This window comes from Scyliorhinus torazame, chromosome 6 (assembly GCF_047496885.1).
Source record: "Scyliorhinus torazame isolate Kashiwa2021f chromosome 6, sScyTor2.1, whole genome shotgun sequence".
NCBI classification, from domain to species: Eukaryota; Metazoa; Chordata; class Chondrichthyes; order Carcharhiniformes; family Scyliorhinidae; genus Scyliorhinus; species Scyliorhinus torazame.
Genome location: NC_092712.1, coordinates 30,335,703 through 30,407,791, shown reverse-complemented (window position 1 = coordinate 30,407,791; position 72,089 = coordinate 30,335,703). Strand labels below are relative to the sequence as shown.

At 50.7% G+C, this 72,089-nt stretch overlaps 1 protein-coding gene across 1 annotated transcript; it reads right to left on the bottom strand.

Annotated features, from left to right (window-relative positions):
* Positions 1–37,043: 37,043 nt before the first annotated feature.
* Positions 37,044–69,357, bottom strand: LOC140424734 (aquaporin-1-like). The gene is made up of 4 exons (XM_072508077.1): positions 68,841–69,357; positions 52,226–52,390; positions 40,727–40,807; positions 37,044–37,300 (listed from the first exon to the last, which is right to left on the bottom strand). The coding sequence occupies exons 1-4, from the start codon at positions 69,207–69,209 to the stop codon at positions 37,121–37,123; spliced, it is 795 nt and encodes a 264-aa protein (XP_072364178.1). The 5' UTR covers positions 69,210–69,357; the 3' UTR covers positions 37,044–37,120.
* Between the last annotated feature and the right edge of the window lie 2,732 nt (positions 69,358–72,089).

The window sequence follows — 72,089 nt, the reverse complement described above, 5'->3', positions numbered from 1 at the left end:
GACCTCTTCACTTGCGACAATGTCCAGTCACTTTGGGCCCCGGGTTCACATCTAAGTTTCTCAGCAGACGTAAAGCAGAGCGAACTGCCACACAGTCACGAAAGAGACTGAGCTCAACAACACATTAGTTCCTCTTTCCTCGTTCACCCTTCTTGCATTTTCTGCAGATATTAACAGAAACAACAAATTACATTTACATAGCACCCTCGACGCAACTCAATATCCAAACAATGCATGTGAGGAGCATCATCAGAGAAACAAGCTCACATCCTGCCAGGCAAAGGAGATATTCCAGTCAAAAGCTTTTGGGCGATCAGATCGCTTTCAAGCAGCATTTCTGCAAAGGAGAGAATTTAGGGAGGGAGTTCAGACCCCAGCAGCTACCAATAGTGGAGCGATTAAAACCAGGGATACACAAGAGACAGCAGAGAACCAGCACAAAGATTACTGACATAGTGAGGGATCCAGGACATTACAGAGATAGTGAGGGTTGTAGGGGATTACAGAGATAGTGAGGGTTGTAGGGGATTACAGAGATAGTGAGGGTTGTAGGAGATTACAGAGATAGTGAGGGTTGTTGGGGATTACAGAGATAGTGAGGGTTGTAGGGATTACAGAGATAGTGCGGGTTGTAGGGGATTACAGAGAGAGTGAGGGTTGTAGGAGATTACAGAGATAGTGAGGGTTGTAGGGGATTGCAGAGATAGTGAGGGTTGTAGCGGATTACAGAGATAGTGAGGGTTGTAGGGGATTGCCGAGATTGTGAGGGTTGTAGGGGATTGCAGAGATAGTGAGGGTTGTAGGAGATTACAGAGATAGTGAGGATTGTAGGGGATTACAGAGATAGAGAGGGTTGTAGGGGATTGTAGAGATAGTGACGGTTGTAGGGGATTGTAGAGATAGTGAGGGTTGTAGGGGATTGCAGAGATAGTGAGGGTTGTAGGGGATTACAGAGATAGTGAGGGTTGTTGGAGATTACAGAGATACTGAGGGTTGTAGATTACAGAGATAGTGAGGGTTGTAGGGGATTACAGAGATAGTGAGGGTTGTAGGAGATTACAGAGATAGTGAGGGTTGTAGATTACAGAGATAGTGAGGGTTGTAGGGGATTACAGAGATAGTGAGGGTTGTAGGAGATTGCAGAGATAGTGAGGGTTGTAGGGGATTACAGAGATATTGAGGGTTGTAGGAGATTACAGGGATAGTGAGGGCTGTAGGAGATTACAGAGATAGTGAGGGTTGTAGGAGATTACAGAGATAGTGAGGGTTGTAGGAGATTACAGAGATAGTGAGGGTTGTAGGAGATTACAGAGATAGTGAGGGTTGTAGGGGATTACAGAGATAGTGAGGGTTGTAGGAGATTGCAGAGATAGTGAGGGTTGTAGGAGACTACAAAGATAGTGAGGGTTGTAGGAGATTACAGAGATAGTGAGGGTTGTAGGAGATTACAGAGATAGTGAGGGTTGTCGGAGATTACAGAGATAGTGAGGGTTGTTGGGGATTACGGACATAGTGAGGGTTGTAGGAGATTAAAGAGATAGTGAGGGTTGTAGGAGATTACAGAGACAGTGAGGGTTGTAGGAGATTACAGAGATAGTCAGGGTTGTAGATTACAGAGATAGTGAAGGTTGTAGGGGATTACAGAGATAGTGAGGGTTGTAGGAGATTGCAGAGATAGTGAGGGTTGTAGGGGATTACAGAGATATTGAGGGTTGTTGGGGATTATGGACATAGTGAGGGTTGTAGGAGATTACAGAGATAGTGAGGGTTGTAGGAGATTACCGAGACAGCGAGGGTTGTATGAGATTACAGAGATATTGAGGGTTGTTGGGGATTACGGACATAGTGAGGGTTGTAGGAGATTACAGAGATAGTGAGGTTTGTAGGAGATTACAGAGACAGCGAGGGTTGTAGGAGATTACAGAGGTAGTGAGGGTTGTAGGAGATTACAGAGATAGTGAGGGGTGCAGGAGATTACAGAGATAGTGAGGGTTGTAGGAGATTACAGAGGCAGTGAGGGGTGTAGGAGATTACAGAGATAGTGAGCGTTGTAGGGGATTACAGAAATAGTGAGGGTTGTAGGGGATTACAGAGATAGTGAGGGTTGTAGGAGATTACAGAGGTAGTGAGGGGTGTAGGATATTACAGAAGTAGTGAGGCGTGTAGGAGATTACAGAGGTAGTGAGGTTGTAGGGGATTACAGAGATAGTGAGGTTTGTAGGGGATTACAGAGATAGTGAGGGGTGTAGGAGATTACAGAGATAGTGAGGGTTGTAGGAGATTACAGAGATAGTGAGGGGTGCAGGAGATTACAGAGATAGTGAGGGTTGTAAGAGATTACAGAGGCAGTGAGGGGTGCAGGAGATTACAGAGATAGTGAGGGTTGTAGGGGATTACAGAGATAGTGAGGGTTGTAGGAGATTAAGAGATAGTGAGGGGTGTAGGAGATTACAGAAGCAGTGAGGGGTGTAGAAGATTACAGAGGTAGTGAGGGGTGTAGGGGATTACAGAGATAGTGAGGTTTGTAGGGGATTACAGAGATAGTGAGGGGTGTAGGAGATTACAGAGATAGTGAGGGGTGTAGGGGATTACAGAAGTAGTGAGGGGTGTGGGAGATTACAGAAGTAGTGAGGGGTGTAGGGAATTACAGAGATAGTGAGGGGTGTAGGGGATTACAGAGGTAGTGAGGGGTGTAGGGGATTACAGAGGTAGTGAGGGGTGTAGGGGATTACAGAGGTAGTGAGGGGTGTAGGGAATTACAGAGGTAGTGAGGGGTGTAGGGGATTACAGAGATAGTGAGGGGTGTAGGGGATTACAGAGATAGTGAGGGTTGTAGGAGATTACAGAGGTAGTGAGGGTTGTAGGAGATTGTCATGAGAATGTCACTTTAAGAAATGTTTGGCTGCTCATGTTACTGCAGTGATGTCAGAGTGTGGGTGGAGCTGAGCTCTGGTTCTGCTTTTTAGTTTCACTTTGAGAAAAGCGTGGGTGTGTTTGTGTCTTTTTGATTTCGTTTTCAGTGTTGGAGCTGAAGCCAGACAGAGCAGGTGCCCTGTTGATCTCTCTGCCATGGAAAGACTATCTCTGATCATTTGGTGAATTCAGAATCATACATGATCTCAGTAGTGACTTTAACCTGATGTGCTTCTGGTAAAAGGTGTTTCTTTTGTCTTCTGGATGTTGTTTGGGAAGTTATAAAGCATTACTTAGTGTTGTATTCTTTGGAGGTTGTATTTGATTTGATGGTTGCTAAGATGTTCACTGTAAGTTTTAAAGGTTAACCTGAGTTCACAGAATAAACATTGTTTTGCTTTAAAAAATACTTTTCCATTTCTGCTGTACCACACCTGTAGAGTGGGCCGTGTGCTCCCCATCCCACAATCTATTAAAAGTTGTGGGTCAGGTGAACTCCATGATACACTTTTAGTTCCCTAAACCCTGGCTCATAACAAGATGACAGAGATAGTGAGGGTTGTAGGGGATTACAGAGATAGTGAGGGTTGTCGGAGATTACAGAGATAGTGAGGGTTGTTGGGGATTACAGAGATAGTGAGGGTTGTAGAGATTACAGAGATAGTGTGGGTTGTAGGAGATTACAGAGATAGTGAGGGTTGTAGGGATTACAAAGATAGTGTGGGTTGTAGGAGATTACAGAGATTGTGAGGGTTGTAGGAGATTACAGAGATAGTGAGGGTTGTGGGGGATTACAGAGATAGTGAGGGTTGTAGGAGATGACAGAGATAGTGAGGGTTGTAGGAGATGACAGAGATAGTGAGGGTTCTCGGAGATTACAGAGATAGTGAGGTTTGAAGGAGATTACAGAGATAGTGAGGGTTGCAGGAGATTACAGAGATAATGAGGGATGGAGGAGATTACAGAGATAGTGAGGGTTGTAGGAGATTACAGAGATAGTGAGGGTTGTAGGAGATGACAGAGATAGTGCGGGTTGTAGGATGTGGCAGAGATAGTGAGGGTTGTCGGAGATTACAGATATAGTGAGGGGTGGAGGAGATTACAGGGATAGTGAGGGATGTAGAAGATAACAGAGATAGTGAGGGTTGTTGGGGATTACAGAGATAGTGAGGGTCGTAGGAGACGACAGAGATAGTGAGGGTTGTAGTGGATTACAGAGATAGTGAGGGTTGTTGGAGATTACAGAGATAGTGAGGGTTGTAGGGGATTACAGAAATAGTGAGGGTTGTTGGGGATTACAGAGATAGTGAGGGTTGTAGGAGATGACAGAGATAGTCAGGGTTGTTGGAGATTATAGAGATAGTGTGGGTTGTAGGAGATGACAGAGATAGTGAGGGTTGTTGGAGATTACAGAGATAGTGAGGGTTGTAGGAGATGACAGAGATAGGGAGGGTTGTAGGGGATTACAGACACAGTGAGGGTTGTAGGACATTACAGAGATAATGAGGGTTGTTGGGGATTACAGAGATAGTGAGGGTTGTATGCGATTACTGAGATAGTGAAGGTTGTAGGGGATTACAGAGATAGTGAGGGTTGTAGATTACAGAGATAGTGAGGGTTGTGGAGGATTACAGAGATAGTGAGGTTTGTAGGAGATTACAGAGATAGTGAGGGGTGTAGGAGATGACAGAGATAGTGGGGGTTGTAGGGGATTACAGAGATAATGAGGGTTGTAGGGGATTACAGAGATAGTGAGGGGTGTAGGGGATTACAGAGATAGTGAGGGTTGTTGGGGATTACAGAGATAGTGAGGGTTGTAGGAGATTACAGAGATAGTGAGGATTGTAGGGGATTACAGAGATAGTGAGGGTTGTTGGAGATTATAGAGATAGTGAGGGTTGTAGGAGATGACAGAGATAGTGAGGGTTGTTGGAGATCACAGAGATAGTGAGGGTTGTAGGAGATTACAGAGATAGTGAGTTTTGTAGGGGATTACAGAGATAGTGAGGGTTCTAGGAGATTACAGAGATAGTGAGGGTTGTGGGAGATTACAGAGATAGTGAGGGTTGTTGGGGATTACAGAGATAGTGAGGGTTGTGGGAGATTACAGAGATAGTGAGGGTTGTTGGGGATTATAGTGATAGTGAGGGTTGTAGGGGATTACAGAGATAGTGAGGGTCGTAGGAGATGACAGAGATAGTGAGGGTTGTAGTGGATTACAGAGATAGTGAGGGTTGTTGGAGATTACAGAGATAGTGAGGGGTGTAGGAGATTACAGAGATAGTGAGGGTTGTAGGAGATTACAGAGATAGTGAGGGTTGTAGGGGATTACAGAGATAGTGAGGGTTGTTGGAGATTACACAGATAGTGAGGGTTGTTGGAGATTACAGAGATAGTGAGGGTTGTAGGAGATTACAGAGATAGTGAGGGTTGTAGGAGATTACAGAGATAGTGAGGGTTGTAGGGGATTACAGAGATAGTGAGGGTTGTAGGGGATTACAGAGATAGTGAGGGTTGTAGTGGATTACAGAGATAGTGAGGGTTGTTGGAGATTACAGAGATAGTGAGGGTTGTAGGAGATTACAGAGATTGTGAGGGTTGTAGGGGATTACAGAGATAGTGAGGGTTGTAGGAGATTACAGAGATAGTGAAGGTTGTAGGGGATTACAGATATAGTGAGGGTTGTTGGAGATTACAGAGATAGTGAGGGTTGTAGGGGATTACAGAGATAGTGAGGGTTGTTGGAGATTATAGAGATAGTGAGGGTTGTAGGAGATGACAGAGATAGTGAGGGTTGTTGGAGATTACAGAGATAGTGAGGGTTGTTGGAGATTACAGAGATAGTGTGGGTTGTGGGGGATTACAGATATAGTGAGGGTTGTTGGAGATTATTGAGATAGTGAGGGTTGTAGGTGATTGCAGAGATAGTGAGGGTTGTAGGGGATTACAGAAATAGTGAGGGTTTTTGGGGATTACAGAGATAGTGAGGGTTGTAGGAGATGACAGAGATAGTCAGGGTTGTTGGAGATTATAGAGATAGTGTGGGTTGTAGGAGATGACAGAGATAGTGAGGGTTGTTGGAGATTACAGAGATAGTGAGGGTTGTAGGAGGTAACAGAGATAGGGAGGGTTGTAGGGGATTACAGACACAGTGAGGGTTGTAGGACATTACAGAGATAATGAGGGTTGTTGGGGATTACAGAGATAGTGAGGGTTGTATGCGATTACTGAGATAGTGAAGGTTGTAGGGGATTACAGAGATAGTGAGGGTTGTAGATTACAGAGATAGTGAGGGTTGTGGAGGATTACAGAGATAGTGAGGTTTGTAGGAGATTACAGAGATAGTGAGGGGTGTAGGAGATGACAGAGATAGTGGGGGTTGTAGGGGATTACAGAGATAATGAGGGTTGTAGGGGATTACAGAGATAGTGAGGGGTGTAGGGGATTACAGAGATAGTGAGGGTTGTTGGGGATTACAGAGATAGTGAGGGATGTAGGAGATTACAGAGATAGTGAGGATTGTAGGGGATTACAGAGATAGTGAGGGTTGTTGGAGATTATAGAGATAGTGAGGGTTGTAGGAGATGACAGAGATAGTGAGGGTTGTTGGAGATCACAGAGATAGTGAGGGTTGTAGGAGATTACAGAGATAGTGAGGTTTGTAGGGGATTACAGAGATAGTGAGGGTTGTAGGAGATTACAGAGATAGTGAGGGTTGTGGGAGATTACAGAGATAGTGAGGGTTGTTGGGGATTACAGAGATAGTGAGGGTTGTGGGAGATTACAGAGATAGTGAGGGTTGTTGGGGATTATAGTGATAGTGAGGGTTGTAGGGGATTACAGAGATAGTGAGGGTCGTAGGAGACGACAGAGATAGTGAGGGTTGTAGTGGATTACAGAGATAGTGAGGGTTGTTGGAGATTACAGAGATAGTGAGGGGTGTAGGAGATTACAGAGATAGTGAGGGTTGTAGGAGATTACAGAGATAGTGAGGGTTGTAGGGGATTACAGAGATAGTGAGGGTTGTTGGAGATTACAGAGATAGTGAGGGTTGTTGGAGATTACAGAGATAGTGAGGGTTGTAGGATATTACAGAGATAGTGAGGGTTGTAGGAGATTACAGAGATAGTGAGGGTTGTAGGAGATTACAGAGATAGTGAGGGTTGTATGAGATTACAGAGATAGTGAGGGTTGTATGAGATTACAGAGATAGTGAGGGTTGTTGGGGATTACAGAGTTAGTGAGGGTTGTTGGGGATTACAGAGATAGGGAGGATTGTTGGGGATTACAGAGATAGTGAGGGTTGTAGGGGATTACAGAGATAGTGAGGGTTGTAGGGGATTACAGAGATAGTGAGGGTTGTAGGAGATTACAGAGATAGTGAGGGTTGTTGGAGATTACAGAGATAGTGAGGGTTGTAGGAGATTACAGAGATAGTGAGGGTGGTAGGAGATTACAGAGATAGTGAGGGTTGTAGGAGATTACAGAGATAGTGAGGGTTGTATGAGATTACAGAGATAGTGAGGGTTGTATGAGATTACAGAGATAGTGAGGGTTGTTGGGGATTACAGAGTTAGTGAGGGTTGTTGGGGATTACAGAGATAGGGAGGATTGTTGGGGATTACAGAGATAGTGAGGGTTGTAGGGGATTACAGAGATAGTGAGGGTTGTAGGGGATTACAGAGATAGTGAGGGTTGTAGGAGATTACAGAGATAGTGAGGGTTCTTGGAGATTACAGAGATAGTGAGGGTTGTAGGAGATTACAGAGATAGTGAGGGTTGTTGGGGATTACAGAGATAGTGAGGGTTGTTGGGGATTACAGAGATAGTGAGGGTTGTTGGAGATTATAGAGATAGTGAGGGTTGTTGGGGATTACAGAGATAGGCAGGGCTGTAGGAGATTACAGAATTTGATTATTTCCTGAGATGTGAGTGTGGCTGGCTGGGCCTCCATTTAATTTCCGTCCTTAAATTCCGTTGCACTGCCATTTCGAGGGCAAATAAAAGACTGTGGGTCTGGAGTCACATGTTGGTCACACCGGGTGAGGACGGCAGATTTCCCTCCCTGATAGGGTATCAGTTAAACAGAAGGGATTTTACAACAATCGATGAATGTTTCGCAATCGCCATTGCTGAAACTACTTCCATTTCCAGCTGCCTTTGTGGGATTCGATCTCAGGTCCCTTAGAATTAGCCTGGACCGCTATGTTTCCAGTTTAATGACATGACCACTTAACCATCATCGCTCCGGTTATGGAGAAAAGGGAGGGATTTGGAACTAGATTTTCTTGTGGGGGGAAGCTGGGCTGGAGAACGTTACAGAGAAAATCAGAGTTAAAAGGGCTGGTGGAGGTCACAGAGACAGAAAGTGTTTTGGGCTGGAAGAGGTTACCGATAGAGGGAGAGCTGTCAGTTTGAGGAGGTTACAGGGATAAGGAGGGTTGTACAATTTGGAAAAATTTACAGAGACAGGGAGGGCTGCAGATTTGGAGGTTATGGAGATCGGGAGGGCTGTGGATCTGGAGGAGCTTGCAAAGACAGGGAGGGTTTTAGGTTTGGAGGAGGTTACAGAGATAGGGATGGTTGTGGATTTGGAGGAGGTTACACAGACAGGGAGGGTTGTAAGTCTGGAGGAGGTTCCAGAGATAGGGAGGGGTCTAGGTTTAGAGGAAGTCACAGAGACAGGGAGGGTTGTAGGTCTGGAGGAGGTTAGAGAGATAGGGAGGGCTGTAGATTTGGAGGAGGTTACATAGACAAGGAAGGTTGTAAGTCTGGAGGAGGTTACAGAGATAGGGAGGGGTGTAGGTTTGGAGGAGGTTACAGAGACAGGGAGCATTGTAGGTCTGGAGGGGGTTAGAGAGATAGGGAGGATTGTAGATCTGGAGCAGGTTATAAAGACGGTGAGCGGTGTAGGTTTGGAGGAGGTTACAGAGATAGGGAGGGTTGTAGGTCTGGAGGAGGTTACAGAGATAGGGAGGGTTGTAGGTCTGGAGGAGGTTACAAAGATGGAGGGTTGTCGATGTGGAGGTTACAAAGACAGGAAGAGTTGCAGGGGTTGGAGGAGGTTACAGAGATAGGGGAGGGTGGTAGGTCAGGAGGATGTTACAGAGAAAGGAAGGGTTGGCGGGTTGGAGGAGGTTACGGAGAAAGGGAGGGTTGTAGGTCTGGAGAGAAAATGCTGGATAATCTCAGCAGTCTCAGCAAATCTCATCATTAGGGAGAGAAAAGAGCTAACGTTTCGAGTCCAGGTGTCCCTTTGTCAAAGCTAACAGACAGAGAAAGTGGGAAATATTTATACTGTGGAGTGAGAGAATGAATGAGTCATAGCCACAGAAACCCAGGGGAAAGAGTGCTCATTTTCACTCCACAGTATAAATATTTCCCACTTTGGCTGTTAGCTTTGACTAAGAGTCATCGGACTCGAAACGTTAGCTCTTTTCTCTCCCTACAGATGCTGCCAGACCTGCTGAGATTTTCCAGCATTTTCTCTTTCGTTTCAGATTCCAGCATCCGCAGTAATTTGCTTTTCTCCTGTAGGTCTGGAGGAGGTTACAGAGACAGGAAGGGTTGTCAGGTTGGAGGAGGTTACAGAGATAGGGAGGGTTGTAAGTCTGGAGGAGGTTACAAAGACAGGAAGGGTTGTCAGGTTGAAGGAGGTTACAGAGATAGGGAGGGTTGTAAGTCTGGAGGAGGTTACAGAGACAGGAAGGGTTGTCGGGTTGGAGGAGGTTACAGAGATAGGGAGGGTTGTAAGTCTGGAGGAGGTTACAGAGACAGGACGGGTTGTCAGGTTGGAGGAGGTTACAGAGATGGGGAGGGTTGTAAGTCTGGAGGAGGTTACAAAGACAGGGAGGGCTGTCAGGTTGGAGGAGGTTACAGAGATAGGGAGGGTTGTAAGTCTGGAGGAGGTTACAGAGATAGGGAGGGTTGTAGGTGTGGAGGAGGTTACAAAGACAGGGAGGGTTGTTAGGTTGGAGGAGGTTACAAAGATCAGGAGGGTTATGGATCTGGAGAATGTTACAGAGATGTGGGGGGGGGGGGCATTTGAGCTGGTTGCAATTACAGAGGAGGCAAATGGGATGAGGCGACAGAACGATTTGAAAACAGGAATGAGAATTTTCAAATCTCCTGTTGATACTTATCTCTGTGGTAAAGTAAAAGTCTTCTATAACGGACCCGTGATCCTATACACCCCTGGCTGCGACATTGGTGCTATCGGCATCGCCCTATTGTGTCAGCAATGAACTTTGCACCCTGGCAACATGAAGGACAATGTTGCCATAAAGTGTTCGACTAAAATCGTTAACAAATTGAAGTGTGGGAATTTTGATTCCCTTGCAAAGGAGAGGGATGCCGACAAACCAAGCGTACAACATAATCTTAAAATTTGAATCGAGTTGTTAAGGGGGAAATTGGAAGGTATTTCTTCCCATGTAAAGGGTAACTGCAAGTGGGAAACCTGGACTCAAAAAGCCTCTGGAATGCTGGGGGACTGTTGGAACTGCCAATCCTGAGGTTGATGTTTAGGGAAGAGTTCTGAGGAAGTAAAGCTGGTTTTACAGGGTTGAGGTGAGGGTCAGCAGTGATCCAGTATTAGGGGGGCAGACCCAGGAACAAAGAACGAAGAACAATACAGCACAGGAACAGGCTCTTCGGCCCTCCAAGCCTGCGCCCGATCACGGATCCGATCTGGACCAACCGCCTGTATTCTTCTATACACCTCCTGTTCATGGTCCTATCCGGAGGAGGTTCGAATGGCCTCCCGATCCTCCTTGTGGCCCCGTGTTCCACTTTAGTCGCAGACAACAAAGTTCCCTTTGGGATCAAGCCGCCCACCCCGGTTCAAATCTGGGTCCCGACCCCATATCAGCAATGGCCTCCTGACCTGATTCTTTCCAGGATTAGCCAATTACTGGCCAGGAATTGTGCTCGACAGCCAATTAAGGCTCCTGAGACTTGAAGGCCGAAAGGAAGCCCTCCGACGATGACACATTGGCAGCCCGTCCGTCCGAACTAGCTAAGCGTGTGGGCGGAGGGGGTTAGCGAGAGAGATAGTAGAGAGAAAGATAGAGAGAGAGATAGCGATAGAGATAGAGAGAGATAGAGATGTAATAATAATCTTTATTATTGTCACAATAATAATAATCTTTATTATTGTCACAAGTAGGCTTATATGAACACTGCAGTGAAGTTACTGTGAAAATCCCCTAGTCGCCACACTCCGGTGCCTGTTTGGGTACACAGAGGGACAATTCAGAATGTCCAATTCAGCTAACAGCACGTCTTTCGGGACTTGTGGGAGGAAACCGGAGCACCCGGAGGAAACCCACGCAGACACGGGGAGAACGTGCAGACTCCGCACAGACAGTGACCCAAGCCGGGAATCCAACCTGGGACCCTGGCGCTGTGAAGCAATAGTGCTAACCACTGTGCAACCGTGCCGTGTTAGTTTAAAAAAAGCTGTCGAACGGTGGAAGGCCGCGTTTAAAGTGCCCACTGACGGGATGATTCCAGTCTGCCCTGGAGAAAGGCCTCACGGGGCCTCATAATCACTTCAGGGGTGGCGGCTAGGTTCTTGTTAGGCAAGGGAATCAAAGATTATCGGGTAGATGGGATTGTGGAATTCGAAACACAAGCAGATCGGCCATAATCTTATTGAATGGCCGATCTTGCTTGAGGGGCCGAATGGCTTAATTCTGCTCCTATTTCGTACGTCGATGAGGACTTGTTTTTTCTCTAACAGGGTGGTTAGTCTGTGTAATACTCTTCCTCAGAGAGTGGCCGAGGTCGAGGCTCTGAAGATTTTTAAAGCAGCGTTAGATAGATTCTTGACCAACAAGGGGTTGAAAGGTTGAAAGGGGGCAGACAGGGAATGTGGGGCTGGGGCCACAGTCAGGTCGGCCGTGAGCGAATTGATCGGCGGAGCAGGCTCAAGGGGCCGAATGGCCCACTCCTGCTTCTAATTTGTATGTTTGCACGTGAGATATCTCCTGAGGGGGTGGGCAGGACCTCAGCTGAATGCGCCAATCAGAGGACAGCACCTCTGACACTGTAGCACTCCTTCAGTCCTGCACCGGGAGTGTCAGCCAGATTTACTGCTCAGGCGAGTTGCTGGAACCCACAACCTTCTGATTCGGAGGCCGAAGTGACGTCACCTAGGCCGTTATGATGACATTCGGGGCCTGATGACTTAATCAGGGCGCAATCTTCATCTTGCACGAAGGACTCCCGCTGTCCACAGATGAGGTGTCCCTGCTGCCTGCGCAGAAGGTGAGATTAAAACTCCAACGCGTTAAGTGTTACCGATCTTCTGTAACTACCCGCCTGCCCCCACATCCAGAGACGCCAACTCTCCGGGTTTGCCCTGGAGTCTTCAGGAATTGAAGATTTATCTCCAGGTCGATGCTGTTACTACCGACAAAAATCAGAAAGGCACCAAACAAATTTGCGTGGCTTTATTTCCAATTTTTTAAAAATCGTTTTCTGTTTGCTAGCCATAAAAATATTGGTGACGGAGAGATGACTAACAGTCAGAAATCGTCCAATTGGACAACCACGACGGGGCTGTTAGTTTTCAAAATGGCCGTTGAGGAGGGAACATGACGAGGACAACCGTGTAGGATGACCAATCACACGAGCTTGTGGGGGACAGATGTTTGGAGGTCGCATAGTGAAACCTCCAGTCAGAATTGGCAATCGATTGTCTTTTACGAGGTGGGGCCTATACTCATTGGAGTTTAGAAGAATGTGAGGTGATCGCTTTGAAACATATAAGACCCTGAGGGGGGGCTCGACAGGTTGGATGTCGAGAGGATGGTTCCCCTGGAGGGGGAATCTAGAACTGGCGGGGACACAGTTTAAAAATAAGGGAGCTCCCATTTATGACATTGAGGAAGAATTTCCTCCCACAGAGGATGGTGAATGTTTGGGATTCTTTTCCACAGAGTGTAGTGGGGGGCTGGGTCATTGAACATACTCAAGGCTGAGTTCGACGGATTGTTGAGAGTTTAATGCAAAGGCACTTTGAGCTCAGCTCAGTTGGATGGACAGCTGGGTCGCGATGCAGAGCGAGACTAGCTGCGTGGGTTCAAGTCCCGTGCTGGCTAGGTTGTTCATGAAGGCCCCGCCTTGTGCACCTTGCCTCACCTGAGGGGTGGTGATCCTCAGTTTAAATCGCCACCAGTCAACTCTCCCACTATGGTCATCCGGGACTATGGTGACTTTACCTTGCCCAGAAGGTCATTCATTCCATGCTATTCCCCTGTCAGGTGTAATTTAAGTTAATTGTATATGAATGACATTACCTTCTGTAGATAAAGCCGTGTCTTGGCTCACCTTTACAACGTTCATTGCTCTCAATGTCCATAAAGTTTGCTAATAATAGCTCAGGGGGAAAGGTTGAACTCTCAACTCAAGGCCGCTGAAGGTATTTTGTTCCTTTCTTAAGATAATGTTTCTGTTTATAGCAAGGTCAAAATCACGAAGATTGAACCAGATTGGTCAGCCTCCAGATCATTCCAATGAGCGGGTGGGGTGGGGGGGGATTGAGAATAATATTGGTCATTAAATTAACTCCCAACTCCTCAGAGATTGAGAAGAGGCACCCCGATAATGCCCCCCACCCCCCCCCCCCCTCCCACCCCCCGCCTGCCACTGCCTGTTTGCTCTCGTTCCACGCATGCGCGGACTATGCGGGCCGTTCCCCGCCGGCTGGAGCTGGGTGGACAACTCCGGCGCCAACCTAGCCCCTCAGAAAGGTAAGAATTCCTCCCTTTCGGTGGCCGTTCTCGGCGGCGTCGTTGCGCCGGCTTTCACGCTGGCGTGGGGACGTAGCCCCATTATTGGAGAATCCCGCCCATGGCAACACCACCACCTGGAAGTCAAAGTTTCAGGATAAGGGGGGGGGGTTGGCAGATTTAAAACAGAGGAGAAATTACTTCTCCCGAAAGGTGGTGGAAATATATTGGCCACTCCTTCACTGTCACTGGGTCAAAGTCCCTCCCTCACAGCACTGGGGGTGTACCTACACCACAGGGACTGCAGCGGCTCAAGGAGATGGCTCACCACCACCTTCTCAGGGGGCAATTAGGGATGGGCAATGAAGACTGGCCAGGAATGTTGACTACAGCCTTGGGTCAGGATTGTTGTCACATCAAGAGCTCAGAACCCTTCCGAGCTCCGGGACGGAAAGAAGCCGTAAAGCGGGGCAATAAACCAACTGGTGGTCCAGTGGGACGTGATTCCGGAATTTTCCTGAGCAGCTGCCTACCCGTGGCCGAGGTTTTTTAAAACGTGTCAGAATTCTGCTGACGTCCTTGTCTATCTGTCGAATAGCTATGAGTGAATTCTTACTACCTGTCGTAGCTAGGGGTCTCGGCATGGTGACAGATCCTCGTGACTCCATTAGGCCCATCCCCACCCCTCCACTTCGGACCTGGATCCTCTGGCTGTTGGGGGGGAGGGGAGGGGGGGATGGAATTAGGGGGGAGGGGTGTCTAGGTCAAGGGGTCACAGTCTCAGGAAACGGGGGTCGGCCATTTTGGACTGAGGTGGGGAGAGATCCCTTCAGTCAGATTGGGTCCACGTTCGATTGGAGGAAGGCAATCGCCTCCCTTCGTCATCTGGATGGTGGGTGGAGCGAGTGTGAAAGTTCCAGGAGAATCAGGACCTGTTTCTTGTGGGATCTCAGTCTGCATCCAGGCTCCCGGCTTCAAGCAGCGGGACCTACATCATCCGACCGGACGTGTCCGTGGAAGGGGAGTGAGGGGAGGGAGGTAACATCCTGGTAAATCTCTTCTGCACTGTCTCTAAAGCCTCCACATCCTTCTAGTAGTGTGGCGACCAGAATTGAACACTATACTCCAAGTGTGGCCTAACTAAGGTTCTATACAGCTGCAACATGACTTGCCAATTCTTATACTCAATGCCCCGGCCAATGAAGGCAAGCATGCCATATGCCTTCTTGACTACCTTTGACAAAATACAAATTTCTTTACCCGTCAGTCTGGTCTCAATAAAAGTCGAGATGGATTTGCAGGTACAGCATTAGTTATTTTATTTGGCTTGCAAGCTTGATTCATTTCACAGAGGCATAAGACACACCCAGTCTCCTACACCCCGGAAAGCGAATGAACAAAGAGACAAAGGGATCTCTACAAATCAATTCAAATGATATCAAGTTTCACGTACACGATTCCCATAGGTCATCCTATACCCCACCTGACCTAGTCATACATTCTGATTGGCTCACTTCCAATCCCTTCCTCTGGCCCCTATTACCCAGCATCCTTTTCTCCTCCTTTGGTGGACACACCTCCTCCTTGCTTTGCCATGCGGTCTGAAATCCTTTGTTGTGAACTCACCAGAATGAGACTGGCCTATCTCTACATTACAGTAATTAATATCTCTAAAGTAACTATTTTATATCACATTCGTCATTCCCTCCTTTTATCATTCCATGATAACCGAACTATCCAATCCATAGCTACGGTCCCTCATCTAAAAAGATCCGTCGCTGCATTTCCAATTCCTGGCTTAGCCCCCCCTCATCTGCTGCACCCTCATGGATTTTAACAGCTAAGATTTTACGGGTGTTGATCTATTCCAGTGCACCCCGCATTCTACCCATCACACATTTAAGGATGGCTGGGCCCACAAAGATGCAGTCAATAGCCACTGCTAAATACATGGCCATATTTATCAACCAGTCCTTCCAACCGCCAAATCCCCAGTTACCCCAAGAGCCAGGATCCTGCATTCCGGTCAGGTGATCCCGTATGTGATCCATAAATTTAGTGATGTTAGCGGTTAAGTCTTGAACTCCCATGATACACTTGCCCTGTACTATGGCGCATACCCCACCCTCACGGGCCAGAAGATAGTCAAGAGCATACCGGTTCTGCATTGCAAACAACCGCAGCTGAGACAATTCCTTGGTTATTGCCCCGAGGGCTCCCAAGGTTTCATTTCCCAAGATGGTAAGGCCACAAATAAAATAATTCCTATCGCTGACAGCCAAGGAACCCCCACACCTCCCAGTGTCAAGACGCTCAGAATCCCCCATCCGGCTGAGTGGCCCCGGTTGGGTGCGAGAACCTGAGGTTTTTTCCAGTTCTCGCAGAATTCAGCTGAGACTGCCCGTCGTGCTAACTGATTATGCAGCATTCCACGCCGAGGGGCAGGGGACTGTGGTAGGGACTAGAGTCCCAATAGCAATTTGGCGGGGAAATGGGGGTGACAAAACATTGGTCGCTGTGCCATTAAATAAAAAGTAGTATCCTTGCTCCGTGTACAGGCTAGCATCACAATCAGTATATCGGTTGCATAAGGATCCCCCAGTAGCCCAGTTTATCCAGCTTTGGAACGCCCATTCGGGCCGCCTAGCAATGCGGAAAGCCCTAGTCCCAACAGTGATATGAGAAACATTCGCCCAGCCACAAAGGAGCTGGAGGCCGGCGTTCAATGGAACGCCAGTGGTGTTGTAACAAACGCATTGGCCAGACGCCTGGGTGATATGACACCTCCTGTCCGTACAGGTGGGGAACAGACATGTTATATTCGTTTCCACCTCTGCCAGCAAACAGCCGTATCCTTCACTGCTGAAACAATTCTCGTACGACCGGGAATCCCTATTGGGAGTGAAGTGGCTAGGTATATATGCCCTCCACCGTTGCAGCCTATCATACTGTGAATGGGAATTATCCCGAGGAAGGGGAAGGCAAATAGCCGGTGGTGCTGAACCCGGATCGTAAGGAAGAGTGACTTGCTCGGGCGGTGGCTCGGAACGCTGACAATGAACCACCGTTTGGGGAGTGCCCCAAAGCGGTGAAACAGAAAATAACCTAGACACCGCTGCAGGGTTCGGGTAGCAGACAACCCGTCCCTGGCCATACAAGCAGTGGCAAATCTGGTAGAAGTGATTCATACTACCCAGGTTTTCCTCAGTTTGGCCTTTAACTAAATTAAGTGTATCTCCCGATAACCTACGTTCTAGCTGTACTTCCCTTCTCACACGCCCCGTCCTCTCTCTAGTCCCTCTCTCTCTCTCACAATCTCTTCCTACGCTCTCCTGACGGTCTGATGTTACCTTTATCGCACCAATCTTAACACATCCAAAATCAAATTTACATGTACTCCAAAAACAAGGCAATGTCCATATAATGTTCCCTTCCCATCGCCGGGACCGGTGCAACTGCTTCATGACTCCTGCATTCTCCTTAACTTTGACGACCTTCCATGAGTCGATACCATGTCCTCGTATATGGGGACAGCGAAGAACATCACCTTTGCATAACTGAAATGTCCTTGTAGCTTGGTTGGGGTTACAAATGTAGATAATATTCCCCTTTTCTATGTCCGTCGCCAATAACACTCCAAGCGAGGTGAGGCCGAATATCACACAGACGGTGCGTAGCCACCCCATCATGCTCCACACCTGTAAAATAGCACTGGGGAAGGGAGGCAGGTTAATCTGTCCAAGAAAATGAGGCCCGTTATCAGAACTCAACTGAGCTGGTATACTGTACCGGGGAATGATTTCCCGCATCAGAACTTTAACCACAGTAGCAGCTTTATTATCGGTAGTCGGATACGCCTCAACCCATCTGCTGAACCCATCCACAATGACCAAAACATATTTATAACATTGACACCTTTCCAACTCAATGTAATCCATTTGGAGCGTCTCAAAGGGACCACTGGGCAACGGGGTTTGCCCCATCCCACAAGGGATACCTTTTCCGGTGTTATATTGCTGACAAATCAAACACCGATTACTGATACTCTGGGCCAACCCCTGCATTTTAGGGTGCCACCAAGTGTCCAGCAACAAATCACTAGTCCCCCGAGCCCCACAATGAGTTGCAAAGTGTACACATTCGATGACCCATAAAGCCAGTACATCAGGCATACAAGTCTGATGTGCAGGCGTGGTCCATAAAGAGGAAACAGAATCATATGTACAACCTAACCGTTTCCACATTTGTTTATCACTCTCAGGAGCGTCCTCCTGCAACCTTATGACGTCTTGGATGGTTGGCATTGACTTGTCAGAAGCAGACATATTTATAGAAGATCGTTTAGTCTGACTTAACATTTTAGGCACCATCACTTGCTGAATTTGCGCGGCTGTCCGCGCTGCACAATCTGCTTGTTCATTACCAACGTCAACTGGGGTCTTACCATTTGTGTGGGCAGCGCATTTAATAACGGAAATCTGCGCAGGCATAAGGAGGGCCTGCAGTAAGTCATTAACTAAACCCCGGTGGGATATCTGATCACACATAATCATGTCAGGTTGTTCTGACGAAATATCACTCATATCGTCCCTTATTGTGGTAGTTTCCTGAATCAAGGCTAAACAGTCGTGGCCAGGTGCGTCTTCATGGACAGGGGGACCACTAAGAAAACAGGCTTGATTGATAGTGGTACAGTGTTTAAATGTCAGACGTGGATTGTTCAAAAGGTATATCTCATACCTATTCTGACGAGCTGCGGTAAGATGCTGAGTCTGCAGTTGCCTCAGTAGTGCGATGACCGAGTGGAAGCTATACACCGTAATATCCTGTTGGAGAGTGAGAGCATGTAACGGCTATGCGATGGCATTGATAAATCCTGTACTAATCAGTACTGGTCTGGCTTGGCTGGTTTAGGCACAGCAAGTATGGGGGTGTTACATTCTGATTGGCAAGGGACCAAAATACCCTGTTGCAACAGCTCTCGGATTAATTTGTCCATAGACGGGGCTGCAGTCGAGTGTTAATCGTTTCAGGGACCTCAAAATATTTCATGGCAGTGCCGTCCGACATGACTTGAAGTGCGTACTCTGTTGGATCTGAATGATCCACTGCCCTCCTTACCATAGGCCCCAAATCCCTGGCATGGTACTGGTCGTGGACCTGACGTGTAATATGAGGGCTTACCGAAGCTGACTGTGGCCATAAATGTGGTGGTATTGTAACAAAATCGGCTGTACCTTCTTTTCCCGTGACTGTGGCTGTAACTTTGACTGGCCATTCAGTCCCAATTAACGGCTGGTATTTGTCCTCCAACTCCCTGTTTTGTCCGGTTCTGTCATAGGCCAGGGTAACGTGATGCAGTGAATGTTCAATGTCTAACGTCCACCACTGGAGGTGATAGAAATATAGCACTGTTGTCTCATCCTCCATGATTGGACCGTTACCCCTTCGTCTCCGTACTCTAGCTGTAGCTGGGAGATACACAGTAAATCTCGGGCCAACAAATTACAGTCCAATCCAGTAGTCACTACAAACTGATGATCTGCAGACTTATTCTCGTAAGTGACTGTCACAGGTTCAGAAATAGGATACTCACACACCTGTCCTTGGAACCCCGACAAATGCTGGGTGTGGTCAGATAGTGGTAGGCGAAGTTCTGATTGCAGAGAAGACATGGCTGCTCCAATGTTGATTACAAATGGGTGATGTTCATCTCCTATCTGCAGAGAGATAATAGGTTCCCTGTCCGATTGGAGAGTCCTTATGACTAAATTAGCTAGTCAATCCTGTGTTGGGAAAGGGTTTGCCTAGGAGAAGTCAGTGTATCTCGTCTGTCCTCCCCTTGGTGGGTACCCCCTCCTTCTGCTGCCTGTCTTTTAAAGGGGCATTCCTGTTGCCAGTGATCTGCACGGCCGCAATTAAAACATGCATTGCTCCCTCTATATCTGCCCCGTCCTCTTCTCCCAGTAGACCAATGGCCCCTCAGAGGGGGCGGCGGTTGTAAAGCTGTTGGTGCATACAGTGGGCCATAAAAAGGAGCTGAGGGTCCCTTTGGGTGGGTTTGATATCCTCCCCCTCGCTGAGCCACCCACCCAAGGTCACAATATTGGGGCTCCAGCTGGTAAGCTACCATTTCTGCCGCTTGTTGGGGTCGCAGATCATCCTTTTTCATTACATACTCAGTCTTAACCTTTGTAACTGAGCCTCCTTCCTGGCCTATACCCTCCTTCCAATAAAATCTGAATGCCCTGGCCATCTGGGAAGGGTCGTTCTCTGTCCAATTCATGTTATTAAATTTCACAGCAGTAGCCACGGAAGGTGGTAGGCAATGCATTAACATAGCACAATATTGAGGGGAATTCTGACCATTTTGATATGGCAAGTCGCCTGACTGCCCACGGTAGATTTCATTAAAACGTTCCAGAAATTCCTCTGGCTCTTCAATCTTCTTAGGTTTTAGGTCTAAGATAGCAGAAATATTTATGGGCTTTTGAAATGTGCTATTCAACGCATTCAGGATTTGTGTCCCTCTATCGTAGTCTAACGCATGGGCTTGCTGAAGTGCGGCGTGGCTAGCATAATTCAGGTGATTGGTATCTTCCTAATCGGCAACTGTCTCCGAGTCTCACCAGAGGGCACTCTAGCTATTTCCTCTGGTTCTTCCAAGACTTCGACGTCCCTCCCTGTCACTAGAGGGAGTTCTTTCTCTTTCAATCCTGGCATCTCCCTTTGTTCTTGAGATTTGCGGTTTCCCCTTGGTCTGAAGGGATTTAGGTGGTATGCTTAATTGTTTCTGGTTAGGATCAAGCCCTTCTCTCGCTGTCCGAGATCGGGTCCTAGAGCTAACTGGGCTTGCGGAACAGAGCTCCTCTTCCCCGTCGTAATCGTGAAGATGGTAAATCGGGACCCACGCTATCAACCAAAAGGGCTGGAGTTACTGGCATGATTGGAATCTGGGAAGCAGTGACTGGATATAAATTATTATACTCTGGTGGTTCTGGAATTAGTGCAGACAATGCTACAGGTGCAGTCGGAACTTTTACTGACATTTTTTAATCATCGAATTGATCATTTCCTGTCAATTCAAGGCCAGCCATTGAACTACTTAGCCCATCTTTTGTTTGACCCGAGCCTTTCCTGTCTTTACTTGCGCGTTTATTTTTTTGTTGTTTTGTTTTTTGAATGCACATTCCTTTTTCAAGACCTGTAATGTTTTTTTCCCCCTGTTCACTAATTGGAATTCCCATTTTAAGGGCATTGTCCTGCTAACTTGATAACATGATCCTATCTCTTTCCTCTTGACAATATTGTCTCCATAATCTAATTAACTCTTTAGCTTTCATACTTTGGCTCTTTCTTTTTTTTAAATTATATATATATATTTTTTATTTGCTTATTTGTAACCAATGGCAATTTTTTTTTTGCTCCTTGGCAAAACGATTGAAAAGGTTCTAACAGTGTTCTTTTAAAACTTAAAATGTTTGAAATTGAATTACTGCAACTTGCAAGCTTAGCTCTGATCTCAATTCAGAACTAAATTTACGATTTGCTTAACACAAACTTGTATAACATTTACAACTTAATTAATTCTTTATCTTAACAATTTTTCTTTTACCAAGTTTTTCTTACATTCTCAAAAATGTTGGCTGCTATCAATGAGGGAGGTGATGTATACCGGAGCAAAGTCAACTGTCATCTCCAGATTTACACTTTTTAAATTGGTGTCAGTGATCTTCTTTTAGTTTCTATTAATTCACAAATAAAATGAGATAAACATTATTTCAAGTAAGTAAAACTTAAGATTCTGGCAATTTCAATCAATTGCTTTCGAAAATAATAACTTTTATCAAAGAGGTGGAGAAACCCACTGGTTTCCTTTAATTAATTCAAAACGTAACTTTGCTGGAGTTCACTGACTCAAAGGAAAGGTATCCGATTACACTACAGGCTGCTGCTGTTATCTCAAGGCCTGTGTGAGAAGCACTGTCTGTCGTCTTTAACTTTGGCTGCTGCTGTTAACCCTTTGAGAGACTTCTGCTTCAACCAACATGCAGCATCCAGTTCTATGGATGTTCTTTGTCTTGAAATTTATCCAAGCAATTCCCCACAATCTCAACTAGTCCTCAGAACTGCGCCCTTCGCCACCACAGTCCAAGGGTACAATTTTAGCTTAATCAACTATAGATTTAAAACACTCACACATGGAATTGAATCATCTGTTTTAGATGTCACATCAACCCATAACCTAACCCAAGCCGAATCAGAACTCACACATGGAGTTGAACCATCTTCAAATTTAGAAACACTTATTTAACTGAACCCTCATCTGCTGAAGTCACATCAGTCGTCAACAACACAATTAACCCAAAACTGAACTATCAATTATGATATCCCATCAGTTTAATTTGCTAATCCCCAGACTGACCTTTGATTTCATCGAGACGACCTTTCCGTACCAACCGCGAGTGACCAGACTAATCAGACGATAAGAAGAGGGGAAAAAGCAATGCGTGGTCATTTTCCAGCTATACATTGTGGGCCCCTTCTTCCCACTCCCCCTGTTCATAATCAGTCTAATTCTGATTTCGCGGTTGGTCAGAACCGTCTTGAGAAATCCCGGGTTTCGGCACCAAATGACAAAATACAAATTTCTTTACCCGTCAGTCTGGCCTCAATAAAAGTCGAGATGGATTTGCAGGTACAGCACTAGTTATTTTATTTGGCTTGCAAGCTTGATTCATTTCACAGAGGCATAAGACACATCCAGTCTCCTACACCCCAGAAAGCGAATGAACAAAGAGACAAAGGGATCTCTGCAAATCAATTCAAATGGTATCAAGTTTCACATACACGATTCCCATAGGTCATCCTATACCCCTCCTGACTTGGTCATACATTCTGATTGGCTCACTTCCAATCCCTTCCTCTGGCCCCTATTACCCAGCATCCTTTTCTCCTCCTTTGGTGGACACCCTGCCCCTTGCTTTGCCATGTGGTCTGAAATCCTTTGTCTGTGAACTCACCAGAATGAGACTGGCCTATCTCTACATTACAGTAACTAATATCTCTAAAGTAACTATTTTATATCACATTCGTCACCTTCTCCACCTGTGTTGCCCCTTTCAGTGACCTGTGGACATGTACACCTAGATCTCTCTGACTTTCAATACTCTTGAGGGTTGTACCATTCACTGTATATTCCCGACCTGCATTAGACCTTCCAAAATGCATCACCTCACATTTGTCCGGATTAAATTCCAACTGCCATCTCTCCGCCCAAGTCTCCAAACGATCTAAATCCTGCTGAATCCTCTGACAGTCCTCATTGCTATCCGCAATTCCACCAACCTTTGTGTCTTCTGCAAATTTACTAATCAGACCAGTCACATTTTCCTCCAAATCATTTATATATACTACAAACAGCAAAGGTCCCAGCACTGATCCCTGTGGAACACCACTGGTCACAGCCCTCCAATTAGAAAAGCACCCTTCCATTGCTACTCTCTGCCGTTTATGACCTAGCCAGTTCTGTATCCATCTTGCCATCTGATCCTGTGCGACTTCACCTTTTGTAATGTTATAATTCCAGATTTTATTTATTTAATCTAAATTCTACCAGTTACTGTGATAGGATTCGAACCGGTGACCCCAGAGCGTTAACCTCGGCCTCTGGATTGCTAATCTGGTGACAGGTTATTCCCGGCTAACGCTGCTGTGAAGGACATAAAAGCGCAGCAAAATAAGAGCAGGAGAAGGCCATTCGGCCCTTCGAGTCTGCTCCTCCATTCATCATGATCATGGCTAAGGGATGTCGTTACTACGTTGAAGGTGCGACATAAATGCAGGTTGCTGAGGTTCCCCACCAGGCCGCTGAGGTTGGTTTCAGAACCAAACCTCTTCCCGCCACATCAGGGTCCTTCCTCTGACCCTGTGAGTGCAGGGGTGGGCAATCCATCCATGGAGACAGGCTCGACACCCTCAACAGCGCCATCTATCGCCACTTGAAGGGAAATCAGGCGGCCGTGAGTAGAGGATAGTCAGTCTTAAACCCAGCAGGAAATTGAGGAGAAACTCCACGGTCATGATATGCAGACATGCAGATAATGATATACAGACAGGCAGCTAATGAACACAGAGAACAGGACATGACCAATGAGCAGGCAGGACAGTCAGGGGTGGGATCTCACTATAAAAGGCACGAGGCACTCACACTCCGCCTCTTTCCACTGATGAACATCTACAGAGTGAGTCAGGGTGTATGTACAATATCACACCTCTAGCACGTGGCTAAGAGCTAGTCTGGTCCAGTCAGACAGAGTAACCACACCTCGGTTAGCTGAGAGTCGAACTCATAGAGAACTGTGCTCACTGTGCTACTGGTTCAATAAATCAGATTGAACTAACTTCAACGTATGGAGTATCTTTTGGTTAAAGCTGCATCCAGTTGCAGCCTGTGTTATCCCAGAGTACATAACGCAACATCCACCACTCAACGAGAGGCCAGAATGTAGAGCTCACTACGGAGCAGCATGGTGGCGCAGTGGTTAGCACTGTTGCCTCACAGCGCCAGGGGCCTGGGTTCTATTCTGACCTTTGGTGAGTGTGTGGAGTCTGCACGTTCTCCCCGTGCCTGCGGGGGTTTCCTCCGGGTGCTCCGGTTTCCTCCCACAAGTGCCGAAAGACGTGCAGGTTGGGTGGATTGATTCTCTGAACTGAGTGTGACCACAGCGAGGCGGTTGAGGTGAATAACGTTTCGAGAGAAAGCTGGATGAGGACACGAGAAGGCAATGGGAGGGTTTCCCACCTCCGAGAGTGGCTGAGCTCTGTCGCCCTGCCGCACTCCATCAGATCAGTCCGGTCCTCAGTGAATGGCGGCAGGGACACGAGCACGTCAACTCCAAGGTCTGACCATCTCATGGTCACCCTAACTGAACAAAACTCCCCGAGGAGAAGTCAGAGCGACTCGCTACCTGCTTCTCCCTCCACAGACGCTGCCAGGGGTGCCGGCCCTTTCTGTTTTTACTTCAGGTTTCCAGCGCCCGCGGTATTTTGCTTTTATTGTCTGAAATTCTGTTACCGTATCCTCTCCACCCCTCGCCCTTGTGCACGCTGGCCTACATTGCGACCCACACGGCTCACTGTCAAGTGTTGCTTCTGTAACTCCCCTCAAAGCGACCGGGACGTTTCACTTTGTTAAAGGCACTCATTTTAACGCAGGCCTCAGTGGACTTTCCTCTGATAGAAGTAGGGGGTAAAGGGGGGAGTTTGAGAACTAGATTTATATTCTCTTTAAGGTTGGAATTGCAGACAGGGAGGGAGAGAGGGCAGGAGGAGAAAGGGCAATGCCGCCCCCTGCTGGTTCTTGCCGTTCATGGCAACCTGACTGAAAGTGCACAAGACGCATGGAGTTCACCCTTCGATCGGGAGGAGCAGCACATCCCGACAGACCAACTTTAGACCTCAGGCAGATCTCAGGGGGGAGCGGGAATTGCTTCAAACGGTCCCTGGCAGGACAAAGGAAATTAGGTGAAGAGGTCTATAATAAGAATGTACAAGACGTGGGAACAGCAGTAGGCCATTCGGCCCATCGAGCCTGCTCCGCCATTCAATGTGATTCTGTCTGATCTGATGTGATAATCCTCAACACAACTTTCCTGCCTTATCCCCATAACCTTTGTTTACCTTACCGACTAAGCTTACATTAACTTTGCCCTTTTAACAGGATATCGTGGCGGGGGCGGAGATGCGAGTTATTCCTGCTGCAGCGGCCAAAGAGAAGCCATACCATGGGCGGGATTCCCCGTTAGCCGAGGCCAAAATCAGGATAGGCGATTGGGCGAAGAATCGGTTCGGACGGCAAAATGGCGGCGGGCGCCGATTTGACCCCAAATGGCGATTCTCCGTCACCTCGACAGCGGTGTCAATGTGTTCCGGAGCGCACGTGCAGTAAACACCATGTGCATATCATTAGCGGGCCCGACCCGGTATTCTCCCGGGTCTCCGCGATTCTCCGCCTCCGATGGGCCGAGTTCCCGATGCCGCGGTTCACTTGTGCTTTTCAATATCGTGAAACCGGCGTGGTGGCTGCTGAGGGAGAGAGAGGGGGTACGGAAAGTGTCCAACATGGCCATAGTTTGCTGACTGTTGTGCCGCTGGCCGGGGGGGCTTCTGCCAGGGCCGGGGGGAGTAGTGGGGGTGGTGAGGAGGTGGGTTGTGGGGTCGGGGTGGACGGGCAGGGAACACCATTGCCGCAGCCGATAAGGCAGCCACGGGGCTGCGCACACGGCTAACTGCCCACTGTGAACCTAGTGCCACGGGTCGGATAGGTGACCCCCCAGGCCACCTCCACAAGTGCCCTCTGGCCCCAGCCGACCCATCAGCTGTACGGGCGCGCTCCAGCGCAACCAATGCCATCTTATTGGCCGGGGCGAGTGTGTGTGGGGAGTGTAATGTGTATGTGCGACTGCAGCTTGTCAGCCTCCCGAGTGTCGATCACGGACCCGGCGATTCCTGCACCGTTTCTCATTGGAATCGATTGTGTTCCACGCGGCTCCGGTGCTAGCCCCTCAGCGGTAGCGGAGTCAGTCCAGGTTTGGCGCCAGTTTTTCTGTCGTAAAAGTCCACAAATTCTGTATTGGCGTCAACACTTAGGGCCGGATTTTCCGTTTCAGCGGCTAAGTGCAGCGCCAGCGGAGCATGTGTGGTCTTTTACGGCCAGAAAATCGGCTCCGACCCCACACCGATTCCGGTACCCCCGCCTCCCGCGCTGAAAGCGGCCGGAGCATGCGTGCGGCTGGCGACCTCCGGCGGTCACGCAGAACAACATGGCACCGACCGTGCACGGACCCGACCCGTCATCCGCGACACCACCGCCCACCCCCCCGGCCACCCCTCACCTGTCCCTCCAGCCCTCGTGGAAGGCCCCCCACCCCGGCCAGCGGCACGGATCCCGCCGAGCGCGGCGTTGCTGAATACAGCCCACAGCCGCCAGGCCGGGCCCCCGCACGGCTGAGGCCACACGTGTCTCGCTCTGTCGGGAACTCGGCCCATCGGGGGCGGAGCATTGCAGGAGGGCCGGCCGAGCACTCGCCAACGCCGTTGAAACGGCGCACCATGCAATGACGCCATTTCCGAGGGAGCAGAGCACGGCTGACTGCCGTTAAACCGGCCACCGGCTCCGAATTCGGCGTCGGAACCCATTCTCCGCCCGATCGCCGAACATGATTTCGCCGTTGGACAACGGAGAATCCCGCACTTAGTCTCAGAAACGGAGAATCCCACCCCACATCTTCTGGCCCCCATTTCATTAATAACGCATCTGGGGTTTGAGCACCAGGCTTAACTGCGTGCGTCCCAACTTCATATCCGGACGCCATATTTAAAAGTCTCCCAACATCACTGATCCGCCGTTGAAGAAAGAAGACAAACCTCCAAGACCACACTGAGGCTGGACCTCCAGGACCACACTGAGGCTGGACCTCCAGGACCACACTGAGGCTGGACCTCCAGGACCACACTGAGGCTGGACCTCCAGGACCACACTGAGACTGGACCTCCAGGACCACACTGAGGCTGGACCTCCAGGACCACACTGAGGCTGGACCTCCAGGACCACACTGAGGCTGGACCTCCAGGACCACACTGAGGCTGGACCTCCAGGACCACACTGAGAGTGGACCTCCAGGACCACACTGAGGCTGGACCTCCAGGACCACACTGAGGCTGGACCTCCAGGACCACACTGAGGCTGGACCTCCAGGACCACACTGAGGCTGGACCTCCAGGACCACACTGAGACTGGACCTCCAGGACCACACTGAGGCTGGACCTCCAGGACCACACTGAGGCTGGACCTCCAGGACCACACTGAGGCTGGACCTCCAGGACCACACTGAGGCTGGACCTCCAGGACCACACTGAGGCTGGACCTCCAGGACCACACTGGGGCTGGACCTCCAGGACCACACTGGGGCTGGGGGATGGACCTCCAGGACACTGAGGCTGGGGGATGGACCTCCAGGACCACACTGAGGCTGGACCTCCAGGACACACTGAGGCTGGACCTACAGGACCACACTGAGACTGGACCTCCAGGACCACACTGAGGTTGGACCTCCAGGACCACACTGAGGCTGGACCTCCAGGACACACTGAGGCTGGACCTACAGGACCACACTGAGACTGGACCTCCAGGACCACACTGAGGCTGGACCTCCAGGACCACACTGAGACTGGACCTCCAGGACCACTTTGAGGCTGGACCTCCAGGACCACACTGAGGCTGGACCTCCAGGACCACACTGAGGCTGGACCTCCAGGACCACACTGAGGCTGGACCACACTGAGGCTGGACCTCCAGGACCACACTCAGGCTGGACCACACTGAGGCTGGACCTCCAGGACCACACTGAGGTTGGACCTCCAGGACCACACTGAGGCTGGACCTCCAGGACCACACTGAGGCTGGACCTCCAGGACACACTGAGGCTGGACCTCCAGGACCACACTGAGGCTGGACATCGAGGACCACACTGAGGCTGGACCTCCAGGACCACACTGAGGCTGGACATCCAGGACCACACTGAGGCTGGACATCCAGGACCACACTGAGGCTGGACCTCCAGGACCACACTGAGGCTGGACATCCAGGACCACACTGAGGCTGGACCTCCAGGACCACACTGAGGCTGGACCTCCAGGACCACACTGAGGCTGGACATCCAGGACCACACTGGGGCTGGGGGATGGACCTCCAGGACCACACTGAGGCTGGGGGATGGACCTCCAGGACCACACTGAGGCTGGACCTCCAGGACCACACTGAGGCTGGACCTCCAGGACCACACTGAGGCTGGACCTCCAGGACACACTGAGGCTGGACATCCAGGACCACACTGAGGCTGGGGGATGGACCTCCAGGACATACTGAGGCTGGGGGATGGACCTCCAGGACCACCCTGAGGGATGGACCTCCAGGGCACATTGAGGCTGGACATCCAGGACCACACTGAGGCTGGACATCCAGGACCACACTGAGGCTGGACATCCAGGGCACACTGGGGCTGGACCTCCAGGACCACACTGAGGCTGGGGGATGGATCTCCAGGACCACACTGAGGCTGGGGGATGGACCTCCAGGACACACTGAGGCTGGGGGATGGACCTCCAGGACACACTGAGGCTGGGGGATGGACCTCCAGGACGACACTGAGGCTGGACCTCCAGGACCACACTGAGGCTGGACATCCAGGACCACACTGAGGCTGGACCTCCAGGACCACACTGAGGCTGGACATCCAGGACCACACTGAGGCTGGACCTCCAGGACCACACTGAGACTGGACCTCCAGGACCACACTGAGACTGGACCTCCAGGACCACACTGAGGCTGGACATCCAGGACCACACTGAGGCTGGGGGATGGACCTCCAGGACACACTGAGGCTGGGGGATGGACCTCCAGGACCACACTGAGGCTGGACCTCCAGGACACACTGAGGCTGGACCTCCAGGACCACACTGAGGCTGGACATCCAGGACCACACTGGGGCTGGGGGATGGACCTCCAGGACCACACTGAGGCTGGGGGATGGACCTCCAGGACCACACTGAGGCTGGACCTCCAGGACCACACTGAGGCTGGACTTCCAGGACCACACTGAGGCTGGACCTCCAGGACACACTGAGGCTGGACATCCAGGACCACACTGAGGCTGGGGGATGGACCTCCAGGACATACTGAGGCTGGGGGATGGACCTCCAGGACCACCCTGAGGGATGGACCTCCAGGGCACACTGAGGCTGGACATCCAGGACCACACTGAGGCTGGACATCCAGGACCACACTGAGGCTGGACATCCAGGGCACACTGGGGCTGGACCTCCAGGACCACACTGAGGCTGGACCTCCAGGACCACACTGAGGCTGGACATCCAGGACCACACTGAGGCTGGACCTCCAGGACCACACTGAGGCTGGACATCCAGGACCACACTGAGGCTGGACCTCCAGGACCACACTGAGACTGGACCTCCAGGACCACACTGAGACTGGACCTCCAGGACCACACTGAGGCTGGACATCCAGGACCACACTGAGGCTGGGGGATGGACCTCCAGGACACACTGAGGCTGGGGGATGGACCTCCAGGACCACACTGAGGCTGGACCTCCAGGACACACTGAGGCTGGACCTCCAGGACCACACTGAGGCTGGACCTCCAGGACCACACTGAGGCTGGACCTCCAGGACCACACTGAGGCTGGACCTCCAGGACACACTGAGGCTGGACCTCCAGGACCACACTGAGGCTGGACCTCCAGGACCACACTGAGGCTGGACCTCCAGGACCACACTGAGGCTGGACCTCCAGGACCACACTGAGGCTGGGGTATGGACCTCCAGGACCACACTGAGGCTGGGGGCTGGACCTCCAGGACCACACTGAGGCTGGACCTCCAGGACCACACTGGGGCTGGACCTCCAGGACACACTGAGGCTGGGGGATGGACCTCCAGGACCACACTGAGGCTGGACATCCAGGACCACACTGAGGCTGGGGGATGGACCTCCAGGACACACTGAGGCTGGGGGATGGACCTCCAGGACACACTGAGGCTGGGGGATGGACCTCCAGGACCACACTGAGGCTGGGGGCTGGACCTCCAGGACCACACTGGGGCTGGACCTCCAGGACACACTGAGGCTGGGGGATGGACCTCCAGGACCACACTGAAGCTGGACATCCAGGACCACACTGAGGCTGGGGGATGGACCTCCAGGACCACACTGAGGCTGGACCTCCAGGACACACTGAGGCTGGGGGATGGACCTCCAGGACACACTGAGGCTGGGGGATGGACCTCCAGGACCACACTGAGGCTGGGGGCTGGACCTCCAGGACCACACTGGGGCTGGACCTCCAGGACACACTGAGGCTGGGGGATGGACCTCCAGGACACACTGAGGCTGGGGGATGGACCTCCAGGACCACACTGAGGCTGGGGGATGGACCTCCAGGACCACACTGAGGCTGGGGGATGGACCTCCAGGACCACACTGAGGCTGGGGGATGGACCTCCAGGACCACACTGAGGCTGGGGGATGGACCTCCAGGACCACACTGGGGCTGGGGGATGGACCTCCAGGACCACACTGAGGCTGGACCTCCAGGACACTGAGGCTGGGGGATGGACCTCCAGGACCACACTGAGGCTGGGGGATGGACCTCCAGGACCACACTGAGGCTGGCCCTCCAGGACCACACTGAGGCTGGACCTGCAGGACCACACTGAGACTGGACCTCCAGGACCACACTGAGGCTGGACATCCAGGACCACACTGAGGCTGGGGGATGGACCTCCAGGACACACTGAGGCTGGGGGATGGACCTCCAGGACCACACTGAGGCTGACCCTCCAGGACCACACTGAGGCTGGACCTGCAGGACCACACTGAGACTGGACCTCCAGGACCACACTGAGGCTGGACATCCCGGACCACACTGAGGCTGGGGGATGGACCTCCAGGACCACACTGAGGCTGGGGGATGGACCTACAGGACCACACTGAGGCTGGACATCCAGGACCACACTGAGGCTGGGGGATGGACCTCCAGGACCACACTGAGGCTGGGGGATGGACCTCCAGGACCACACTGGGGCTGGGGGATGGACCTCCAGGACACTGAGGCTGGGGGATGGACCTCCAGGACCACACTGAGGCTGGCCCTCCAGGACACACTGAGGCTGGACATCCAGGACCACACTGAGGCTGGACCTCCAGGACTTACTGAGGCTGGACCTCCAGGACCACACTGAGGCTGGGGGATGGACCTCCAGGACTTACTGGGGCTGGGGGATGGACCTCCAGGACACACTGAGGCTGGGGGCTGGATCTCCAGGACCACACTGGGGCTGGACCTCCAGGACACACTGAGGCTGGGGGCTGGACCTCCAGGACCACACTGAGGCTGGATCTCCAGGACCACACTGAAGCTGGGGGTGGACCCTCTCACTGGCACTGGAGCTGGAAATCCACCTGATAGATGCTCCCCCCTACTCGCTGCTGTGGTGCTCCAGATCCGGGGTCACTGGTCCATACCAAACTCCAGGGACAGCCACAGACGTGTTCCAGATTTGTTCCGGGCTGTCGTGTTTTCCCACTGGCATCTACAAGAATCGGGAATGGAGTGAAGATCCCGGTTGGGCCTTGACCTGCATTCCATTAGCGGGATGCAAATCAGTTTCATGCTGGACACCAGCGCGTTTCCCAATCCGCCATGGCCACACCAACGGATGATCCCGCAGGACGTTCACGCCATCGTAAAACCGATTCCTGGGTCTCCTGCCGAATTCTTACCCCCCTCAACCCTCAACCCCTCCTGCAAGCCCGCCCACCATTGACCATTTAACCCGCCGGCAGGGGCATGGGAGGAACCCGCTCCATGTCTCAAGCTGCTTTGCAGGGGCATCGGAGGACAAAGGTACGACAAAGGGCGCGAGCGAACGGCCACGCAGAGCCCAGAAAGCAGTGCGCCGCAGCGCAGTGCGGCCGATGGAGGCTGGGGGGCCCCCGCTCCCGGGATCTACCCGGCTCGCAATGCCCTGTGAGATCTAACGTGACCATTGGAATTCATCCCCTTCGCCTCGGAGAACTGGGGCGAACGACTTTCAGCACTGGTCTCCACACACGGGGACCAGGCGGAACGGCACTCGAGGGCGTCTCCCAGGGGCCAGCCGCATGCCCTTTAAACAGGGTGGTACCCTGGCATTACCGGTGTCATATGGCAGTCCGAAGTTGTGCAGGTTAGGTGGATTGGCCCTGCTAAGTAGTCCCTTAGATTAGATGGGGTTGGGGGGATAGGGTAGGGGAGTGGGCCTAGGTAGGATGCTGTTTCAAAAGGGCGGTGCAGACTTGATGGGCCGAAAGACCTCCTTCTGCAATGCAAAGATTCTACGTACAGCCAATAATGGTGGAGCAATTAACATTGGGGATGTTCAAGGAGCAGATTAAAAGGGGCGCAGAGACCTCAGAGGCTCGTGGAGCCAGAGGGGAGGTCTGAGAGAGGTCGGGTGAGGCCGATGAAAACAAGGCCGGAATCTTCCATTCTGCAGTCTGCGTTTGGTGGCGGGAGTGGAATTGAACTCGCGTTGATCAGCTCATTCCCTAAAGATCCGCCAGGAGCTCGCCGATTCTCGCGGCAAACCGGAGGCAGGAAGTCGCCGTCTCCGCCATCACCTCCATGGGGTCGAGGGTCATGTTTACAGGGCACTCGGGCCGCCAGCACCATCTCTTCCACCTTTGCCGGACACCGCTCCGCCCTCGCCCGTTACTTCTTCCTTGGCCAACCTCCACCACCTGGCCTTACCCGTGGGTCACCGTTTACAGATCTTTGCCAGAGAGGACAATGCAGTAGCGACTCACCGTCAGTCATGGGGGGGGGGGGGGGCATCCACCTCACATTGTTCAGCGGGAAGCTCGACCTGCCCTTTAACCCGCCATCCCCAAGCCCCGAGATCAAAATTGCTAAAGTTCACCCCGCCCATCAGGAAAGTGGCCTTCGGCCTCACGCCAAATTAAGCCCCCCCCCACCCCCAGCCCGCCAAGCTTCCCGCTGGGTGGCGGAACCGGAACATTCCGGCCCAAGGATGGGAATTTTCAAATCAGAAAGGCTTGACGTTTCGAATGGGAAATCAGGTGGGAAATCGTGACTAACTCGGCAGGAGGATAGGAGAGGAACATCAGAACGGACACGCAACAGTTCAGGAGTCCAAACTCCATCAGATGGTTACATGTTGCCGGGACTATGAAGGGCTTTTAGCTACTCTGCAACACAATATCCCGATGGATATCTGGAAGTGAGGGTGGGCTGGGTGGTTGAGGAAGGTTATGGAACTCAAACGCTCCAGGAAAACATCTGCTGCCTCCGAGTCCACTTCAGCGACCTCAGAGCACCGGGCTTGATTATACCCCATCGTATCCGGACGCCATACTTCAACGGCGTGGTGGCACAGTGGTTAGCACTGCTGTCTCATGGCGCCAGGGACCCAGGTTCAACTCGGCCTCAGGTGACTCTCTGTGTGGAGTTTGCACGTTCTCCCCAAGTGTGCAAGTGCTCCGGTTTCCTCCCACGGTCCAAAGATGTGCAGGTTAGGTGGGGCTATGGGGCTAGGGAGGGGGAGTGGGCTTAGGTAGGGTGCTCTTTCAGAGGGATTGGTGCAGACTCGATGGGCCGAATGGCCTCCACCTGCACTGTAGGGAGTCTGTGATTCTTCTATGAAGGCATGTTTCTTCGAAAGAAGGCTTGATCCACGAAAACGGTCTTGCGACATACCCAGAGGAAGCGTTCAACCAGAGTTTCCCTCCACCGCTCTCCCTTGGCTGGGCTCGGAAGATCCGACACCACCATTTCGAAGCAGAGCAGCCAGGAGTCCCAGAGCCGTGGCCGACGCCACTCTCCCAGCCAACATCGTGGAAACATAGTGTCACCGGGATTGATGTTTGGAGGATGTTTCCTGAACCACGTTTCCTACCCTTCAACGAGGCAACTTCATCAGCTGTCAAGCATTTTGGGATGTGCTGAGCTTGCGAACGGCGCTATAGAAATGCAGGTCTCTGTTTCCTTGCGGCCGGGGAGAGCACTTCAGCGTTTTCCTGAGGGGACGTGGCAAAATAAACCCCCACATCAGACTTTCTCCCTTGTCAATTGAGGGTTCAGTGAGGGTCACGGAATTTTCCAGAGTATATTTATCACCTATAGGTCCCCTTTGGGTTGTTTTGTTCCAGGAGGTTTGTGGGGGCGGGGGGGGGGGGGGGGGGGGGGGGGGGGGGACAGAGTGAGAAAGGCGTGCATGTCTGTGATGGGGCAGAGGTGTCTGGTCATCATGCTCCAGCCATTAGGCCGTGGGCCTTCCTGCTGTTCACCGTCATCTGGTTCACTAATGCCCTGCAGGGAAGGAAATCTGCCGTCCTTACCCGGTCTGGCCTACACGTGACCCCAGACCCGCAGCAAGGTGGTTGACTCTTAACTGCCCCCCTCTGAAATGGCTGAGCAAACAACTCAGTTCAAGGGTAATTAGGGATGGGCCACAAATGCTGGCCCAGCCGGCGACGCCCACATCCCAAGAATGAATAAAAGAAGAGAATGAAAGTTTGAAAAGAGAATGTTAAAATAATACCGTGACCTGGCAAGAAACTTGAACACACACAACTGTAAGTAGTAATTTATTTGACTAACATATATAAATGCTCGGATTATTCCAATAAATATTATCCGGAGAAAGAGAGAGATCGATACATCAAGGGAGCTAAGAGGCTGCAGTATTATAGCTCAGATATTAGTAACGATGCTAGTGGACAGCGTTCGAACAATGAAACTTTTAACACAGAATTTGAACTGTTTATTAAACAGGAGTAAATCCCTCATTGCAAGGTGGAGTGCTAAATCACCAACATTTACATCACCCATATTTTCTGGCTTTGTGGCTTTTGGGCTTTTTTTGCACGATAAAACAAGAGCTAACTGTCTCGAGGGAGCGAGAGAGACGGAGACAGCAGTGGGGGGTGGAGGGAAAGAGAAGTTTACACCGAACACTTGCAGGAATTGTGTCCTCCTTGGCCACACTGATGTCTGGAACCAAAAGGAGGGGAATGGTTGAAGCCTGAGGCCTACGTTACCATCGGTAGGTTGTCGTCAGTGTCTCAGCGCCTGCCATGGGTTCGCCATCATACCCCTCCTCCACCCCCGCCCACCATCTCTCGCTCTCCATTCTCTGCCCTCACGCCCCCCCACCTCTCCACATCTCTCCCCCCCACCCCCCACCCCCACCCCACCCTCGCCTCGCGATCTCCTGGGTGACTGCAAAAAAAAAACCAACCCAAAATCTCTGTGGGGTGGAACAGTACAACGATATTGGCATGGCGATATGTATAAAGGTGTGCGCGCTCTGCATAATTACAAGGAATACACGCGATCAGTAAAAATTAGCTTGTTATATATTTCTGCCTTCTCTTTTTTCAATATTGTTTTAGCCAATCCTGCCCATGCCCATGAAACACCTGTCCAGTTTGTCCATCGTGGACTGGACGGGCAGAGTGGCCTCCTTCTGTGCCCTAATGTCTCTGACCGACTCTAATCTCCCTCCCCATGGAGTTGAAGATTCATTTCCTCTTTGAGCATTGTCATTTCTGAAAGTTATGAATTAATCGGCTCCCGCCACCCTTTCAGGGAACGCCCTCCAAATGCCGGAAAGGGAAAAAAAGGAAAAGCCTAGAATGTTCCTCGCACGAGTTGGCGACTCCGAACGCCCTCGCCTGCTCGATTGGTTTGCAGGGGGGAGCTGGATAAATACTTCATGGGGAGAGGTTTGCTCGGAAATGAGTGGGATGGGAAGGTGTGGGGATAGCTTCTCCACAGAGCTGCCTCAAGCACGATGTGCCAAGTGGCCTCCTGTCTCCATGGCGGCCACAGCGGAGGAAGACAGAACGGCGCCGACGTCAATCTCAGGCGACGCCGGAAAAGTCACGGAGGCCTGAGAGGTCAGAGGTAGCAGCTTGGCGCCAGCCCTGGCTCAATGGGTGGCCCTCTGACCTCGGAGTCAGAACGCCAAGGAGTCAAACCCCGTTCCAGAGGCTCGGCCACATCATCAATGAGCTCAACAGTTCCAGTGCACTGCTGAGGGAGTGCTGCACTGTCAGAGGCAGTACCGGTTCAGAGGTGAAAGTTAATTCCTGCCTGACTGCACACATGGATGTAAAATGTCCCACAGCTGCCATTTTGAATATGAATAGGGGAGATTTCAACACCTGCCTCCCCCCCACGACCACACGCCTTGAGCTAACATTCATCCCTCAAACTAAAAAACAGATTACCTGGCCGTTGATTTTCTTTTTGTTTTTTTGGCTTGCTGTGCGCAAGTTGGTGACCAAGATTCCTTACGTACAGTACACCAATGACAGATACTTCAAAAATACTTCAATGGCTGAGGCCATGATTGCTGCTAAACGATGGCAAGACCTGCCTTCCTAGTTACGTAGGCCGGGGATGCAGGCCCACATTTTTGGGGTCACAAATAAGCAGCTAACAACACGTGACTGAAATTAGGTGAATTGGAATCAGTGCAATCAGGGCCTGGGTTTGAATTCTCATTAAAAAGGCGGCACCCTCGGCAGTGTTGCATTCCATCGGTACTGTGGGGGGAATGACGGCCTAGATTTCAGGCTCAAGCCTCTGAGGTTTGAGAGTAGAGGGAGAGGGTCGGACTTCCGATTCTGCATCCATGATCCTAAACGTCTCCCATCCGGAAAAGTGCAGAGTCGACCTGCACCGCGATAAGATACCCCGGAAAATGCACCCCTCCCCCCCACAACCCCCACCACCCACCCCCGCCCCTCTACCCTGACCCCCCAGGGCACCCACGAGATTGTTATTTTTCTCTCCACTGATGGGTGCCACCCTGGTCCTTTCTTTTTACTTTGGCTTCATCTCCATCCTGGCGCTGTCCTCCTCGCCTTCCACGTCGTACTCTTCCGCCTGCCCGCTGACCAGCACGTTGAGCCGCTCGGACAGGTCGCTGCAGTGCGTGGTGAGCAGGAAGTCGTAGAACAGCGCGGCAGCCACTCCTCCGATGATGGGACCCACCCAGTACAGCTGGAGGAGAAATAACACCGAGATTAGCTAAAGAACGGAGGGGTCCTGTCATCAGGGAGAGAAGGGGAGGTGGGATAGTAACGGCAGCGGGTGTGAGGTTGAGAGTGGTTTGGGCAGTTTTGATATTGAGGCAGTGGTGCGAAATGGATGATAATGGAGTCGGTGTGCGTGCTATGGCCGTAGATGTAGAGGTTGTGACATAATGGGAATGTTCGGAATACAAAGGGTTAATGTCATATCATAATTAACCACTAGTTGGAACGAGATGCAGAACTATTGTCATGTGAGAGTACCTTTAAGAAATGGATGTTTAAGTAATGTACCTTTAAGAAATGGAGCTGATCATATTACTGAAGTGATGTCAGAGGGTGGGGGGAGCTGAGCTCACTTCTGCTTTTGGTTTCAGTTTGAGGAGGCAGCTGGGAGTGTCTGTGTGTTTTGCTGTGGGCTGCAGGAAGAAACACAGAGCTGGTCTGTTGATTTCTGAAATCCAAAGACTATATTGAATGTAACCTAATGTCTGTTTTTGAAGGTTTGAAGTCTTTTGGATGTTTAAAGGAACAGTTTGAAGGATTATTTAGTGTTGTAGTCTTTTGGGGTTATCTTTGAAGTAATGGCTGTTAAGATATTCAATGTTTGTTTTAAAAGGATCAACTTGAGTTCATAGAATAAACATTGTTTTGTTTTTAATACCACTTGTCCATTTCTGCTGTATCGCACCTGGAGAGCGCGCCGTGTGCTTCCCACACCACAGTCTATTACAAGTTGTGGGTCGGTTGAACTCCATGAAACACTTTGGGGTTCTGTAAACCCGGACCCATAACACTATATAAAGCACTGACTCACAGACTCTGGGAGAGAGCTGGATGAGAGCGAGAGAGAGCAGTGATAGAGACAACAGTGTAGTTATAGAGTATAGAGACTAGTGTTAGTAGAGTGTAGATTATAGATTACTAGAGTATTGTTTGCTATAGGAGTAAGTGGTCGAGCTTTAATTAGTAGTGTAAATAAAAGTTAGCTTTGTTAATGAACTTAGCTTCTGTGGCCTTTGTGAACACTACAACATCCATCCTGAGAACAGAATCCCCCCCCCCCCCCGCCCCCCCCCCCCCCCCCCCCAGCCCCACCGCTGGCAGTGGGATTCTCCGCCTCCCAGGCCAGTCAATGGGGTTTCCCATTGTGGGCAGCCCCACTCCGTCGGGAAATACCCGGGCTGGGGTGCACCGGAGAATCCCGACGGCGGAGAATGCAGCCCCGGAACTTTCTGGAGGGCGAGGTTGTCCACCCTGCCACTGGAAAGGGCGACAGGGTTTCCACCTCTGTCAGGATGTATTTCTAGAACCTTCATCATGTTTGTCGTGTTAGCTGGTATAACACTGGCTGCAACTGGATGCAGCTTAGATCAAAAAGATACTGCAGATTTGAAGTTAGTTCAATCAGGTTTATTGAACTAGTAGCACAGTTAGCACAGTTCTCTGTGAGTTCGACTCTCTGCTAACTAGAGTGTGGTTACTCTGTCTGAACCAGACTAGCTCTTAGCCACGTGGTGGAGGTGTGAGATTGTAACAACACCCTTGACTGGCTCTCTAGATGTTCATTAGTGGAAAGAGGCGGAGTGTGAGTGCCTCGTGTCTTTTATAGTCAGATCCCACCCCTGAGTGTCCTGCCTGCTTATTGGTCATGTCCTGTTCTCTGTGTCCATTAGCTGCTTGTCTATGCCTGCCTGTATATCATTATGTGTGTGTCTGCATATCATGACAATGTTGTTGTACGAAGAGGATGAATATGTGGCAATATGGACCACTAGAAGGAAAATGATGTAAGTATTTGCTTGTCCCAGTTTGTTTTACTTTTACCTTAAGCTTCCGGCAAGGTTCCCTCTCCTCCCCTCCGATGGTCAATGGGATTTTCCAATGAAGCCACCCCACGCCACCGGGAAACCCGTGGGCAGGGATGCGCTGCTGGCGGGAGCTGAGAATCCCGACAGCCGGATAGTTCCGGCTGATATCTCGCGCAGCAAATAGGCTCGAGGACATTTGACATGGTGACAGCACCACAGCGACCTCTCACCTTTGACCACCTCTGCCCAGTCAACCGCCCCATCTCCCACCAATTTATAATTATTGGACAAGGATGTTCCAAGGAAGGAGGGGGTGGGGGTACCGCAATGGCCGCCATTCTCCATTGCGGGTCCGCCCCACTACCGCTGCTAGCGCGGACCGAGAAACGGGCCCGGCTGGGACCGGGAAACGGCCGTGGGGTTGGCGGGACCAGAGAGTCCTGCCGCCAGTGAGCAGCCGGCCAATTCCGGCCAATTATTTTCACTGCCTCCATGATATTGTTCACCCAAAGTTGCTTTGAACAGTCTCTGGGTGATTAATCACTAATTCCGAGAGACTCTTCGACAATCTTGCGGGGTTGACAACGCGGTACATCCCCACCCATCCCAGCTGTGCCCCCCTCCCCCCCCCCCACACCATTCCAACCCCCCATCTGGGGAGGAGGCCGCACCTCAGAGCCCAGCCAGCCAGTCGGATGGTGTTAGCTCCGAGCAATGGCCACCTGCTGGGACTCCAGACAGTCCCCGGAAGGCCAGGCTTCAGGCACGTCCGGCAGGGCCCGGTTGGCAGGTCCTAGCGAGGTGGGTGGGGAGAGTGGGGTTTGAGAGGCTGGGTGGGGAAGGGGTCGGATGGTACGGTGGTGGGGAGGGTGGGTGAAACAGCTGTCTCTGGTGGGCAGAGGTGACCCCCCTTCTTGCCGTACACCAACCTGCCCAGTAAAAGTTGCCGGCCTATCCAGCTCCCCTCCCCATTGGGGAAGTAGGGGCTTTAACCTGCAATCATGCTGTAAAGGAAGGTGTGCTAAAAACCATCATATGAAACAAAAACGCTTTCGTCTCTAGCTTATTGTTTTACCCCTTTCCACCCCTCTGTGTTTGTCTGTCATGTGTGCATGTGGGGGGGTGTATAGAGGGTGGGAGGAAAATTAAAGTGGGGAGTTCGGAATTATTTATTAGTTAACCAATTATAGTTCTTGCTATAACTAAACAGTAATTGTGTTTACATTTACAAACCCGCTGACTGTAATTATTGGGCAGCCAAGGGCCAAAGACTTTGGGTAATTTTCTATTGATTAATTCGCCCGTGTTATGACTCCGGAGTCTGTGCGGCTGGAATTGACCGCGCTCTAGCCCAGTGGGTCGTAACAACTCCATTACCTACTTCCACCTGTTTATCATCAACCTTCTTCGCACCGAGCTCAGCTCATCTTTTTTTTTTAGGATTCTTTCATAGGGTGTGGATGCCATTGGAAAGGCCGGAATTTCCCCCAATAGCCACCCCCACTTACTGGTGCCCCTCCCCCAGCACCTCGGCCCAGCGGCAGACTCTACCCAAAAGAATCGGCATTTGTTTGGCACCAACCTACCCAGTGATCCTTGAAGTTGCCGGTAACGGCAGCTGGTCCAAAAGACCGGGCAGGATTCATCCCACATCCGGTGTAGCCAATCTGAGGAGGGAAGGTAACAATACGGTGATTAGGTAACTTCAGCGAATGTTTCCTCAGTGAGACAGGAATAAAGACGACCAATCCCCTGAAAGAAGACATTTCTCCTCATCTCAGTCTTCAATGCGAGACCTGTGGTCCCTCGACCAACATTCCCCCACGTGGGGTAACGCCCTCTCACCCCCCCCCCCCCCCCCCGCCCTGTCAAATCCTCTCAGAATCCTCTATGCTTCAATAGGATCACCTCTCCTTCTTCTAAACTCTAAGAGTATCTGCCCAATCTGCTCAGCTTTCCTCAAAGGTCGCGCTCCTTCATCCCAGCAGTCAGCTGAGTGCACTGCAAGTACGCCCCTTGTTAAATAGAATTGTACACGATACTCCGGGTGGGGTTCGCCAATCCTCTGTGCAGTTGTAACAAGACTTCCCAACTTTTATACGTCAACCCCTTTCGACAAAGAGCAACGTTCTATTACTACTTACATGCTAACGTTTTGTGATTCATGGACAAGGACCACCCAGATCCCTCTGCACCACAGCATTCTGCCCTCTCTCTCCATTTGGCTTGTAATGCAGAACAAGACCTGCAGCGCGGGTTCAATTCCCGTACCGGCCTCCCCGAACAGGCGCCGGAATGTGGTGACTAGGGGCTTTTCACAGTCGCTTCATTGAAGCCTACTCGTGACAATGAGCGATTATTATTATTATTTAAATAATATTCTGGGCACAGTTCTCCCAAACGTTTTCCAAGCGTGTTCTCCGGCGGGAAAGGCGGTGCCAATCCTTCCAGCTGGTTTGGCATCATTCCGATCACAATCCACCGACACTTGGTATTTTTCAGAGATTCGGGTGATTTGTGCCATGAAGGAGATGTGCGGCACCTAAAGACGCCGGCAAGGCCAGCTCTTCGGAGGTGCCTTGGCCACCCATTATGAGGTGGCCAAGGCACCTCCCCTTGGGCCACCCCACCTCACCCCCCTTCAGGCAACCCCGCTACAGGTTCCTCCTCAGGTGCCCCTCCAGTCCCCGCTCCCTTCAAACCCAACTCTTGGCAGTGCCAATCTGACAATGCCAACCTGCAGTACCATCTCCCAGGATGGCTCTGCCATGTTCGCACTACCAGTGTGCCGGGGGCAGCGGTCAGGTACTGCCCAACCATGTTCCTGACCACTCGGGGGCTACAATGGCCACATCGTTGGCCGAGGGGTGGGCAGGAAGAATTTCAAAATGAGTTCTCCCCGTTCCGAATTGCGTCCCTTCAGTCTTTTTATTCTTCCTGCCAAAGTGGACAACCTCATCTTTCCCCAGATTACACTGCATCTGCCAAACTTTTTCCCACTTACATCCCTTTGCAACTTCTCTTCCCCACAATTTGTCTACAGTGCAGTTGGTCCAAAGTCATTGATATAGACTGCAATTAGTTGAGGCCCTCGCACTGATCCCTGCGGCACTCCACTAGTTACTGTTTACCGAGCTGAAAACTAACCATTTATCCTGAATCTCTGTTTCCTGTTAGTTAGCCAATCCTCTAATCATGCTAATATATAGAAACATAGAAACATATCACCCCCAACACCATGAGCTCTAAACCTCTCTAATCACCTTTCACGGGACACATTGTCAAATGCCTTTTGGAAATAGAAATACACTATATCTACCAGTTCTCCTTTATCCACCCTCCTTGTTACATCCTCAAGGAACTATAAGAAATGTTGTCAAATACAATTCCCCTACAGAAAAATTTTTTTTTCCACATTTACCAGTGCCCCTCCCCCTGTCCCCCACTGACAGGTTAACTCAGTGGGCAGAAAATTGGCAAATGGAATTCAAGGTGTGGATATATGAGATTGTTCATTTTGGAAGAAAATTGAGAAGGGAGATCATTATTTAAATGGAGAGAGACTGCAGAAAGCTGCAGCACAGAGGCACTTGGGGCTCCTTGTTCAGGAAACCCAGGAAGCTAGCATACAGGTCAGAAGGTAAGAGGGAAGGCAAATGGAATGCTGGCTTTTACTTCAAGAGGGCTGGAGTATATAAAAGTAAAGAGGTGTTGCTGCAACTGTGCAACATACTAGTGAGGACACATTTAGAATACTGTGTTCAGTTTTGGTCCATTTATTTAAGGTAAGATATATTATCATTGGAGGCAGTACAGTTCATTAACATCTAGCTATGATTGACAGGTGCGCACCACATCAAAAGCAGTTAAGTGCTTTCTGCTTAGAATTTATCTCCTAGATGTATATGAACATTGTGGTTAGCTTCACGGCAGGATACTTAAGATGCATTCAAGTGTGATGGGAAATGACAATAAACAATCCAGGCGCCTGGCTCTCTGGAAGCTATTACCCTGCCAATTACAGCCTATTAAATTATTTCTCTTTGAAAGTGAATAGAAGCCTTGCAGAACAAAGGACCTGATTGGTTTAAAGCCTTGTGATGTGTTCTGGTTTTCTATGAAGTAACAGCTGCTGATTTCAACACCTTCTATCTGAGGCAGCAGGTGCAAGTGACAGGAAAGTGAAAAAGCCGTGATTTTTCATTGTTTCTGTCTGGACTGCTCTTAAGCTTCCAGGGAGGGCTGACTGACAGGGGTGACTCTCATATAGGGGTGTCTCTGATATGGAGGGGCTCTGATATGGGGGTCTCTAATGGGGATGTGCCTGATTTAGTGGTCTCTGATATCGGAGTCTCTGATATCGGGGTCTCTGGTATGGGGGTCTTTGATATCGGGGTCTCTGGTATGGGGGGTCTCTGATATGGGGGTTTCTGATAGGGATGTGTCTGGTGTGGGGGTCTCTGATATCGGGGTATCTGATATCGGGGTCTCTGGTATGGGGGGTCTCTGATATCGAGGTCTCTGATATGGAGGTTTCTGATATTGGTGTCTCTGATATCGGGGTCTCTGATATGGGGGTCTCTGATGGGGATGTGTCTGATGTCGGGGACTCTGATATGGGGGTCTCTGATGGGGATGTGTCTGATGTGGGGGACTCTGATATCGGGGTCTCTGGTATGGGGGGGTCTCTGATATGGCAATCTCTGATATGGGGTCTCTGATGGGGATGTGTCTGATGTCAGGGACTCTGATATGGGGGTCTCTGATATGGGGGTCTCTGATATCGGGGTCTCTGATATGGGGGTCTCTGATATGGGGGTCTCTGATATCGGGGTCTCTGATATGGGAGTTTCTGATGGGGATGTGTCTGATGTGGGGGTCTCTGATATCGGGGTCTCTGGTATGGGGGGTCTCTGATATGGGGGTTTCTGATGGGGATGTGTCTGATGTGGGGGTCTCTGATATCGGGGTCTCTGATATCGAGGTCTCTGATATGGGGGCCTATGATATTGGTGTCTCTGATATGGGGGCCTATGATATGGGGTCTCTGATGGGGATGTGTCTGATGTGGGGGACTCTGATATCGGGGTCTCTGATATGGGGGTCTCTGATGGGGATGTGTCTGATGTCGGGGTCTCTGATATGGGGGTCTCTGATATGGGGGTTTCTGATGTGGATGTGTCTGATGTGGGGGACTCTGATATCGGGGTCTCTGATATCGAGGTCTCTGATATGGGGGTCTCTGATATGGGGGTCTCTGATATGGGGGTCTCTGATATGGGGGTCTCTGATATTGGGGTCTCTGATATGGGGTCTCTGATGGGGATGTGTCTGATGTGGGGGACTCTGATATCGGGGTCTCTGGTATGGGGTGTCTCTGATATGGGGGTCTCTGATATGGGGGTCTCTGATATGGGGGCCTATGATATGGGGTCTCTGATGGGGATGTGTCTGATGTGGGGCACTCTGATATTGGGGTCTCTGGTATGGGGGGTCTCTGATATGGGGGTCTCTGATATGGGGGGTCTCTGATATGGGGGTCTCTGATATTGGTGTCTCTGATATGGGGGCCTATGATATGGGGTCTCTGATGGGGATGTGTCTGATGTAGGGGTCTCTGATATAGGGGTCTCTGATATGGGGGTCTCTGATATTGGTGTCTCTGATATGGGGGCCTATGATATGGGGTCTCTGATGGGGATGTGTCTGATGTAGGGGTCTCTGATATAGGGGTCTCTGATAGCGGGGTCTCTGATATGGGGGGTCTCTGATATGGAGGTTTCTGATATGGAGGTTTCTGATATGGGGGTCTCTGATGTGGGGGACTCTGATATGGGGTCTCTGATATCGGGGTCTCTGATATGGGGGTCTCTGATGGGGATGTGTCTGATGTGGGGGACTCTGATATCGGGGTCTCTGGTATGGGGGGTCTCTGATAGCGGGGTCTCTGATATGGGGGTCTCTGATGGGGATGTGTCTGATGTTGGGGTCTCTGATATCAGTGTCACTGATATGGGGGTTTCTGATGGGGATGTGTCTGATGTGGGGGACTCTGATATCGGGGTCTGAGATATGGGGTCTCTGATAGCGGGGTCTCTGATATGGGGGTCTCTGATGGGGATGTGTCTGATGTCGGGGTCTCTGATATGGGGTCTCTGATAGCGGGGTCTCTGATATGGGGGTTTCTGATGGGGATGTGTCTGATATTGGGGTCCATGTATTGGGGTCTCTGATATGGGGGCCTATGATATGGGGTCTCTGATGGGGATGTGTCTGATGTGGGGGACTCTGATATCGGGGTCTCTGGTATGGGGTGTCTCTGATATGGGGGTCTCTGATATCAGGGTCTCTGATATGGGGGGTCTCTGATATGGGGGTCTCTGATATCAGGGTCTCTGATATGGGGGGTCTCTGATATGGGGGTCTATGATATCAGGGTCTCTGATATGGGGTGTCTCTGATATGGGGGTCTCTGATATCAGGGTCTCTGATATGGGGGGTCTCTGATATGGGGGTCTCTGATATCGAGGTCTCTGATATGGGGGCCTATGATATGGGGTCTCTGATGGGGATGTGTCTGATGTCGGGGTCTCTGATATGGGTGTCTCTGAAATGGGGGTCTCTGATATCAGTGTCACTGATATGGGGGTTTCTGATGGGGATGTGTCTGATATGGGGGACTCTGATATCGGGGTCTCTGATATGGGGGGTCTCTGATATGGGGGTCTCTGATATCGGGGTCTCTGATATGGGGGCCTATGATATGGGGTCTCTGATGGGGATGTGTCTGATGTGGGGGACTCTGATATCGGGGTCTCTGGTATGGGGGGTCTCTGATAGCGGGGTCTCTGATATGGGGGTCTCTGATGGGGATGTGTCTGATGTCGGGGTCTCTGATATGGGGTCTCTGATAGCGGGGTCTCTGATATGGGGGTTTCTGATGGGGATGTGTCTGATATTGGGGTCCATGTATTGGGGTCTCTGATATGGGGGCCTATGATATGGGGTCTCTGATGGGGATGTGTCTGATGTGGGGGACTCTGATATCGGGGTCTCTGGTATGGGGTGTCTCTGATATGGGGGTCTCTGATATCAGGGTCTCTGATATGGGGGCCTATGATATGGGGTCTCTGATATCAGGGTCTCTGATATGGGGGTTTCTGATGGGGATGTGTCTGATGTGGGGGTCTCTGATATCGGGGTCTCTGATATCGAGGTCTCTGATATAGGGGTCTCTGATATGGAGGTTTCTGATATGGGGGTCTCATATGGGGGGTCTCTGATATCAGGGTCTCTGATATGGGGGTCTCTGATATGGGGGCCTATGATATGGGGGTCTCTGATGGGGATGTGTCTGATGTCGGGGTCTCTGATATGGGGGTCTCTGATAGCGGGGTCACTGATATGGGGGTTTCTGATGGGCATGTGTCTGATATGGGGGACTCTGATTTCGGGGTCTCTGATACGGGGGTCTCTGATATGGGGGTCTCTGATATTGGGGCCTATGATATGGGGTCTCTGATGGGGATGTGTCTGATGTGGGGGACTCTGATATCGGGGTCTCTGGTATGGGGGGTCTCTGATAGCGGGGTCTCTGATATGGGGGTCTCTGATGGGGATGTGTCTGATGTCGAGGTCTCTGATATGGGGTCTCTGATAGCGGGGTCTCTGATATGGGGGTTTCTGATGGGGATGTGTCTGATATTGGGGTCCATGTATTGGGGCCTATGATATGGGGTCTCTGATGGGGATGTGTCTGATGTGGGGGACTCTGATATTGGTGTCTCTGGTATGGGGGGTCTCTGATATGGGGGTCTCTGATATTGGGGTCTCTGATATGGGGGCCTATGATATGGGGTCTCTGATGGGGATGTGTCTGATGTCGGGGTCTCTGATATTGGGGTCTCTGATATGGGGGTCTCTGAAATGGGGGTCTCTGATATCAGGGTCACTGATATGGGGGTTTCTGATGGGGATGTGTCTGATGTGGGGGACTCTGATATCGGGGTCTCTGGTATGGGGGGTCTCTGATATGGGGGTCTCTGATATGGGGGTCTCTGATATGGGGGTCTCTGATATTGGTGTCTCTGATATGGGGGCCTATGATATGGGGTCTCTGATGGGGATGTGTCTGATGTCGGGGTCTCTGATATGGCGGTCTCTGATATGGGGGTTTCTGATGGGGATGTGTCTGATGTGGCGGTCTCTGATATAGGGGTCTCTGGTATGGGGGGTCTCTGATATGGGGTTTCTGATGTGGGGGTCTCGGGGGTCTCTGATGGGGAATCTGATGGGGGTCTCTTTTTGAGGTCTGATGGGGGTACACTATTGGGGGTCTGATGGGGGGTGGTTGAGGGTCGGGTCACCCTCATGCAGACGTGCTGTGGGGGCGGGATGATCCATAATTCCCGTGGTGGTCGGGAGAAGGATTCCCCTACTTGTCAGTGGGAGGTGGCAAGATTTGCATTGTGGGAGGAGGGGCCATTTGCCGGACCTGGGTATATGGCCGCCCGCTCAAAATGGCCACCGATTGGTGGATTCCAAATGGCATCACCCCAGCTTCCCACCATGCAGAAATGTGCATGACAAGGGAGAGAGAATTGCTCCTGAGAACCGCTCCTAGCATCAGTGCAGACCAAGAGCGATTCTACTCTGGTGGAAAAACTAAGTATCCCAATCAGAGAATCCTGCCCCTATTCCCTGTTTTAAATCTGCTACCCCTTATCCTAGAACTATGACCTCTCATTTATGCAACTACGTCCCTCCTTAAATATGGGGACCAAAACTGTACACAGTACTCCAGGTGCTGTCTCTCTTGTACAGTTGCAACATGTATGAATGTCAGAAATTGTTAGGTATATTGCATTTTATATCTGTTGCAATAATGTTGTTAAAAACCTGGGTTAAGGTACCCAGACTGTGTGTCTGCTAAAGCTGAAATTAAGGTGTCATAAGAGTGAGATAATCATTCATTCTAACCATTTAGTTGGTTACAGATAAAGGGTTAATGGAATATTGTTTATGTTTTGGATGGTTCCCTGAAGAATAGATCATTTGAAGGATTGTGTTTAGTCTGAGCTAAGCAGGTCATGGGATATCTTAGTGGTACACAGATGAACGTAATTAATGGGAGGAGGGAAAAATTAGGAAAATGATGGGTAGGGGAGGAGAGGTTGAAATGTGGGAGATGAATAGGTGGATTGGACATGCAAAATTGCCCCTTAGGGTGAGGCTACAGGGCGGGGGCTGGGGCCTAGGTAGGGTGGTCTTTCAAATGGTCGGAGCAGACTTGATGGGCCGAATGGCTTCTTTCTGCACTGTAGGGATTCTATGATTCTATGATGCTAAGGTGAAAGGGTGAGGGGAGGTGATGCATTTTAGTCGAAGAACATGGAGAGACAATATAAGGGGTGAGATTCTTAAAGGGGGCCTGCAGGAGCAGAGGGACCAGGGTGTATCTGTGCAGAGATCAGTGAGGGTGGCAGGACAGATGGAGAGAGCAGTTAATAAAGCAAACAGTAGTCTGTGATTTATTAACAGGGGCACAGCGTACAAGAGCAAGGAGGATATGCTGAACTTATACAAGACACTTGTTAGACCTCAGCTGGAATACTGTATATAGTTCTGGACACCACACTGTAGGAAGGATGTGGACACATTGGAGAGAGCGCAGAAGTGGTTCACAAGAGTGGTTCCAGGGATGAGAAATTTCAGTTATGAGGGTCGATCGGAGAGGTTGGGACTGTTCCCCTTGGAGAGCAGAAGACTAAGAGGAGATTTGATAGAGATGTTCAATATCATGAGGGGGCTGGAGAGAGTAGATAGGGGGGAACTGTCCCGGCTCGTAAAAGGATCGAGAACGAGAGGGCACAGGTTTAAAGTGATTTGGGCAAGAAGCAAATTTGATGTGAGAAATATCCTTTTCGCAGAATGAGCGGTTCAGGTCTGGAATGCACGGCCTGGAAGTGTGGCGAAGGCAGGGGAATGGGCACTAAGTCATGATGCTCGCTTCGGAGAGCCGGTGCTGCCGCGATGGCCCGAACGGCCCCTTTCTGCACCCCAACGATGCTGTGATCATCCATGATTCTGTGAGAGGAGTTGAGGGAGAACGGGGGCTGTCGGTGAACCACTCTCAAATAGAAATGAATTTCCTTTCCAATATTGTGCCAATTAACAGGCACGAATGCACTGGGAAACTCGCCAGGATTATCCCAGTTAACTTGGAGTTGGTGTTTTGTGCAGCCAGCTGACCGGGATGTCACTGAGCGGAATTTTCTCAAACAATGGCTACGTGTTGTTGTGTTCTGTGACCTTGCCTTTGCAATGATTCATACAGAACTGCTGCCGACTGAACTAGAATGGTGATTTATTGGTGTACGCGTGGGTAAGGTAACAATCAGAAAGCTACACAGACTAAGTTACTAATTGAGTTGGACTCTCCTGGAACTCCCCAATATGTGACTGCCCTGGCCTTACAACCATCTGGCGAGAGCCGGATGTCACATGACCAATGTCTGACGCCACCTGCTGGTTGGAGGTCGCTTTGCTAAGTGAATACAATATTATTCACGGGCATATCACCACACGTGTCATTTCGGTTCGGCAAACAGGTGCGAACACGCCAGCTGTTCTGGCAGGATTACCATCACAATTCGGCCAAACGTAGTTATTTTCTAAAAGCCGCCCGGATCTGAGAGTGAGTGTGTGGGCCCCCAGCAACACCCCACTCCCCCAATGATTGCTGGCATCGAAATCCTCCCAAAGGGTCTCCTTTCTAGCTGAGCATCAGGTTCTGCACCAGCAACCCCCTCACCCCTGGTGACAGACGCCCCACGAGAGAGTCATCAGATCCACCAGGCACCCCAGGCCCCCCTTTCATGGCCACAACCCCTTTACAGCCCCACCCCATGGCAGAGCTTGGCAGCCTGGCAGTGCCACCCTGGCATTAACAGGGTGCCCGGGGACAGTGCACCTGTGCCCCGACCACCCGGGGGCTCCAATGTCCTCCAAGCCCCTCAGGTATGGTCATCACGTTTGGTCTCAGTCGATGGAGACCGTTCGTGATCCCCGCCGGCCTGGCGCTGTGCCAGCGGGGGGGAGGGGGGGGGATGAATTCCAGGAACGGGAGATTCTGGCTTTAAATGGGCCGAGCATGTTGAAATGCTCATCTGGTTCACGCCCTCGCTGGGTGCCGCAGACCGGGAGCACTACGCAGTGTTCAGCACACGGCACGAACTCTGTTTAGGGGCTCTCTCGCTACTCCCAGGAAATAGCGGCATGTGGCCCGGGCGCAACACGGGCAGAGAATCCCCCGTCCGTTGACTCTGACACGGCCGTCTGCACATATGCAGGAAGTGCTCCCCCCCCCCCCGCCCGAGTGTTGGAGCGTAATTACACACCGCCATCATCACCTGACCAGTCCGCCTGCCGTCAAGTTTCATCTTCTAACCACAGTCTGCGTAGAAAATGAAAAGAAAATCGCTTATTGTCACAAGTAGGCTTCAAATGAAGTTACTGTGAAAAACCCCTAGACACCACATTCCGGCGCCTGTTCGGGGAATCGAACCGTGCTGCTGGCCTGCCTTGGTCTGCTTTCAAAGCCAGCGATTTAGCCCTGTGCTAAACCAGCCCCTGTTTAAAAAACATGTCGTTCGTCCTATTTCAGCCGGATCTGCAGGATCTCCGAAGGAGGGTCATGCGGATCCGAAACGTTACCCGTGTTTCTCTCTCCACAGATGCTGCCAGGCCCACTGAGTTTTCCCAGCCCTTTCTGTTTTTGTTTCGCTCTGCGTTGCGGGCTCCTTGGCATGGCTTTAGCTGCTGTCAGTTCATGACCCATCACCCAGCCCATGTTGCCACCACCAGTGTGCAGTGACGCCGCTCTGCAATCCACCTTCCAAGGCCATTTAAAAAAATAATAATTTTAGTGTACCCAATTATGTTTTTCCAGGGCCTGCGGGGCGGAGCGGGATGGGACCAGCATTGCCACAGCCTCCACATTCCTCCTTTGGCTCTGGAGTTCCCTCATGTACAGGATAGTGAGTGCTCGCCGTGCGGCTGCAGCGGTTCCAGGGGATTGTCCAGCCCTCCCCTCCTCAGTAAAACTGGAGATGGACGATGAACATTGGAGTTTCCAGGTCGCACCCTCTCCCAAGAATGAATTACAAAACGGGAGGCTTTTTACGTAGCGAGAGGGCCCTGCCTGGAAAGGCTGAACCGTGGTGAAGGTAATGGAGGCTGGGTCATTACATTCATTTAAGGCTGGGTTGAAGAGGCTTTCGATCGGCAAGGGAACCAAAGGTTATGTAGGGCAGGCAGGGAAACAAAATTAAGAGCCATCAGCCATGAGCTTATTGAAAGGTGAAGCAGGTTCGAAGAATTGAGTGGTCCACTACTGCACCTAAGTACCATGATGTGCAGGCTAGGTGGATTGGCCATGCTAAACTGCCCCTTAGTATCCAACGGTGTGAAGGTTAGGGGGGGTTAAGGGGATAGGGTGGGGGGGGAGTGGGCCTAGGTAGGGTTTTCTTTCAGAGGGTTGGTGCAGACTCGATAGGCTAAATGGCTTCCCTATGCACTGGAAGAATTCTATGTCCCTTGTCCTGCATCTTGGAATCAAGGGCTATGGAGGGCTGAAAGGTTAGCTGGATTGGCCATGATAAATTGCCCTGAGTGACCAAAATGGTTAGGAGGGGTTATTGGGTTAGGGGGACAGGGTGGACGTGAGGGCTTAAATGGGTCGGTGCAGACTCGATGGGCCGAATGGCCTCCTTCTGCACTGTATGTTCCATGTTCTTAGTAATCTGAAAAGTAAATTGAATGGGTGCATCCACAGGTAGATTTGGACGCTATGCAGGACCAGAAAGCGAGTTGGACTAATTGGATAGCTCTTTCAAAGTGACAGCAGAGGCTTTGATAGCCTGAATGGCCTTCCAAGCTGGATAGGTCTGGAACTATCTGGAATCACCCAGGGGACAGTGAGCCATTATTTTACAACTCGGGTGATACTATTGGCTGGAAAGCCGCTGACCAATGAAACATGGTTTTGCTGACGCCATTCGGATTTTTCCGCCGGTTTCACTCACCGCCATTAGGTGGCCAATGACCACCGAGAGGCCGATGGCCAGCGGGCCCGAGCCGGAGAGATCCGTCCTTCGTTTATCGGTGGTTGCAAAGACACACAGAACGAGCTGGAAGGTGATAATAATTTCAACCCCCAGACCCTGTCCTGGGGTAACGCCTTCTCCCAGCTAGAATAAAAAAAGAGGGAAAAACAGGGAGAACAATGATGAGAAAATGCCGCACATAAGAACATAAGAACTAGGAGCAGGAGTAGGCCATCTGACCCCTCGAGCCTGCTCCGCCATTCAATGAGATCATGGCTGATCTTTTGTGGACTCAGCTCCACTTTCCGGCCCGAACAACATAACCCTTAATCCCTTTATTCTTCAAAAAACTATCTATCTTTATCTTAAAAACATTTAATGAAGGAGCCTCTACTGCTTCACTGGGAAAGGAATTCCATAGATTCACAACCCTTTGGGTGAGGAAGTTACTCCTAAACTCAGTCCTAAATCTACTTCCCCTTATTTTGAGGCTATGCCCCCTTGTTCTGCTTTCACCCGCCAGTGGAAACAACCTCCCCGCATCTATCCTATCTATTCCCTTCATAATTTTATGTGTTTCTATAAGATCCCCCCTGCATCCTTCTAAATTCCAACGAGTACAGTCCCAGCCTACTCAACCTCTCTTCGTAATCCAACCCCTTCAGCTCTGGGATTAACCTAGTGAATCTCCTCTGCACACCCTCCAGTGCCAGTACGTCCTTTCTCAAGTAAGGAGACCAAAACTGAACACAATACTCTAGGTGTGGCCTCACTAACACCTTATACAATTGCAGCATAACCTCCCTAGTCTTAAACTCCATCCCTCTAGCAATGAAGGACAGAATTCCATTTGCCTTCTTAATCACCTGTGCACCTGTAAACCAACTTTTTGCGTCTCATGCACTAGCACACCCAGGTCTCTCTGCACAGCAGCATGTTTTAATATTTTATCATTTAAATAATATTCCCTTTTGCTGTTATTCCTACCAAAATGGATAACCTCACATTTGTCAACATTGTATTCCATCTGCCAGACCCTAGCCCATTCACTTAGCCTATCCAAATCCCTCTGCAGACTTCCGGTATCCTCTGCACTTTTTGCTTTACCACTCATCTTAGTGTCGTCTGCAAACTTGGACACATTGCCCTTGGTCCCCAACTCCAACACATGCCACCCAACAAGTCCATTTATCAGGAATCAATGTTGTTCTTCTCAACTGCAGGATTGGAATCTTCCCCAATGGGCTTCTACGAAATATTAAACCCCAGAAGCTCCACGAACGTAAATACTGCCAACAGCTGTACTGTAAGGTGTTCATCTTCAAAACAAGCAGGTACCAAAATGACGATACTGGGACATTGCCGTCTCAAAGAGAAAACAGTGGCAAACATACAATCCAATTAAACAGTCCAAAGATGTGCAGGTTAGGTGGATTGGCCGTGCTACATTGCCCCTTAGTGTCCAAACTCCACCAGGTTAGGTGGGGTTAGTGGGGGTGCGCAGGGTGAGTGGGTCTAAGTAGACTGCTCTTTCAGAGGGTTGGTGTAGACTCGATGGGCCGAATGGCCTCCTTCTGCACTGTAGGGATTCTATAAATCTAGGAAACCATCAGAGCTGATGGCCCCAGACAACAGCCACTGCACAAACAAACATCAACAATGGCTAAGGAGAGATGGACTTATTCACGGACGCATCACCTTGGGAGCCCCCTGAATGGGGTCCATTGTTCCAGTCACTGAAACGACATCACGATGAATGGATTTGTCTGCGAAGGCAGGAACCAGGCAAAGGAGATTAAAAACATACAGGATGTCTCCAGAATATGCTTTGATATTTTTAATGAAGTATTGTCTTGGGCTGTAATCACGAAGGAGAGTCGGGAACGGTCATTCTGATTCCCCGACCTACAGCCCACTCCGGAAGGACCAACTGTGTGGGTAGTTATCAGCCTGATCTATAAGACCACGAGACATAGGAGCAGAATTAGGCCACTCGGCCCATCGAGTCTGCTCCGCCATTCAATCATGGCTGATGTTTTCTCAGCCCCGTTCTCCTGCCTTCTCCCCATAACCCCTGATCCCCTTATTACTCAAGAACCTATCTATCTCTGTCTTAAAGACACTCAGTGATTTGGCCTCCACAGCCTTCTGCGGCAAAGAGTTCCACAGATTCACCACCCTCTAACTGAAGAAATTCCTCCTCATCTCTGTTTTAAAGGATCGTCCCTTCCGTCTGAGATGGTGTCCTCAGGTTCTAGTTTTTCCTACAAGTGGAAACATCCTCTCAACGTCCACTCTATCCAGGCCTCTAAGTATCCTGCAAGTTACAATAAGATCCCCCCTCATCCTTCTAAATTACATCGAGTACAGACCCAGATTCCTCAACCGTTCCTCATACGACAAGCTCTTCGCTCTTGTGAACCTCCTCTGGACCCTTTCCAAGGCCAGCACATCCTTCCTTAGATACTTGGCCCAAAACTGCTCCCAATACTCCAAATGGGGTCAGACCAGAACCCCAGCAGTACGTCTCTCGTCCTGTATTTTAGAGATATTCTAAGGGATATTGGGGCTAGCATTTGCAGACAACTTAATGGGAGCAACTAAATCCTGAGGGGTTTGGCGATGAGGTTTAAGCAAGGCGTGTAGGGTTTTGCCTGTCGTTTTTCGTGAAGGTTTTTTTAATCAAATGTTGTTGCTTTGAGTGTTGTGTGGCGTCATTACACTATTCGAACCCTTTTATTAGGAATTCAGAATGTTCTTTTACTGCCAATAAAAACGTTTATGATTGACCCAAGAGTCTATGTCTGTATAGGTTTGTCCTTTATACATTCCTCAAATCAACTGCCAACAATAAGGTTATAAGGGAGCGTGAACCTCTTACTCAATTGAACCCTCTGTACCAACTGTCCGAGAGAGCAACACTCCCTCAGAATTGACCCTCGGACTGTGCAGCTCTCCCTCAGTATTGACCCTCTGACAGTGCAGCACTCCCTCAGTACTAACCCTCTGACAGTGCAACACTCCCTCAGTACTGACCCTCTGACAGTGCAGCACTCCCTCAGTACTGACCCTCTGACAGTGCGGCACTCCCTCAGTACTGACCCTCTGACAGTGCGGCACTCCCTCAGTACTGACCCTCTGACAGTGCAGCACTCCCTCAGTACTGACCCTCTGACAGTGCAGCACTCCCTCAGTACTGACCCTCTGACAGTGCGGCACTGCCTCAGTACTGACCCTCTGACAGTGCGGCACTCCCTCAGTACTGACCCTCTGACAGTGCAGCACTCCCTCAGTATTGACCCTCTGACAGTGCAGCACTCCCTCAGTACTGACCCTCTGACAGTGCGGCACTCCCTCAGTACTGACCCTCTGACAGTGCAACACTCCCTCAGTACTGACCCTCTGACAGTGCAGCACTCCCTCAGTACTGACCCTCTGGGGTGGGTGGGTGGGTGTGTGGGTGGGTGTTTGGGTGGGTGGGTGAATGAGTGGGTTTGTGGGTGGGTGTGTGGGTGTGTGGGTGAGTGGGTGGGTGGGTGGGTGGGTGAGTGGGTGTGTGAGTGGGTGGGTGTGTGGGTGGGTGGGTGGCTAGGTGTGTGGGTGGGTGGGTGGGTGAGTGGGTGTTTGGGTGGGTGGGTGAGTGAGTGGGTGGGTGTGTGGGTGGGTGGGTGGCTAGGTGTGTGGGTGGGTGGGTGAGTGGGTGGGTGTGTGGGTGGGTGGGTGGGTGGGTGTGTGGGTGGGTGTTTGGGTGGGTGGGTGAGTGAGTGGGTTTGTGGGTGGGTGTGTGGGTGGGTGAGTGGGTGAGTGAGTGGGTTTGTGGGTGGGTGGGTGGGTGAGTGGGTGAGTGGGTGGGTGGGTGAGTGGGTGAGTGGGTGAGTGGGTGAGTGGGTGGGTGAGTGGGTGGGTGGGTGAGTGAGTGGGTTTGTGGGTGGGTGTGTGGGTGGGTGGGTGGGTGAGTGGGTACCTTTTTATTTATTAAGTCGGAACCCTACAGAGGGTGATTATCATTACAGGGGCTCCCAGCGTATCTGTCAATATCTGGAAGAGATTCCAGGGCGGGAATGGCTGGGATTCTCCAAGCCCGCGTTGAATCCCGGCACGCCGCTCCGGCGCTGGGCCACCGCCCCGCCAGTCAGGGACGTTGAAAGCTGCCCCCGCGGCGATGCTGCCGTCGTTTGCGTGTGGTCCTACCCAGCAGGACCTCGTCGTTCTGGCTGCGGGGGCCATCCTGGTGGGGGGGGGGATTGAATCCGGGGGGGGGGGGGGGGGCGGGAGAACTGAATCCGGGGGGTGGGGGGGGGCGGGGTCCTAAGTTCCTCCGATCGGCGGGCGTGCTAATTCTGGAGGGGGGGGCTAAGTTCCTCCGCGCCGGGGCCCTGAAGGGTTCCGCCATGTTACCCGCGGGCCGGCGCGGAGATGCCCGTGGCGCGCATGTGCGGACCCACGCCGGCCGTGTACAGCCCCCCTTCGGCGCGAGCAGCGCACAGCACTCCGGCGCCGTTCTAGCCCCCGAGGACGGGGAGAATGACTGGGCCTGGAGGCCAGTTGACGCCGGCATCGCTCGCCCCGGTTTTAATGCCGGATTCAACACTTGGCCGGCATTTCGGAGAATCCCGGCCAATGTGCCAGTAGGTGCAGATCTCCCTGAATTGCCGCAACATTCGAAGAGTGTGTTAATGTCTCATTCACCCACCTTCCAATCTAACACTGAATAGTGATGTTATTTCTACCTGAACCACTCAGAGTGGAAATTAATTCCACGTCCTCAAAACTTCATTCCAGCTGTCTGTGGAATCCCTGTGGTCCGTTTGTGAAGTTGAGGGGTTACTGGAACTGTTTCCCCTTATGACTGAAAGCAGACTTTCTCCACACTGGCCAACTCACCCCTCTGACGCCTTGGCACGATCCAGCGTGATTGTAAAGCCAAACGTTTGCAAAATCCCTCCGGTATCACTCAACAGCATTTTCTCCACTCACTGCGTGTCGGCAAAAGTCAAAACCACCTTGACGGAAGTTTTAGCCAGTGCTGGCGGAGGTGTCCTTCAAGCAGCTGAACGCATGCTCGATTCGGAGAGGTTAATGAAAAAATGAAATGGAAATCGCTTATTGTCACAAGTAGTCCTCAAATGAAGTTACTGTGAAAAGCCCCTGGTCGCCACATTCCGGCGCCTGTTCGGGGAGGCTGGTACGGGAATTGAACCGTGCTGCTGGCCTGCCTTGGTCTGCTTTCAAAGCCAGCGATTTAGCCCAGTGTGCTAAACCAGCCCAGAGCGATTCAGAGAATCTACACCGACCAAAATGGCAGATCGTGTGCCAAATCATTGATAGAAACAAGAAATAGGATCGAGGAGTCCACCGTTCGGTACGATCGTGGCTAATCTTGGTCTTCATCTCCATTTTCCCCATATCCCTTCATTTCCTGAGAGACCAAAAAATCCGTCCATCCCAGCCTGAAATATATTGAACGATGGAGCATCCACAATCCTGTGGGATGGAGAATTCCAGAAATTCACAACCCTGAGAGCGAAGAAACTTTTCCGCATCTCAGTCATGAAAGAGAGCCGCTGTGGCCTGTGTTTAAACCCCTCAGGTCCATTAGCTGCAAATCATTCACTCAGTTCTGGTCGGGGGCTGTGATTGACAACTACCACAAAACAGCTGTGAGCTTTGCATCTTTCATCTTCTTTGTGGATGAGTATGTCTAAGGGCTGAAACCACAACATTTACAAACATCAACCACATCAAAGAGAGTTAAGTGCATTCGAGTCACATCCCTTCGCACTTGAGTGATTTTGAAGTGCTGAGCTGGAGGTTGACAGCTCTTAACTCCAGCCCACTACCAGAAATGAGTGAATGATTTGCAGCTAATGGATCTGAGGGGTATAAACACAGGTCACAGCAGCTCTCCTTCCAGTAATGGGCAGGTGGTTCTTCCAGGTAAGTGCGGCAACCGTAATTGTTTTCACTTTCCCTGTCTGCACTGCTCTCCAGCTTCCAGACAGGTGTCTTTTTTCTGGAGATCCCTGAAGGGGTGGGGTCCCTGTGAGGGATGCTTTAGTTAGGGGGTCCCTGTGGGGGGTTCCTCTAGTTAGGGGGCCCCTGTGGGGGGTTCCTCTAGTTAGGGGGTCCCTGTGGGGAATTCCTCTAGTTAGGGGGTCCCTGTGGGGGTCTATCTAATTAGGGGGTCCCTATGGGAGATCCTTTAGTTAGGGGGTCCTTGTAGGGATTCCATTAGTTAGGAGGAGGTCCCTGTGGGGGTCTGTCCAATTAGTGGATTCCTGGAGCGGCTCCTTTAGTTAGGGGCCCCTGTGGAGGGTCTCCATACTTAGGGGGTCTCTTGGGGGAGGGTCCCTCTAGTTAGGAGCTCGCTGGGGTGTCCCTCTGGTTAGGGGGCCCATGTGGTGGTGGGGGGGGGGGGCGGGTGGATGGTGTCTCCCTATTTAAGGTTACCCAGATAGGGCTTAAGATGTGCTTCGCGGAAGAGAATGGAGAGGTTTAGGGAGGGAATCCCGGAGCTTGGAGCCTGGGCAGCAGAAGGCATGACCACCAATGGTGAAGTGATGAAAATGAGGGATGGTCCTCCACGGCTGGAGGATTTCAGAAAGAAAACGAAGGTTGGAGGCCACCAAGAGATCCGAAAACAAGAATGTTAGTTTGAAAATTGAGGATTCACGATGTGAAGTTCTTTAATTATTCTAATGATTTTTTTTTAAATTAAGTCATGGGATGTGGGCGTTGCCAGCTAATCGCTGATTGTCCCTTGAGAAGGTGGTGGTGAGCTGCCTTCTTGAACCGCTGCAGTCCATGTGGCGTAGGTACACCCACAGTGCTGTTAGGGAGGGAGCTCCAGGATTTTGACGGTGAAGTAACGCTGATATATTTACAAATCAGGATGGTGGGTGGCTCCAAACCTGGTTCATTACTTATCACTTGGGCATTTATTATTACTTGCCATATGTGGAGCGGTTGAGGACTCTGGGTCTGTACTCATTGGAGTTTAGAAGGATGAAGGGGGATCTTATTGAAACTTGCAGGATACTGCGAGGCCTGGATAAGAGTGGACGTGGAGAGGATGTTTCCACTTGTAGGAGAAACTAGAACCAGAGGACACCATCTCAGACTGAAGGGACGATCCTTTAAAACAGAGACGAGGAGGAATTTCTTCAGCCAGAGCCTTTAGCGCAGCACGGTAGCGCAAGTGGATAGCACTGTGGCTTCACAGCGCCAGGGTCCCAGGTTCGATTCCCCGCTGGGTCACTGTCTGTGCGGAGTCTGCACGTTCTCCCCGTGTCTGCGTGGGTTTCCTCCGGGTGCTCCGGCTTCCTCTCACAGTCCAAAGACGTGCTGTTAGGTAGATTGGCCGTGATAAATTGCCCTTAGTGACCAAAAAGGTTAGGAGGGGGTTATTGGGTTATGGGGATAGGCTGCAAGTGAGGGTTTAAGTGGGTCGGTGCAGACTCGATGGGCTGAATGGCCTCCTTCTGCACTGTGTTTAAAAAATAAAAAAAAAGAGGGTGATGAATCTGTGGAACTCTTTGCCGCAGAAGGCTGTGGAGGCCAAATTACTGAGTGTCTTTGAGATAGATAGGTTCTTGATGGATCTGGAGTTATGGGGAGAAGGCAGGAGAATGGAGAGGAGAAAATATCAGCCATGACTGAATGGCGGAGCAGACTCGATGGGCCGAATGGCCTAATTCTGCTCCTATATCTTGTGGTCTTATTAAAAGCTGAAACATCATTTATCTAAATTAGTTCATGCAATGTGGGCATCTCTGGACTGATATTTATTGCTATCAACCGCATTGCTACAACCAGGTTAGGACGACAAATTTCCTTCCTGGAGGTCATTTAGGAACCAGATGGGTTTTTACAACAATGGTTTCATGGTCATCATCAGATTTTGTTTTGAATTGAAATTTCACCATCTGCCGAGGTGGGATTCGAACCGCGGTCCCCACCACCCTGGGTCCCTGAATTACTGGGCCTGCAGCAACACCACCTCGCCACTGCTTCCCCTCATACCCCTAAACCATAAATCGTCACAGAGTATTAACTTTGATCTATTAGCTTTGCAGTGGGCAGGGAACCAGCGTCACATGCAGAATGGCTTTGGATCAAAAGAAATGTCGAGTTAAATTTTAAAATATCACGAGGGGGAGGTTGTGCGAACTCAGCCTTGTTTTGTTGGCCTTCAATTAAACCATTTTTTCCGGTCATGAATTTTAGACGCTGGTTAAATCAACAATAAGACAAATCAAACTGGCTCGCCCTCTGGGTCCGATTCAATCCACATACTCCCGTTCTACACGAGCTCCCCTCTGCAGACTGCACTCACAGGCAGAGGACAAGATTCTCCACACAACTCCGGGAGCAAGCACAGGAGATAAAATCACATTTTGTTGCTAAATTTCTGAGTAAGCAAATTGAAGCAATCACTTGGTCCGTTTGATGGATTTATCGGAACCAATAAACCAAGGAGATTTCTCAAGTGCTTTATTGCCTGCTCAGAGCTGCTCTAATCATGGGTTTTAATTGAATCATCTCCTCCACCTCGGAATGAACCTTGTTCACTAAGCTTCATAAGTGAGGCAAGCGCGGTAGCACAAGTGGATAGCACTGTGTTTTCACAGCGCCAGGGTCCCAGGTTCCATTCCCCGCTGGGTCACTGTCTGTGCGGAGTCTGCACAGTCTCCCCGTGTCTGCGTGGGTTTCCTCCGGGTACTCCGGTTTCCTTCCAAAGGCGTGCAGGTTAGGTGGATTGGCTGTGATAAATTGCCCTTAGTGACTAAAAAGGTTAGGAGGGGTTATTGCGTTACAGGGATAGGGTGGAAGTAAAGGCAGGTCAGTGCAGACTCGATGGGCTGAATGGCCTCCTTCTGCACTCTATGTAACTTGTTGTTGAATATCATAACCTCTCACCGTCATGTATAGCATAGTGGTTAGAACTGTTGCTTCACAGCACCAGGAATGCAGGTTCAATTCCCGGCTTGGGTCGGAGTCTGCGTGGGTTTCCTCTGGGTGCTCCGGTTTCCTCCCACAAGCGTCATATAGGTGGCACGATAGCACAGTGGTTAGAACTGTTGCTTCACAGCACCAGGAACGCAGGTTCAATTCCCGGCTTGGGTCACTGTTTGTGTGGAGTCTGCACCTTCTCCCGTGTCAGAGTGGGTTTCCTCCGGGTGCCCCGGTTTCCTCCCACAGTCCAAAGACGTGCAGGTTAGGTGATTGGCCAGGATAAATTGCCCTTAGTGTCCAGAGGGGTTATTGGGTTACGGTGTAGGGTGGAAGTGAGGGCGTAAGTGGACCGGTGCAGACTCGATGGGCTGAATGGCCTCCACACCTATCCTCCACCCCTTCCAGGCACTCTATGTTCTATGAAGTTTGGGATTTTTCTTTGAAAAATATTTTATTGAGGCATTTAACACAACAAACACAGTCAAAAATCAAATCAAGCAAACAGGGCTGGAAATAACCAACTCACCCCCCCACTTCCCAACTCCCCAGCCTCCCCATTTTAACCCCCCCCCCCCCCCCCCCAACTGCTGACATCTTAACGTTTCTCGAAGAAGTCGATAAACAGCTGCCACCTCCGGGCAAACCCCTCCACAGACCCCCTCAAGGTGAACTTTATTTTCCCTAGCCTGAGAAACTCTGCCATATCACTAACCCACATCCCCGGTTTCAAGGGCCCCGAGACCCTCCATTCTAACAACATCCATCTCTGGGCTACCAGGCAGGCAAAGGCCAAGACATCGGCCTCTCTCGCCCCCTGGACTCCCGGGTCTTCTGACACTCTGAAAATCGTCACCTCTGGTCTCGGGACCACCTTCACCTTCAGTACCTCCGACATAATGTCGGCGAACCCCCGCCAGGATATGATTCGCGGGCCTACCCACACACCGCTCACACCTATCCTCCACCCCTTCCAGGCACCTGCTCATCCTGGCCACAGTCATATGTGCCCCGTGGACCACCTTAAACTGGATAAAGCGCACCACAACAAGGCATTCACTCTCCTCAGAGCCTCCTCCCACAGCCTCCAACTCCCTACCCAATTCTTCCTCCCACTTGCGCTTCACTACCCCTATCGGGGCTCCTTCCCAGTCCATCAGTTCCTTACAAATTCCCGGCCCCTTCCCCTCCCCCACCCCTCTTCTTGACTCCCTCTTGTCCTGGAGCAATTTGGACTTTTAATCCTGACTTTTAAGAATGCAGCAGATAACCTGGATAATGAACCTTTTCATAAGACCCATGAGGAACATGAACAGGAGGAGGCCACTCGGCCCATCGGGCCTGCCCCGTCACTCAGCAGGCCGATCCGATGCCTCCATTTCGCTTTCCCGCCCTCTCCCCGTATTCCTTGGAAAAAGGCCAAAACCCGGAGCTGAATTTTCCAGCTATTCCCGGCGGTGGGATCTTATGGTCCCGTTCACGGGAACCCCCCACCACGGGGGGACCACCCCCTCCCCCCCACCTTCAAAGTAGAGCGTAGGTTAGAGGGGGCCCGGGTTCACAACTCAAGTTATGTAGCACCCAGACCGAGATTGGATGTCCAGAGAGGATTCATTCCACAGGCAATGGCGAGCCCCTGGAATGGGCTGGTAGCTGTATGGTCGCCATTGCTTCACCAAATTCATTCAGACGAATTAGAATGGCACGCAGCCACATACAACATCACACAACAGGTGGGACCAGCTTCCGACAGGCCGGCCACCACTAGGAAGCAGCAGAAAACAAATTTGAACGTTGAAATACCGTATTTCGAGTCATTTTACCAATCGCTGTTCTGCTGACAGCGGTTCGAACCCCCTGCCGGGTGGAGAGATATCTCCCAGGTAGCAGTCCAGGTTGTGAGTATTTGAAAGGGGGGGGGCAGTGGACAGCGAAGGTAGCCGTTGCGGCCTCAACCCTCCATCGATTGGAGTTAATGTTACATTTCCTTTGGTCTACCCTGCGTAGGTTCTTCGGCCCCTGCCTTCCTCAGCAGTCACCGGCTGGGCCAGCATTCATTACCCATCCCTAATTGCCCTTGAACCATTTCCGAGGGGTAGTTAAGAGTCAACCACATCGCTGTGGGTCTGGAGTCACGTGTAGGCCAGACCGGGTAAGGACAGCAGATTTCCTTCCCTAAAGGACGTTAGTGAACCAGATGGGTTTTTTCGGCAATTGATGTCAGTCTCTGGTCACCACTGGTGTAGAGGGCATGGTAGCCAAATTGCGCACAGCAAGATTCCACAAACAGTATTGCGATAATGCAGTAACAGTAGGTGAAGGTTCATACATACATAGAACGTACAGTGCAGAAGGAGGCCATTCAGCCCATCGACTTAAGCCCTCACTTCCACCCTATCCCCATAACCCACTAACCCCTCCGAACCTTTTTGGACACTAAGGGCAATTTAGCACGGCCAATCCACCTAACCTGCACATCTTTACGAAAACAGCCTTCAGCGACTCCTAGAAGTCATGCTTCTGGAATGTACAACCATGGTCACCAACTATACCTGGAACAACATGAGCAGTTCTCAACACCACACCTAGGAGAGAATGCAAATTCATAGAATCCCTACAGTGCAGAAGGTGGCCATTCGGTCCATCACGTTTGGGCAATTTAGCATGGCCAATCCACCTGACCTGCACATCTTTGGGCACTAAGGGGCAATTTGAACTGTGGGAGGAAACCGAGCGCTCAGAGGAAACCCACGCCGACACGGGATTTACTAGAATGTTGCCAGGGCTGGAGAATTGTAGAAACGAGAAGGGATTGGGAAGATTGGAGTTGTTTCCCTATGAACAGAGAAGGCTGAGGGATGACATGATTGAGGCGTTCAAAATTGTGAGGGGTAGAGTTAGAGTAGACAGGAGGAACCGGTTTCCCTGGGCAGAGAGTTCAAAAACCAGGACTCATAGATTCACGGTAAGTGGCAGAAGGATTAGAGGGGACACGAGGAAAAACTATTTCACGCAGAGGGCAGTGGGTGTCTAGATGTCGCTGCCCGAGTTGGTGGTGGAGGCAGGGACCCTAAACTCCTTTAGGAAGTACCGGGATCTGCGCCTTGAGTTCTCTAAGCTACAGGGCTGTGGACTGGGTGCAGGAAGGCGGGATTATCAAGGGTACCTGGGTCTTTGGGCCGACAGGGATGATACAGGCCAAATGGCCTCCTTCTATGCTGTATCATTTCCATGGCTCTACGGGGTGACTGTGCAAACTCCACACAGTCATCCAAGACCGGAATCAAACCCGGGTCTCTGGCACTGTGAGGCTGCAGTGCTAACCACTGGAGTCAGGTTAGAGAAACAGTTCCTCATGTAAAGGGCTGTACAAGTTTGGAACTCTCTTCTGCAAATGGTGACAAGCTAGGTCAATATTAAATTTTAAATGGGCAATTGAGGCCAGGGAGGCAGTGACACAGTGGTATTGTCGCTGGACTGGTAATCCAGAGATCCCAGGTGATGCTCTGGGGACCCGGGTTCGAACCCCACCAAGGCAGATGGTGAAATTTGATTTCAATAAAACGCTGGAATTAAAAGCCGAATGCTGACCATTGTCAGTTCGGTCGGCAGTCAGGAAGGCAAATGCAATGTTGGCATTCATGTCGAGAGGGCTAGAATACAAGACCAGGGATGTACTTCTGAGGCTGTGTAAGGCTCTGGTCAGACCCCATTTGGAGTATTGTGATCAGTTTTAGGGCAGCACGGTAGCATTGTGGCTAGCACAATTGCTTCACAGCTCCAGGGTCCCAGGTTCGATTCCCGGCTTGGGTCACTGTCTGTGCGGAGTCTGCACATCCTCCCCGTGTCTGCGTGGGTTTCCTCCGGGTGCTCCAGTTTCCTCCCACAGTCCAAAGATGTGCAGGTTAGGTGGATCGGCCGTGATAAATTGCCCTAAGTGTCCAAAATTGCCCTTAGTGCTGGGTTGCGGGGATAGGGTGGAGGTGTTGACCTTGGGTAGGGTGCCCTTTTCCAAGAGCCAGTGCAGACTCGATGGGCCGAATGGCCTCCTTCTGCACTGTAAATTACACAAAGATATTCGGGGTAAAGGTGGGGTATATGGAGTTAGTTTGCAGATCTGCCATAATCTCATTGACTATCGGAGTAGATGTCGGGATGCAGGGCAGAGGTAGTTCAATGCAGAGAATGCGAGATGATGCAGGGCAGAACATGCAGAGACAATATAAAATAAGGGGTGAAATTCTTAAAGGGGGCGTGCAGGAGCAGAGGGACCAGGGTGTATCTGTGCAGAGATCAGTGAGGGTGGCAGGACAGATGGAGAGAGCAGTTAATAAAGCAAACAGTAGTCTGTGATTTATTAATAGGGCACAGAGTACAAGAGCAAGACACAAGTTAGGTCTCAGCTGGAATATTGTGTACAGTTCTGGACACCACACTATCGGAAGGTTGTGAACACATTGGAGAGAGCGCAGAAGAGGTTTACAAGAATGGCTCCAGGGATGAGAAACTTCCTGGAGAGGTTGGGACTGTTCTCCTTGGAGAGAAGGAGAATAAGAGGAGGTTTGACAGAGATGTCCAAAATCGTGATGGGGCTGGATAGAGTAGATAGGGGGGAACTTTTTTCACCCAGCGAGTGGTTGGGGTCTGGAATGCACAGCCTGGAAGTGTGGTGGAGGCAGCTTCAATCGAGGCGTTCAAGAGGATTATTAGATGATTATTTGAATGGAAACAATGGGCAGGGGTATGGGGAAAAGGCAGGGGAATGGGCACTAAGTCACGGTGGGCAGAGAGGATGGGCCGAATGGCCTCCTCCTGGGTGACAGACCCCTGGCTAAATGTTCCCAGTGGAACCAGTGGATCTGTCCGGCCGTTAGCAATAGGACATGGAGGAGAACGGACAAATCGAGAATCGATCGAAGGTCTGTCAAAATATCTGATAAGGAAATGGCTGTATATAAACAGATACAATTTGTATGGCTGGTATTAAAGCAGATCATTGTACTCTAATCTCCACGTGGTATGTGGAATGGTGATGAAAGAAGGTCTGAGAGAAGAGTCACCCAAGAGACACTGGCTGCACCAAGGCAGTGTGAGTCTGTGGGACGGGACAGGACGGAGTTATTTACTGGTTTACCTAAACCCAAACACACACACACACTCAATACACGCTAACATACATACAACACACATACAACAGATAATAATTGGGATTCAAGCGAACATCGGATTCCAGGCACGTCTTTAATTGTCTTCACATTTATCGGGAGAAAGTTTTTAATACTCATGGAAGGTTGTATTGTCCAACACTCCCAATTGAGCTGAATATCACATGTGATGGGAACGTCGGTTAGCTCAGTTGGCTGGACGGCTGATTCGTGATGCAGAGCGACGCCAACAGCGCGGGTTCAATTCCCGTACCGGCTGAGGTCATTCATGAAGGTCCTGCCTTCTCAACCTTCTCTGAGGTGTGGTGATCCTCAGGTTAAATCACTGCCTGTCAGCTTTCTCTCAAAGGGCAGCTTCTCGAACTACAGCAACCTTCTTTCTCTTCATTGCACACAATCTCAAAGGTTCAAGCAAGGGAATAGTCAGCGTTTAATGATCTTTTCCGTTCTTTTTTTAAAAATAGTTAATCAGGAGTGACTGAAGCGGTCTGATTTTCAGGGACACCTCGGAGTAGGCAGGTTTTGATTATTTTTGATGACTGGTTTATTTATTTTTCTCCGGGTAAAGAATCCAGCGGGGAATGAGTCAGAACCACAGAGGCAGGCGCCAGTGCAAACCTTTACATGGGTAGGCATAGCATTAAGAAATAAGGATAAACAATTTAGAATGAGCACTGCAAAGGTACAAGACAGAGCACCTGTAACCTGGGGGAAATATCCCAGACTTTGTCAGTAAATACTCCTTATACACCTGTGACTGTGTGGCCAAGTTTCTCTCCAACTCGATTTTCAAATTTGCTGATGACACCACAGTAGTGGGTCGGATTTCAATCAATGACGAGACAGAGTACAGGAATGAGACAGAGAATCTGGTGAACTGGTGCGATGACAATAATCTCTCCCTCACTGTCAACAAAACGAAGGAGATTGTCATCGACTTCAGGAAGCGTAGTGGAGAACATGCCCCTGTCTATATTAATGGGAACGAAGTAGAAAGGGTCGAGAGCTTCAAGTTTTTAGGTGTACAGATCACCAACAACCTGTCATGGTCTCCCCATGCCGACACTATAGTTAAGAAAGCCCACCAACGACTCTACTTTCTCAGAAGACTAAGGAAATTTGGCATGTCAGCTACGACCCTCACCAACTTCTACAGATGCCCCATAGAAAGCATTCTTTCTGGTTGTATCATAGCTTGGTATGGAGCCTGCCCTGCCCAAGACCGCAGGAAACTACAAAAGGTTGTGAATGTAGCCCAGTCCATCACGCAAACCGGCCTCCCATCCATCGGCTCTGTCTCCAATTCCCGCTGCCTCAGAAAGGCAGCCAGCATAATTAAGGACCCCATGCACCCCGGACATACTCTCTTCCACCTTCTTCCGTCAGGAAAAATATACCAAAGTTTGAGGTCACGTACCAACCGACTCAAGAACAGCTTCTTCCCGACTGCCATCAGACTTTTGAATGGACCTACCTCGTATTAAGTTGATCTTTTCTCTACGCCTTGCTATAACTGTAACATTATATTCTGCAGTCTCCCCTTCCTTCCCTATGTACGGTATGCATTGTTTGTACAGCATGCAAGAAACAATACTTTTCACTGTATACTAATACATGTGACAATAATAAATCAAATCAAATCAAAATATTAAAGCCAAGGTGAGGGGCTGCATTTTGAACCTTAGTAGCTGAGAACAGAACAAATAATGATGTTTAAGTTAAATACTTCAAATTTAAAATGACATTTTGGGTGACTTTTCTCTATCGTGGCACACATATATAGATACAAAACAAATAAATAATTAACCAATAAAGCTCCATCTCACCCACATATTGCACAGGGCCACTCAGCATTGTATTTGCAACGGAGGCAAATCAAGGCACCCGTCACAAATTGACGGTGATGATTATCAAGGTTGGAATTTGCAAGTCTCCGGGGCAAGAGCTATTTAGATAGCTCTTTCGATGAGGCAGAACGGGCCGAATGGTCTCCCCCTTAACCAGTATCATTCAGTCAGATGTTGCAAGCAGCACTGAGCACTGGGCATGGCCATTTCACCCTGGTACACTTTTAAATATATGTCTCTGTGTTGTTCATTTATTCGTACAAAGTTTGCAAAAGACGGTTGTTGCAAACAATGTTGCGTGTTCGCTGGTTGGTTACCGGGGCGATCTATTTTAAAAGGGCAACGTCCTTAATTATGGACCCTCTAAAAATCTGATCACATTATGATACAGCTGACACTCTCTGGCTGACCAATTTCCTGCTGGAGCCCTCCCCGTGCGCGATATTAACAGGGGCTGCTGGTGGGGCCCACAGGTAGAAGGAATGCACCCACATTAAGAGAATTGCGGTTTGCTTTGAAAGTAAGACTTTACCAACGCTGCACCCGTTGATGCCAACACCCCCCCCCCCCCCCACACACATACACAAACACCCCACCGCCCTACCCGTTTACCCTTTTAAGGCTACTTACAGCGTTGACTCCGAGGGTGCCGTTCCTGGATGCGGGGGTGATGCCCAGGAGAATGGCGCTGGCCGCCAGGGCGCCCAGCATCTGCGAGAGGATGTAGAAGAGGGCCCGCAGGACGCTGATCTGGCAGCCCACCAGCAGCCCCAGGGTGACGGCCGGGTTAAGGTGGGCCCCACTGATGTGGCCGACGCACTGGGCTAAGGTGGCGATGGCCAGCCCGAAGGTCAAGGCGATCTGCACCACGTCGGCGGGGTAGCCGCTCGGGGTCCACTTGGTGGCCGCTCCGATGCTCAGGAAGATGAAGATGGTCATGGCCAGGAATTCCGCTAGCACTGCCCTCCAGAAGGTTTTACGCAGCACCTCTATGCCCATAGTGGAATTACTAAGATAGACAGATATGTGTGTGTGTGTGATTCAGAATTTCAGATTTAACTCCAGAAACTTTTTTTGTTGTCGAGACTTTCAGCAAGTTGGGTGTGAGGGAGGGAGAGTGAAGTAAAGTTAGCAACAAGAAATAAAAGTGCAACTTTCCAGACTTTTTATAGTTGAGTGTTAATGAGGTGGGTGGGAATAGAGGCGTTCCAGAGACTTGACTTAAACCTTTGCGTTCCTGACTTTGACAGCTGAGAGAGAGAGAGAGAGCATGTTTCTTGGTGGCTGTTGAGAAGGAAAAGATTTGTACATGGCTGCGTGTGGGAGCTTGCTTTGCACAAGCTGATTGGATGGCCCCTGCGTTACTGCACTTCAAAATGTACTTATCATAGGATTTACAGTGCAGAAAGCGGCCATTCAGCCCATCGAGTCTGCACCTGACCTTGGAAAGAGCACCCCACCCAAGCTCCACAACCCAGTAACCCCACTTAACCTTTTTGGGCATTAAGGGACAATTTATCAAGGCCAATCTACCGAACTGCACACATCTTTGGACTATGGGAGGGTGAGCACCCGGAGGAATCCCACGGGGAGAATGTGCAGACTCTGCACAGACAGTGACCCAAGCCGGGAATCGAACCTGGGACCCTGGAGCTGTGAAGCAACAGTGCTGACCACTGTGCTACCGTGCTGCCCGACTTCACTGGCTGTAAAGCCTGCTGAGGTCATGAAAGGTGCTATATAAATGCAAAGTGTTTTTTTAAATCTTCCCATTTTTGAGGAGAGGGGCAAAAGTGTGGCACAGTAGCACAGTGGTTAGCACTGTTGCTTCACAGCACCAGGGTTCCAGGTTCGATTCCCGGCTTGGGTCACTGTCTGTGCGGAGTCTGCACGTTCTCCCCCCCGTATCTGCGTGGGTTTCCTCCGGGTGCTCCGGTTTCCTCCCACAAGTCCCGAAAGACATGCTGTTAGGTGAATTGGACATTCTGAATTCTCCCTCTGTGTACCCGAACAGCGCCGGAATGTGGCGACTAGGGGCTTTTCACAGTAACTTCATTGCAGGGTTAATGTAAGCATACTTGTGACAATAATAAAGATTATTACTAATTTTTCATCAATTTCCTTGACTGTCAAGGACAGAGCAGTTTAATTTTTTTTAATTCAGCATTTGTTTGAGTTTGAGGTCCGTCCGCCACTTAGTCTGTAGAGGGGACACTCCTCAACCACATGCATGGCTCCACAAGTGTGTAAGGGGTTTGTACTGAGGCCCCAGCATTGGAGGGTTGGCTCCACAAGGGTCCCTGGCTGTCCTGAAGCTGGTTAGCAAGGACCAATGTCGCCCAAGGTAGATCAAGGCCTGCCAGTCAACAGACAAGGAGAAATGTGTTCACCCAGCGAGCAGTGAGCCTGTGGGACTCGTTACCACTGGAAGTAGTTGAGGACAAATCATTGTCAGCGGAATTCTCCGTCTGACGGGACCCTCCGATTTCCCGGCGGCATGGGGTTGGCCACAATGAGGAACCCCATTGGCCGGCTGTGGGAAACGAGGAATCCCGCTGCCCGCTGGGGAGCGCCGTGCTGGAAAACGGGCTGTAAGGCGGGATCGGGCTATTGATCAGCCATGATCATAACGAATGGCGGATCAGGCTCGAAGGGCCGAATGGCCTCCTCCTGTTACTATTTTCTATCCTTCGGTGAACTTTGTCACAAGCAGTGGTAAATATGCAAGAGCAAATAGCCCACTACCCCTCCCAAACGAAATGGTCCAGAGACACCCCACCTTCGGTCGAGTGGTTGGAGAGACGGCGGAGGAATCACACTGGGACTAATACCAGGGGTGTTAACACGTCAGCTGTACAGAGGTGAGAAAAGCAGCGGTTGTTCTCCTCCAGTTAGGGAAGGCTGAGAGGAGAGCTGTTCCAAATCACCGAGAAGTGTTTAAATAAACAAAAATGCATTGTTTCCAAAGACAGGAGGTTTAATAATGAGATGACACAGATCTGTGTTATTGGGCATCACCCAAGCCAGGAGGGAGATGGGGGGAATGTTTTGTTAACACAGCGAGTTGTTAAACTCTGGAACGCACTGTCTGAGAGGGTGGTGAAAGCAGGATCACTGGGATCACTGCCAAAGGAGAGCGTTTTTATTCTTTCACAGGATGTGGGCATTGCTGGCTCGGTCCAGCGTCTGCTGCCCATTCCCAATTGCCCTCCCGGAGCAGATGGTGGTGAGCTGCCTTCTTGAACCGGTTTGGTGCAGGTACACCCACAGAGAACTTTGCAGGGCTGTGAGGAAGTAGCAGGATTCATTCGCCAGCCCGGACAGAATGGGCCGAACGGCCTCCTTTGTATGATATGAAAATCAGCGAGGTGGAAGAGGACAGAATTGGAGGAAGGGTGTGAGGGTGGAGGATCTTTCATAGATTATCATAGAAAATACAGTGCAGAAGGAGGCCATTCGGCCCATCGAGTCTGCACCGGCTCTTGGAAAGAGCACCCTACCCAAGGTCAACACCTCCACCCTATCCCCATAACCCAGTAAACCCCACCCAACACTAAGGGCAATTTTGGACACTAAGGGCAATTTATCACAGCCAATCCACCTAACCTGCACATCTTTGGACTGTGGGAGGAAACCGGAGCACCCGGAGGAAACCCACGCACACACGGGGAGGATGTGCAGACTCCGCACAGACAGTGACCCAAGCCAGAATCGAATCGGGCAGCAAATAGATGGGAAGGAGGAAAAAAGAATGAACTTGCATTTATATAGCAACAGGTCGTCCCAAAGTGCTCCTCAGCCAGTGGAGTATGTTTGAGGTGTAGTCACCATTGTAATGCCAGAAGCACAGCAGCCAATTTACTCACAGCAAGCTCCCAC

What these genes read in the sequence shown, in the direction of transcription:
- LOC140424734 (XM_072508077.1), bottom strand. Translation starts at nt 69,209, where the DNA reads ATGGGCATAGAGGTGCTGCGTAAAACCTTCTGGAGGGCAGTGCTAGCG. An exon ending in GCACCCTCGGAGTCAACGCT is followed by an intron (nt 52,391 to 68,840) that starts GTAAGTAGCCTT and finishes TTTTTATTCTAG; the next exon opens with CTGGGAGAAGGCGTTACCCC. An exon ending in TCATTGGCCACCTAATGGCG is followed by an intron (nt 40,808 to 52,225) that starts GTGAGTGAAACC and finishes TTCCCTCCTCAG; the next exon opens with ATTGGCTACACCGGATGTGG.